At 32.4% G+C, this 72,089-nt stretch overlaps 1 protein-coding gene and 2 long non-coding RNA genes across 6 annotated transcripts; 1 reads left to right on the top strand and 2 right to left on the bottom strand.

The window, feature by feature from the left end:
- Positions 1–29,013: 29,013 nt before the first annotated feature.
- Positions 29,014–36,091, top strand: LOC127722013 (uncharacterized). The gene is made up of 5 exons (XR_007991599.1): positions 29,014–29,223; positions 30,331–30,457; positions 31,349–31,467; positions 34,839–34,998; positions 35,993–36,091. It is a non-coding gene; the product is annotated as an uncharacterized LOC127722013 (long non-coding RNA).
- A 2,471-nt stretch (positions 36,092–38,562) lies between these two features.
- Positions 38,563–54,791, bottom strand: LOC127721989 (uncharacterized). 4 transcript variants are annotated; one of them, XM_052228830.1, is made up of 15 exons: positions 54,697–54,791; positions 53,007–53,021; positions 52,857–52,871; positions 51,136–51,195; positions 49,404–49,484; positions 48,982–49,029; positions 48,042–48,176; positions 46,887–46,920; positions 43,122–44,383; positions 42,255–42,269; positions 41,861–41,908; positions 41,404–41,424; positions 40,427–40,477; positions 39,675–39,941; positions 38,563–38,724 (listed from the first exon to the last, which is right to left on the bottom strand). In XM_052228830.1, exons 1-15 carry the CDS (start codon positions 54,743–54,745, stop codon positions 38,714–38,716), a joined length of 2,112 nt encoding a protein of 703 aa, XP_052084790.1. In that variant the 5' UTR covers positions 54,746–54,791; the 3' UTR covers positions 38,563–38,713. The 4 variants fall into 4 exon arrangements, with proteins under 4 accessions (XP_052084790.1, XP_052084791.1, XP_052084792.1 ...); XM_052228831.1 differs by lacking the exon at positions 52,857–52,871; XM_052228832.1 differs by lacking the exons at positions 51,136–51,195; positions 52,857–52,871.
- A 7,424-nt stretch (positions 54,792–62,215) lies between these two features.
- LOC127722457 (uncharacterized) lies at positions 62,216–69,551 on the bottom strand. Its single transcript, XR_007991739.1, has 3 exons — positions 69,427–69,551; positions 66,744–66,869; positions 62,216–62,627 (listed from the first exon to the last, which is right to left on the bottom strand). It is a non-coding gene; the product is annotated as an uncharacterized LOC127722457 (long non-coding RNA).
- Between the last annotated feature and the right edge of the window lie 2,538 nt (positions 69,552–72,089).

Here is a 72,089-nt window from a genome sequence, read left to right as displayed (position 1 = left end):
GATAAAGATACTTACTAAGAAATATAAAAGAGAAGATGTGATGTGTTGCCAATGAGACAACTCTTCACAAGAGACCAAATGACATAGAAATTACCAACTATAGGTCACCGGACGGCCTCCAACAATGGGCAAAGCCCATAACGCATAGTCAGCTATAAAAGGCAACAAAATGACAAATGTAAAACAATTCAAACGAAAAAACTAACAGCCTAATTTATGTACAAATTAATGAACAAAAAACAAATATGTAATACAGCAACAAACGACAAACACTGAATTACAGGCTCCTGACTTGGAACAGGCGCATACATAATGTGGCGGGGTTAAACATGTTTGCGGGTGCCCAACCCTCCCTAATCTTTGGACAGTGGTTCAACAGAACAATACAAGAGTTGAACAAAACAATAAACAAACAACACATATGATCAACAGCAACAAACAACAATCACTCAATTACAGGCTCCTTACATGGGACTTGCACATACAGAATGTGGTAGGGTTAAACAGGTTAGCGGGTGCCCAAGCTTTTTTTTTGTTCAATAAGAGTGCAATTGTTTCATTCTTTTAATGGAAATCATGAACTGTCGTTAGTTTTAAGAACTTTTTGTACATCAGGATTGGTTGTTTTTCATAAACAAATTTAAATGACTAATATAAGAGATAAGCTAGTAAAAAATTTTTTGATTCGTGCGTAACTGTTGGAGCCTTTTGTAGTCGAAACGAGGCTTACACAATATAAAAATCTATAATGAGTTTATTTCCTGGTAACATTTTGTTTGCATTGTTTAAAAATTTCATTTTTTTTTTTTTTTTCTTTAATCAAAATTAATGAACTATTATTTGCAATCGGTCATTTCAAATGTTCTGGATGATTTTTTTTTTTTTTTTTTTTTTATCAAATGTAATCTAAGGGTAATAATACAAACACTTAGTGTGTGGTAAATAAGAGTGCAACTATTTCTTAGCTTCAATTAAAATCATATACCGTCATTTGTTTTAAGTTTTTTTTTAACAACAGACTGAGTAGTTTTTCATGAGATAAGTTTAATATCAGAGAAAATGTATTTCTTTTTTTTTAATTATACACTGCTTTTCCCAATCGGTCAACTTAACAGTCTCTGGATAAGTTATTATTGATAAAATGTGAATATATAAAAATTGAAATACTTAAACTTGTGTTTGTCTTGATAAAGAGTGCAATTATTTCTGTCTTTTAATGGTAATCATGAAAGGTCATTGTTTTAGGACGCATGGAATTTATAACGTGTTGTTTTAATTTCTTAAGTACATTGTGTTTTTAGAATGGATTTTTTACTTATAAAATATGATTGATGTAAAAGTTAACTTAATATGTTTTTTTTTAAATTCCATATTTCTTTCTTTTGTTTATTTCAAAAACCAATGCACTTTTATTCGCAATCAGTCATTTTAATTTACTGTCCCTGTATATTTCTTAAAGGTCTCTAGCATATAATGTAACGAATTTATCTCTCCGATTATCTAATATGGGGAATTTACGAAGTTGTAAACCTTGATATCACAATTTTAACACAACATTTTACAGAACATTTGATCATTTTCAGTTAGAAAGTCGGCGTGCCTAAGAAATTTTTATTTGTCTAAAAGCATGAACATATTATCATAATGTAGTTTAACAAGTATGTTATTTTGAGAACAATACCGTCCCTTAAAGGAACGTTACTTTAATCTATGATGAGTTTATCTACTACTTACGATGTATTGTTTAAATAAAAGGACATAACACCACTACTAACCGTGTATTAAAAATAACCACGCCCACTGGTCCAATATTAACTATATAAGGTATCTACGTGTTCTCTCTTAACCAATGATATACTTAGAAGTGAAAAGTCGGTAAAATGAATTAAAATATAATATTTTACAAGATTGTGAAACATGAAAACTTAAAACGGTATGTTATAGATATTGTATGAACTACACTTCTCCTCAGTTTTTATGAGGAAAAACTAGTTTGTGGAAAGACAAAAATGTGTCTGTTGTTGAAACAAAAATATTTAACTTGTTAAAAAGAGATTAAAAGTTGCATTTACCTTAGCTTATTCTACAAGCACTGACATTAAAGAAATTTGTGAGCAAAACATTTCGAAAAATTTGCGTATAGGCATTATCATGTAATAATATTCGTGCTGGGTTGAGTATCATTGAATATATTCAAAAGTAAAATAATAAAAATACCGAGTTCCTAGGTAAATTCAAATCGGAAAGTCCCTTTTCAAATTTCAAAATCAAAAGCTCATACACATCAAAAGAATGGAATAAAACTGTCATATTCTTAACTTGATACAGGCATTTCCTTATGTAGAAAATAGTGAATTAAACCTGGTTTCATAGCTAGCCAAACCTCTTACTTGTATGACAGTGGCATAATGTTGACAACAATCTAACAAAAACACAGAGTGGACGTGGCCGGGTACAGATCTGAGAATACTCGCAGTTACTGACAGCTTGTTCAAAACCAATAACAACTAATAAACAAACATATACTAAGACTAAATTATCAATCATTACATCCAATACATAAAATTTAATGATAAGACGTATGTGAAGACATGTTTGAATAAATGGGTTATAATTAAATGTATTATGTAATAGATGCTAATTACAATAATTACCTTCTGTAATTATTTCACAAAGTTTAAAGTAGATATGATTGGCTTTTTCATTGTTATTTCTATTACAAACTGCTGTTAATTATTACTTGTTTTGTGATAAAGTTACCACAAGACATTTAAAACAAAATATATAATAAAATATGTTTAATATCATCGTGTTTGTTTAATCTATAACATGCTGCAGTTATAAACATATTTATTTGACAATTAGCAACTCCTCCCACAGATATTAAACAATTGAAAGAACTTCAGTGAAAATGAATGTTATGTTGGAACCAGTAATCATAAATCCCTACTTTTATATTCTTTAAATGTTATAAAAAGGGGATATTGTGTAGATGTATTATCACTGTAACTATACATAACTTGATCTCAAGCGCTTGGCAATATATTACGATCAGGCTATCATCTTTGTTAGTCACGTTACTCATAGCAAAATATTTTGAATGCCTTTTGAATCGTTCCTAAATGGTATCTTTTGGCGACATTTACTGAAAACTTTCACTATACAAGCAGGCTCAATACTGTGATTATATTTTGTAAGTTTTTGATGCTGTTAGTGATCAAAATATGTAATTAACCATTCTTCAATCAAACGAGATCAAAAGATATTATAGTTTCGCCAACGTTAAACTCCATATAATAATTAGGTAAAAGTTAGTACATTTTACATATGTAATGCGGTTCAAAAGAGACAGGGCTAGCAGAGATTGGAACAAGCACGCTTTTCAAGTCATTAAAATCATACTTTTTATTATAAAAAAAAGTACTCTTACAAAAATACCGAACTTCAAGGAAAATTCAAGACGATAAGTCCCTTATCAAATGGCAAAATCAATAGTTAAAACACTTCAAATGGATGGAAAACAACTGTCATACTCAAGACTTAGTACAGGCATTTCCTTATGAAGAAAATGGCGGGAAAATCTGGTTTAATAGCTAGATAAGCCGCTCATTATTATGACACTCAGTAACTGTGAGTACTCTCAAATCGTACTTTCTTGTTAATTTGATCTGTTGACAAAATTTGTAATGCATTTTTGTTATTCAATGTTTACTCTTTTGGTGTTATATATCGTTTCACTACTTGTAATATGTACCGTATTAAGTATCACGACAAACTTTCTATTCTGTTCTCTTACTATGTACAACAAATTTATTTATTTTTAAAAAAAGTATTTCAGTACTCCATGTACACCTTACAACAAAATTATTATATTTAACTGTCTTTATTGAGGTGCTTCCTCAATCGATATTGCTTTTTTAATTACCAAAGCCATTATTGAGGCAGAGGATAAGAATGAAAGGCTTATTTTAATCACTCTAGATACAGAAAAAGCCTTCGATGTCGTAGTAAAGGGAATTTCTACAGCTAGAGCAACTATGTACTCACTCACGATAGCAGGTATACATTGAATAAACGGAATAAATCAACTGATATCGTACAAACTTATGTCATACCCAGAATGCTGAATGGTATTGAAATTCTTATTTTTACCAATGCGGACCCCTAGAAATCGTTTAGAAAAAGACATTAAAACAATTACTGTCTCTACTGCAACGAACAGCAGATGCTGGAATCTATATCTTGCCTGGGGCAGAATTTGTAGAACAACTTATCCACAAAGCAATGATTTTTCTGTTCATTAGAATTTCAAAAGATACAAATTTAATTGAACACAAAATAGGAATAAGACAATTAGCAACAAAAGAAGACAACTCGAACAGTTGGTATATAAAAGTAGATAATATTCTCAAGTGATATGAATTACCATGTGCAAATGAGATAATCTTAAACCCCCCCAAAAAAGTGGGAAAAAACTGACTCATAATATGATAGATTCAACTTGAAAAAAAAATTGTCTGAGACAGCTGAGACAAAAACATCAATGAATTATATAGAAGTTAGCAATAAGAACTTCTAAAAACCTAATACACGTTGGAGCAGTGTCAGAGACAACAAGAGAGATGTTGCTAAAGGAATAATAAAGTCCAGAATAATGACTGTGACATATAAAACTAAAAAAATTAACAACCGCTTTGAATCAACAAAACCTGCAGAGTGCAAATTGTGTATGGAAGGAACAGAAAATTACAAGCACTTTCTTGTTAACTGCATACGTCTAAAATCAGTGAGAAAAATCCACTACACCAGACTTAAAAAATTGATGGCTGAACTTCAGATCAATTACAAGTGCATCGTTGAATCTGAAGACGATCTGCTTTAATTACTAGTCGACAGTTCCAGCAAACGTCGCATACTTGTGACTCACCTAGTTACTATGGAAAGGATATTCTAAGACTGGGTATATGCATTGCATACAAAGAGAGCAAAATTATTGCAGTAGAATTTATTGAACATTCATTTTTGACTCTTGGAACCCTATGGGATCCTATACAAAGCTGGCTACTATCGGTCATTAGAATGGAAATAATTTAGAGAGAAATAGTTAATGATAGTATCCGAATACTCTATGAGACTCAAGCTTATTGTTGGTTAGCAAATCTATAAACCATATGACCCCTACATTCTATTTTACACATATATAACAACATTCACTAATAGAAACCAATAACTTGGGTCCTTGACAAGATTTTCAAATTTTAACAATATAATAAATGTATGGAACCCCATGTGATGAACTCTTTATCATTACTAGCATAAATAATGTTTATCACATTATTTATTTTTAAACTATTGAACACAGTAGTTAAAGTTTTATCCTTTTTAAAAAAATATAATGTTTTTAGCTTATGTCAGTCTCTTATGTACAGTGTATATACAAGTTTTACCTTATATCTTTTATATCCTTATTATTTTTTTCATTATTTTATTTCATTTTACCCTAACACAGTTAAAATTTCTTAATTTATTAACAATTTTTAATGTTCCGCATTTAAAAAAAAATATAAACTAAAATATTTTAATACGATGACCCTGCAAATAGGGTGGACTTCCAGACGAAGAAGAATAAATAGTAATTATATTTAACGCCATTTTGTCCAAGATTATATAGTTGTCTTTCTGGTATTGTTTTAAATCTTTCCCCCTTTTTTATTAATATTGTATATACATTGTGTCATAGATCAAATTTATTCGTTCAGTATATGTTTACTTGTTTTTGTTAATATGTGTTTTAGATTGAGTTAAGGCAATTGAATTGATATTTTATAGTGTCTTTCTATATTGTAATGTTATACTACTTCAGGTTAGGGTGATGGTTGGCGCCTGTTAAAACGTTTAAACTCGTTGCATTTGTTTGCACGTGTCCTAAGTTAGGAACGTAATGTTCAGTGGCTGTTTATTTGTTGATATGGTTTATAAGTGTTTCTCGTTTTCGTTTTTTATATATATTAGACCGTTGGTTTTCCTGTTTGAATAGATTTACACTAGTCATTTTTGGGGTCCTTTATAGCTTGCTGTTTGGTGTGAGCATCAAGGCTCCGTGTTGAATGCCGTACTTTGACCTATAATGGTTTGCTTTTTACATATTGTGACTTGCATGGGGAGTTGTCTCATTGGAACTCATACCACATCTTCTTATATCTATATGACATTTCATAATATTGACAACAACTTTTGAACAAAACAAACAGACATAGGCCGTTATTTTTCTCGTTTGTGCGGTATGGGCTTTGTTCATTGTTGAAGGCCGTACTGTGACCTATAGTTGTTAATTTCTGTGTCATTTGGTCTCTTGTGGAGAGTTGTCTCATTGGCTATCATACCACATCTTCTTTTTTAAATATAATAGGTAAAAATGTCAAAAAGTTTGGATACAGCGGTCAATATTGTTAAAATCTTAGTCACTATAAAAAACAAAAAACTACTTGAACAAAGAATTCAAAATGGCATATACATAGGGATGTTTAACTACCTAGCCGCGCCAAAAGTATATATACAAAACATGGACTAAACAGTAAAGGTTAAAATATTCAAAGACAAATAGAAAGAACATTATGACTATGATTTAGATGTTAAACAACGTCAGTACCTAGATTCTATACTACAAGACCATCATACAAATGAAAATGGAAATGGGTAGTGTGTCAAAGAGACAACAATCCGACCAAAGAGCAGCCTAACGCCACAAATGGACCTTAAAAAAAGCGAGAAAATCACTTTTTGATTTCGCCCCTAAAAAAATATGTGTACTAGTTCAGCGAAACTGGATGTCACACTTAACTCCGAAACATATAAATAAACCAAAATAAACCAAAATAAAAAACATGCAAAACTAACAAATGCCAGAGGGTTCTGACTTGGGACAATCGCAAATCTGCAGCGGGGAATAATATCTTTGTTATACCTCAACCCTCCCCTATGTTACTAGTCATTGTATATCTACTATTTTTGAAATTGATACGGTACCGGTATATTTGTCAAGGTCTTGGTATCTTCTGATGACTTTTTTTAGAAAGAGGACGGGACGTTTTTTGACATAACTCTGGTTCATCAACTTTCTACTCAGACACAAGTGACGTTTTATAAAGTCTGAGTTACAACTGAAAGCTCTAGAATATCGAATGAGTATGGAAAAAGATATAAGAAGATGTGGTATGAGTGCCAACGAGACAACTCTCCATCTAAGTCACGATTTGTAAATAGTAAGTCATAATAGGTCAAAGTTCGGCCTCCAACACGGAGCCTTGGCTCACAACGAACAGCAAGCTACGTATATTCCATATGCAGGTGAAGCTGGTGTATTGATGCTAAGGTGGGGAAAACTTAAAATTTAGAAAATAAGATAGTCATAGATTCTGGTACTGAGAAAACATCTGATGTCAAATTCGAGGTTATGATTTAAAACATGGGGCGTAGAAAGCCGTTTTCTGTTGTTTCTTTAATTTGTAGTTCTGGTGATATATCAATGATACCCAACCAAACAAGTTTAAATTGTTAATGGAAAGATCATCATCAATACATATTATTATAGAGATTTCCAATAAAAATGACATTATTCGATACAACCAATCTCTCTGAACTTATATTAGCTTATTGCTTTGAAGCATAACGGAGGATAGCAAAAACTGTTTTGCTCGTTGAATTTATAAGACGTTGTTTAAAAAAAAAATGTATTAAAAAAATTGCTCAATCTGCTATTTTGTTATTAAAATCTAGATCTTTTAATTGAAAAAAACCTTTTTCAGGGAAATATCAATTCAGACACCGGTCATCAAATGCACTGATCATAATTGCTCATTTCACCTGATCCTTTATATATAGTTTTAAAGGGTGAATTAACGAAACCACTAAATCACAATAAGTTTCAGAAAATAAAAATAATGAAAATGAATCGAAATATATAGAGAATATCATATGGCTTTTTCAATATCACATCCGTATCAACCCGAGACACCAATATAATCCCAAGAGCTCTGTTCGAGGGATTATATTGGTTGAGGGTTGATACGGAGTGTGATATTGAAAAATCCATAGCATATACATTTTATATACCTCAAGTATATTTTTTTCAGTCAACTGATATAGGGGTAATAAAGCCTTTGAAACCATGACTGATATCGACGACGTGACGTCATACAGATTAAGGGTATGATAAAGCCTTTGTAACTGTGACTGATATCGATATCATCACGGATGGCTGCTACACCAGCATTGCCATTGATCGTATTACACATACAATTTATCTGTATTTACTACTAAATATATAATCAAATGTTTTATGATTTTTGATATATAAGTTATAAGGTTGAAATAGAAATTCAAACAGGCCGAAACTCTGTGGGAATGTTATGGTAATTTATTGTTGTTTACCTTTTCGTCTTTTGTTTAACTTTTTTTTTATTATGGTGTTATCTGTTATCTGTTATATTTAATTTCGGATTATTTTAATCTTCCCTCTATTTTTGATGTAATAGACAAAACTGTAATGAACGGCTATAAACGTTTTTAATATTTTAGAATATAAATTTTATAGTATCCTGGTATTTAAACCAATTGTATTTTTCTGCCAGTGATTTTGTCTTTGTTCTGCTTTTATAAATAATTTGGACAAACTCAAATTGACTTCAAGTTATAATTTTTTATGTTTACATGACTATAGTATGTATCTCCCTAATCTACAAAAGAGAGGCGAAAGATACCAGAGGGACATTCAAACTCATAAATCGAAAATAAATTGACAACGCTATGGCTAAAAAAGAAAAAGACAAACAGATAAACAAAAGTACACAAAACACAACATAGAAAAATAAAGACTACTAAGTTAAATCACAAAAAATACTGAACTCCAAGGAGAATTCAAAACGGAAAATCCCTAATCAAATGGCAAAATCAAAAGCACAAACACATCAAACGAATGGACAACAACTGACTTATTCCTGACTTGGTACAGGCATTTTCTTATATGTAGAAAATGGTGAATTGAACCTGATTCTATAGCGCTAAACCCTCACTTATATGACAGTCGCATCAAATTTCAAGTATAAGCAACACGAACCCCACCAAAAACGGGGGGTGATCTCAGGTGCTCTGGAAGGGTAAGCAGATCCTGACAATGTTAGATAATAGGTCTACTTGTAAAGACACAGGCTTCTGTTTCTTTCCTCAAGTGTGAAATATTGGATGATTGTTGGTTAGGTTAAACATATTTTATTTGCATAAACACAAATTGGATGAGATACCAGTCAAACAGACTTGGTGAGGGTCTTCAGCATTTAACATATTTAACAATATAATATATTTAACATATTTAACAATACAATATATTTTTTAACAATACAATATATAATTTAACGATACAATATATTATTTAACAATACAATATATGAATTTTGATCAGAAAAAAAAACACATGGTAAACTTACCGCTGGACAAATTAAAGGCAAGTTAATGATATGTCACTATAGACAACTAAAATACAGTTTACCCATTGCATAGCTTCAGTCGCATAAAGTACAGACAAGTTCAGGATAAAATCAACAATGGTCAGCAATTTTTGCTTGATACAAACTTTGATACTAATTATAATGATAGTAATATTTCTTTAAAAATGTGAACAGTATAATGATCGGTTGAATTGATAACAAGTTCATGTCTTACTGACATAGACATGATAGAAGAATACACACTTTTATCTTGTTCTATAGGTAAGGTAAAGAATTCAGCATGCTAGGTAAGAAATCAATCCGTTTATTAATATCAGTTTGAAAGCCTAGATTAACAAGTATATGCATTATTGGTATACATAAATTTCTTTAATGTGGATTTAATACCGTTTGTTTATCATGTTTATCCTTTGAATATCTATGTCCAAATCACATTTTTAACTAATATGCATTAACACAGATCAGAATTTGTATAAGTTGTCAATCTTAATAGCATACCCATTCAATATTTGTTATAGATAAGTGACTGGATCTTCATATAATTATTTAGTTGATATATTTTGATGTTAATCATTAAACTAGAAGTGGCTTCGTTTACAAAATAAAATTTCTTATTTCGCGTTAGCGAGATATCTAGTTCGGCCCACGTTTAAAGATAAACTAAATGATTTGAGTTCACGTGAACTTTGCGGTGTAACATTTAATAATGGAATGAAATAAAGCACAATTGCATTACGACGTGATAAGAAAATAATATGAATTTTGGTAATTTTGTAAGACGATTGAATACACTGGCCTTGGTGCATAACAGATAGACCCTTTTTAGAACCTTTTTTAGAAACTTTGAATGTAGTATTAATGATGAATCATTTGAACATATGAAATTCGTGTTACATACCGTAAATTGGGAAATTTTGGTGTCGGGATATTTTGGCGGTTTTCTCTAGAAAGGCATGTGTTTTATTTTGGTGTGTGTAATTTTGGTGCTTTGTCCAATATGTTTAATTTTAAAAAAACAGTAGTGAGCAAGCTCATTCATATTTGCCTTTATTTACTCATTTATTGACAAAATATCATTGAATTTCTCAAACTAGAAACACGACAAAGTGAATTTTAAGGAAGGAATCGGATACGGATGCCATTGCAAATATTCCGAATATCGAGTTTTAAAGCTGAAAGAAAATATGAAATAAAATCTTAAACATTAAAATCACTTTTTAGATAGATTATTTATTTTTTTACAAATACCATATGAAATAAATTTTAATCATCTCTATTGCAGTAAACGTTAATCGATTGCCGATCAAGGATTTAAATTTTAATCCTTATCCCTCTGGAAGTACATGTTAATTAATTGAAGATAAAGGATTACAAGGAGTTTTGATATTCTAATTACCAATAATGGCGTCTAATCATAGCCTGGCATATTTATGACATGTGTGAATGCAAATTCATATTGTGTTTTCTTAACAATTTCAGAAAATTGACAATTAAGTAAAATTTGTATAGTGTTGTTGTCAAAGTGTACCAGGTATTTATTTGCATATTTGGCTATGTATAGAATTGTAGGAAATATACGGAAGATATAATAACATAAAATATTTCCCCCAACAATTAGCATTACACATTGTCGTACCGGTACACGATTTTGACGCTTTAATTTTTAGTGTTTGCTTTATTTTCGTGTGTTTAATTTTGGCACTTTCATTGGAGGCACCAAATAAACCAAAATAAAACTACAACCAAAATAACCCAATTTACGGTTAGCTAACTCTTTCTTAGAAGATACTTACATTTTGATATTTTAAAAACAGTAACAAACACATGGCAAAAGAAAACATTTTTGTAGTCTTTGTTTATGGATATTAGTATCATCACTGTGACAAACGTTTTGGGAAACTGATTAGTTCGCATCATAATGGTGTTAACGTGTTATTAAACCGAAATACATGATTACTGTATGACAATACATGAAAGCAACTGCAATGCTTTAATTTTATAAATCGTTTGTTTTAGTGTTGCTGCAACTAATCGTGTTTTTATCATGTTTACTACCAGCAAACTGTAAGTAATGTTTAAGTTGATCCTAAACTAATATTACTATTAGTAAAAGGAGGTATGTTGTTAACGTCAACGTGACAGATATCAAAAGAGAAGCAAAGAATACCAAAGGGACTTTCAAACTCATTAGTCGAAAATAAACTGACAACGCCATGGCTTAAAAAAGAAAAAAAAAGAGTACACAAAACACAACATAGAAAACCAAAGACTAAGCAACACGAACCCCATCAAAAAAAGAGGGTGATCTCAGGTGCTCCGAAAGGGTAAGCAGATTAAAAGACGAAAACTGTCGTATGAAGGTCATTATAAGGTTTGATCGATACGCCAATGACCAAATAAAATGACAAAGCCCCCAAATGCTTCATTTACGGACGTGAAAATACTAAGCTGAGACATTAAAAACATTGAATAACATTAGAAATTATTTTGTCGTGCATGTTTTATTAAAGCAATCAAATCTGCAACAGGCCTTCATAAATGGGAGTTTACAAACACATGTCACTTAAAAGTTAGGACAGGTCAGAAAAGATAAAACAGCTGAAATCAAAAATCATTTGAGACTGTTTGTGGAGACATCACCTCAACCTACTAAATTATATATCAAAACACAAACCAAAATAAGTTCATCATTTCCAAACAGTTTCGAATAAAAAATTTCCGCTTTAGTTAAGTGCATATTTCATGTATTTATCCATTACTTATTTCAACCAGTCATATCAACTGTTCCTTTTAAAAAGGAAAAAACAAATAAAATTATAACACGTTCAAGACACCGGATTAACTTTGATATCAGGGACCAACATTGAAATCAATAGGACAATACAAAAAACGAATTTACACCAAAGGCAACGAAATAAATAAAGGTGTACGAACCAGTAAAGTCAGATTAAAAAACAAGAGACGCCCATCTCTCCCCCCCCCCCCCCCCCCCCCCTAAAAAATGTAAAATAGAATACAACAATAAATCCTGTATCCAGGTGATATATGTCTGCCTAGGAAGTTGTTTTCACACCACTAAGTATTGTTTGAAATGAATGTTTATATTTTCTTCGACACACAAAATATAAATTTATAATTTATAAGAGTCACGATGAAGCCCAACATAAAAATTATGATATAGTTTTAATTTAAAATGGTTACAGTTCTATCTTTACCCTTAAGTACTGGATTTAAAGTCCGTTTAATCAACTTTTGTCACTAATTGTTAGAACGTATAGGTGTTTACTTAAAAGGTGTTAAAGTATGATAGAAGAGTATAGATTTCGGATCCTCTATAATATAAAATATAAAATATTATATCATCGAGCTTCACTGAAAACACATTATTTGTCGCCATGCGCATCTCGTGCAATGAAATGGTACCGTAAAAGTTTTAATTAGCTTTTTACTATCTATATTTGATATTTGCCAGCTTTGGAATGTTTGCATTGTGAGGATGTAATTCACCCATCTGACTGTTCTACCTCAACAACGTGTGGTCTTGATGATGTAAGATTTGCTTAATAATATAGGATATGAAAAACATGTAAACCCTGAAGGTATATTCTATAACTTTGAGGTTCATATATACTACTTAAACAACGTTTATACTGCAGCTGTCAATTTGCATTGACCGTATATTCATTTGTGAAATACAGTCACTGACTGTATATCGCCTTGTTTATGATGTAAACAATGTGTTTCCGTACAGTTTTATTTATGACGTCAATAAAACATACAGCTTCGCGGAAATTTTACCTCGTCCGCTCCAAATTAAAAAGTAATGGTTGTTATCCTAAATATTTCATTTTGAACAGTTATAGGAGTTGCAGTATATAAATAATAACCATTCATTGTCGCGAAATATCCATTTAATTTGTACTGGGCTCAAACGGAATAGAAATGCTCGGCATAGCCTCGCGTTCTACCTGTTTCTAAGCATTGTACAAATAAAATTTATGTTTCGAGACAATGTATGGTTATTCTATATTTAGTGTTGTTACTCAATAATATAGGTAAGGTATATTCCGTTGTTCCGTTAATTAGTGGCGTTTGATTTTCTCAGCTTTTATGGAATTTTCCTTTTTGAATTTGCCTTTGCGTTCGTTTTTTTTTTTTTTTTGTAATTTGTTTTCTATAACTTTGATGTCCATACATATTATCTCCCAAAACCAATCGCTGATTTTCAGCCTTTTGACTTGAGACATGCACTATGTAACTAGAGTGGTCTATAACAGGCATTTTGCAGATCCTCCTTCATACGATTCTATTAGTTACCCAGTGTGCAATTGTCCTAATACGGGAATTTATCGGGTCAATAAAATTCATATCGAGTGAGGCGAAGCCAAACCCGATATCAATTTTACTGACCCGATAAAATCAGTAACAGGACAATTGCAAACTGTGTAATGAATCTATCCTGATTTTGTCATCACACCACTTATTATATTCAAATTTTATTATTATGACAAAATCAACAATATATTTTAGATATTTAATCTAAAACTGTGACAAATGAAAAATGTTAGGACTATAAAGCAACTCAAATTTGTTTTTTATTAGGTCAATGCTATAAGGGAGATACTTTGAATTGACTTTATAAAAAAATGCACTGAAATTTATCAGGACAATTTCAGCCAATCAAATTGGGAGAAATTACTCTAAATCAGGATAAAATCCTACAACTAACCTAGTTTCTGGACCTATTTTATTGACATTTTTAGTATGTTTTATTTACATTATTTGTCTTTCTTTTCCTTTTGTTTTGTAAGCTTTCATTAATTATTGTAAGGTTATTACATTTTACTTTTTTTATAGAATGTGATGTTAAATATATTTCAAAAGAGATTCAGATCATTCTGTCAATACAAGTAAAATAAAATTAATCAGACAAAACATACACTATTTTTTATAGCCAAATGAATACCTGAATTAACTTTTTTTCTTGCTAGAAGGGAGTTATAATGCAGTACTGTGTTAACATTCAATATCTATTGTAATTAACATTTCGTAACAGCTCGATTCAGATATCACAACCAAAGATGTACATCTGAATCGAGTCTGACCTAATAACATGACATTTTCTAAACATATAACAAGATTTTGAACAAACAAATAAAGAAATAGCAATTTAAAAGAGACGACAAATTTTTAATAAATCCTTAGACACATTCAAAAGGAACATTTGAAATTGAATAAAAACTCATAAAGAACTAAGACTAGAATTAAGTACAGAAGTCGCTCGTTTCAAGTTTATAAAATTCATCACCTAAACATGAAATCAAAAAAGTAAGTAGGCCAAATTAAAAATGAAGTTATAGAGCATCGCAATAAGACATTTTAAAACGTTGTGCCGTGGGAGACAAGGCAATATACACGCTTGGAATAGAAATCATTAGTGTTTATCTTTTTTCTTTTACCTTTTAGGAACACTTAATGTAAAAGATTTCCGCGTCCATTACATGGCATGTCCACACAGTAGTGCTGACTACTGGGCCAATTATACACTGACGGCCAAAATATCAAGCGGCACTGGCAATGACCAAACTTTAAAACTAATCATTTTTACATTAGAACAGACTGCGCGCATTGTAATACACGACTTATCCATGGCATTCGAATAAATCAATGGAAAAGAGATATGATCAACGATGTTAATAATCATAATAAAACAGAACTTTAAATAGATTATGAGAAGACAACACAAGGAAATAAACTTATGAAATAAAAAAAACACAAATCAGAAAGCCACGTTCAGTATAAATGATCATATGAGATGATTATAACAACCTCTTCACAAAGAAGGTAATATGATTTTTTTCAAACAGATGTGTATGACGCAAGAAATGAATTTCGGTGGTGAAAGAAGATTCAGACTCAGCTGTCATTCAAAGAGGGTAAAATTGTAAATTACATGCTTTAAACATTTAAAATATTCATTATCGCTATTTTACGAAATTTTCCTTTGATCTTACTGACTGATAACTTCCTTTCCCAGCACAGTAGAATGATATGAACAATTATTGCTAGAAACTAAGGGCCCACGTGCCGTTGTCAATGTATACATCATAGTCGGCATAGGCAAAATACCGATAAACAGATTATCATTGGTCATCTCAACTCGATTGCTTTTGTCACTTTCGCCGTCCCGGCTCAAGCGAGAAAATCAATCTCGTTGGCATGAGCAACGATAATCTATAAAAATACAAGAAAGAGGTATGATTTAGCTTCTTTTATTTCATATCTAATTTGAAATTGAAAGTATCATTCATTTATTAACAGCTTTTATAAAAAGAATTTCTTTGACATCTTATTACGTAATAAGTAATTTACCTAATAAAGCTATATTAGCTGTCAAACTTATAAGAAAAAATCAAAACTTTTTAAAAGTCCCGTCTTAAATTCTTTATTTTTTTTTGCATCCATATATTTCAAGGGTAAATAAAGACAACAGTAGTATACCGGTGTTCTAAAGTCATAAGTCGATTGAGAGAAAACAAAACGAAATTCACAAAGATATCATGCTTCATCATGATATGTCGAAAGTAATTCATGTTAATTAGATTTATTGTAGAAATAATTAGAAGATGTGGTATAATTGCGAATGAGACAACTCTCCACCAGAGACCAAATGACATGGAAGTTAACAATTATTTATCACCGTACAGCCTTCAACAATGAGCAAAACCAATACTTCTCAAAACAAAAGTCAGCACTAAGAGGCCCCGAAATGTCAAATGTAAAACAATCCCAAAGATTAAACTAACGGCCCGATTTATGTAAAAAAAAATGAATGAAATACAAACATGATATACAGTAACAAACGACAACAAATGTGACTATATATACGGTGTCAGATAGCATAAACAGGGATACAGTATGAATCGCGGGTTTGTTGATAGAAATAAAGCCTTTTTTAAGGCATGTTTTATTCTCTTATATCTGATGTGTTTCCTTCGGTTTTAGTTTGATGTCTGGATTAGTTTTTGCTTTCTCGAATCATGACTACTGAAGAGCGGTATACTACTGTTGCCTTTATTAATCGTAATACGATTAACGGTCGCTTTGGATGAGATGATCAATCCGCACAGAAACTAGTTATTCAGATCAACAGTTTAGGGAGACGAGACGTAGTTGCCAGATAATGCTATGGTGTATCGCTTATCGCTTGCGAAGTTGGTCATTGTTTGAAATACTGATACCATGAGAAATGACAAGACTGAATTTGTGATTTGATGACGATTTTATCCTACATTAAATCTCAAGATTTTGTATTTTATATAAGGAGGGTCTAGCATTAAACCGACGAAATTTGGTTTTTAATATGCCAATAAGTAACTTTAACCCGACAGAATTGTGTTATTAATTTTAGCAATGTAATGCTTTGAGGGGCAGTTCTGGATTAGCCAATACATACTGTATTGAGTGCTGTGAGTTAAATAAATGTAACAGCCAACTATGTTCAATAGGTGAGTCCGATAGCTATGGTAATTATTAAAAAAAGAAGTGGTATGATTGCCAATGAGACAACTGGCCAATAGACACCAAGTGCCATGGAAGTTAACAAGTATAGGTCACCGTAGGGCCTACAAGAATGAGCAAAACCCATACCGCATAGTGAGTTATAAAAGTCTCCGAAATGGGAAATGTAAAACAATTCAAACGAGATAACTCACGCCACAACTCGTGTAGAAAATAATGAACGAAAACAAATATGATATACATCAACAAACAACAAAAACAAAATTACAGGATCCTGACCTAGGACAGGCAGTGTTTATTCACAACATATATTTAGATGAGCATTACAGTGCATATTATTTATTAAGAAAACATTTCAAACACAGCGTTCAGTTTTGAACAGTTGGGTTATGGAATCTAACACTTTTTAAAATCAATAGTCTGAAAGAATATTTGAAAATGCTTTACTCAAACAAAAGCGTCGGTAGTGTATTTCCCAACTAATCATTAATACAAAATTTACTAAATAAAACAAGGCAGTATATCCCGTAACGATCATGATAAGCTTTGGAATCAATAATCATTTAACAAAAAACATTTATTATGTTTGAATTTGTTAATATGTTTAATATCAGGAAACGTTTTGATTCCACTACAGTTACATAACTTTTCAACATCAACACATTACCAGAAAATGAAACTTTAATACATTATGAACAAAATCGAAATTGTGAGTCCTCAAGACTCTTCAACTTTGGAAATTGTAGTTCTCAATGCTCTATCGACTTTGCATTTTATTTGTCCTTTTAAAGTGTTTTTATTTGAGCGTCGCTGATGAGTCCTTTTAAACGAAACGCGCGTCTGGCGTACACAATTGTAATCCTGGCATCTTTCATGAGTTTATTAATACTTTCTTTTGCTTTTGTTTAAAACTGTTTCTATTCGAGCGTTGCTGATGAGTTTTTTTGTAGACGAAACGCATTAGTCCTGGTATCTATGATGTGTTCATTTTAACTTGCTTTTTATGTAGCTCCAACAACCACAATGTTACCAACAACCACCACTGTAAAACCAACACAACGTCCCTATATATCAACGGACCATTCCAATATCACCACAAGATGGGGCTCAAGGTTGAAAATATCCTGTTACGGACATAATGTGGATCAGGTGCATATGCAGATGCAAATTGGGTCTCTACATGTAAGCATTGAAATATAAAACGTTTACAAGAAAATTATTCTAATTATTTTGAAGTAGTTACCTATGAATCTAAGCAGTGGATATTTCCCCTCATGATGTAGTCATTTCAGATTTAGGAATTCATGTCAGATGTTCGGACTCCTACGATACAGGATAATATATTTTGACCCATATCCCCACTTTTATTTTCATAGAAGTCTTCAACAGCTCATAAAAGATTATTATCAAAATTTAAGCAGGTTCCAGATTTCTTTTTTAACGATTTGAGTTCCAAATAATGCCGATGCTAAATATAAGGTACAAGTTTGAGTCAGCCTTTTCATGCCATTTTTTTAAAAATCGAATATCTCGAAAAGGGGTTCATTAGCTTATTTTGTTCATAAACTAATGCTCTTCTGATTTACAGTATCACTTTTGAATTACAGATTTTTCAAATTTCACTTGACTACATCCTTAAGGAAAGCTAAATAAAAATAGAAACATGTACCCCTTTACGTGCATACGACATGTGTTTTAGGAATAACCTTCCTTAGATGCATGATTTTTTTTATTAGTTGTTAGTGGCTTTGAACTAGCTGTCAGTAACTGCGAGTACTCTCAGATTTCTACTTAGTGTTTTTTTGTTGTTAGGATGTACAAGTACCCGGCCACGTCCACTTGTATTTGTAGTATTTGTATTTTTATCCATCTGATGAGTTAAGCCTCTTTCAACTGATTTTTATAGTTCGTACTTATGTTGTACGGTTACACCACTGTCCCAGGTTAGGGGGAGGGTTGGGATCCCGCTAACATGTTTAACCCCGCCACATTCTGTATGTATGTGCCTGTCCCAAGTCAGGAGCCTGTAATTCAGTGGTTGCCGTTTGTTTATGTGTTACATATTTGTTTTTCGTTCATTTTTTGTACATACATTAGGCCGTTAGTTTTCTCGTTTGAATTGTTTTACATTGTTATTTCGGGGCCATTTATAGCTGACTATGCGGTATGGGCTTTGCTCATTGTTGAAGGTCGTACGGTGACCTATAGTTGTTAATTTCTCTGTCATTTGGTCTCTTGTGGAGAGTTGTCTCATTGGCAATCATACCACATCTACTTTTTTATATTCATCGTGTACTCATTTCAGTTCGCAAAAAACAGATTGGAAAACTTTTAAATTAAATTAATTTATTCATTATATTTGTTTTTAAAGAATGTGAAATTTTGAAACATACAATTAATTTTATACTCTGTATTGGAGAGTAGGTGTCCTTTAAAACCTATGTTTCAGGGTCATATCAGTTCAATACCAACAAATAATTCGCCGACGCCACATGCCTATATTACACCACAGAGTGATATGTTCATTATCTGTACTGGATACATACATCATAAAGCCGTTACAACAACACATATAGCAATTACTGTAACGGGAGGTAAATATATATATATATATATGCGAGCATGATGAAAAATTAGCCATTACAGCAACGATGGTAATTTAATTCAGATAGAGAGTATATTTCTCATATACATGATCATGAATTTTTCCTTTCTTTTAATGCACAAATCACATAGTGGCACCCAAACGAAATATCACTACCCAGATACACAAAATCAAATATCGATATCAAACTGAAATATCGATATCAAACTAAAATATCGATATCAAATAAAATATCGGTATCAAAATGAAATATCGATATCACAATGAAAAATCGGTATCAAAATCTAGTACCGATACCATTACCAACAGCTACAATATCTATAAAAAAAGAGGAAAATGCTTCAAAACCACCATTGGCCACTTTGGTACATATGCTTGGGAAAATAGAAAAAAATCTTATTTCTGCAAAGATTGTACAATATATGTCTTATTTGATTTTAATTGTGTTTTGATAGGTTATTATTCAATTGATATAAAATTATTTTATTCTATGAAGAAACGACGCGACTTGTAGAACCTTCAATTGCCTTTGTGTGCATATTGTATTGAAAAATATCAGCTGTTTGAGTCCTTTTTGAACTCGTTCGCTACGCTAACACGGCAAAAAGCATCAATTGTGACTCGCAGCTAATATTTTACAATAGCAATATGTAGACAACCTGATAATCGGTACGTCTCATACTGTGCATGGAAGGTAACTGTCCTTACGAAGCCAAATCACCTAACCAGGAAATCTATTCTTTCCTCTTGTTTAAATTGGTTCAAGCCAAAATAGTCTTAATTTAGAATTTGCTGTTTCCCGTGGGGATCTCCGAATCGACTTGTCCATGGAACAAAACAGCATTTCCTGGTTGGGTGATATGGCTTCGTAAGGACTGTAACTTATACTTAATGAATTAGTACGATACAAATCCCAAAAGAGTTGGTCAGATATTTTTCAAGTGTAATTTGACACTATACGATATTAAAAGTGCAAGTAGTAACAGTTATAAATTCCTTTTTAAGACTAGCCGTCATCATAAAAAATAGCTTCCTCTCATTGTTTATACCTGATCCTTTCTTTCTTATCAACTCGTGACTTTTAGCTTAACCTGACTATGCTGACTTTAGTGTTGTGTCTTTTCTTATTTCTTGCTTTTCAGATAAACCCCATTTTGCTGATACAAGACAGTTGATATCCCTACATGAAGGAGAGAATCACACACTTACATGTTCACCACAAGGATTCCCTACACCTGTAGTCACATGGCATTATGCACGGGTTCTTATCAAATTACACGTAATTGTATAGTGCTCAAATTTTAATGTCTCAACTAATAAAACAAAAGTAAAAACAACAAGAACTCTTAAAACTGTGGTGATATCAAGTATATCAATGAATTTTATTTTTGTGGCATCGGTCGTCATTCTCATAGCAGGTAAAATTCGTGTTCGGTTGACAGGATTATGTTAATGCAAATAGAAAGATATTCGTGGTTATCTGTCAAAGTGGCACTATAGATATTCTGGTACAGTTGACCCAATCATAATGTCATTCGTAAAAATTTTAGTGAGATGACATCAACTCATAATAAGGAACCTTGATCCAGAAGCTTATTTCTAGGCAGCAATAGTCCATCAAAGTAACCATATTATCATAAAATAGGCAAAAATTAATAATTATACGAGATGCAAAAACATGTTTCAAATATAATGTATTTAGTCAAATAAGGACGTTTAACATGTTGATTTTACATGTTTATCCCTTTTGATATTTTGTTCGATAGAAACAAACTAGATATTTTGTTCGATAGAAACAAACCAGATATTTTGTTCGATAGAAACAAACTAGATATTTTGTTCGATAGAAACAAACCAGATATTTTGTTCGATAGAAACAAACTAGACATTTTGTTAGATAGAAACAAACTAGATATTTTGTTAGATAGAAACAAACTAGATATTTTGTTCGATAGAAAAAACTTGATATTTTGTTCGATAGAAACAAATTAGATATTTTGTTAATTAGAAACAAACTAGATATTTTGTTAATTAGAAACAAACTAGATATTTTGTTCGATAGAAACAAACTAGATATTTTGTTCGATAGAAACAAACTAGATATTTTGTTCGATAGAAACAAACCAGATATTTTGTTCGATAGAAACAAACTAGATATTTTGTTCGATAGAAACAAACCAGATATTTTGTTCGATAGAAACAAACTAGATATTTTGTTCGATAGAAACAAACCAGATATTTTGTTCGATAGAAACAAACTAGACATTTTGTTAGATAGAAACAAACTAGATATTTTGTTAGATAGAAACAAACTAGATATTTTGTTCGATAGAAAAAAACTAGATATTTTGTTCGATAGAAACAAATTAGATATTTTGTTAATTAGAAACAAACTAGATATTTTGTTAATTAGAAACAAACTAGATATTTTGTTCGATAGAAACAAACTAGATATTTTGTTCGATAGAAACAAACCAGATATTTTGTTCGATAGAAACAAACTAGATATTTTGTTCGATAGAAACAAACTAGATATTTTGTTCGATAGAAACAAACTAGATATTTTGTTCGATAGAAACAAACTAGATATTTTGTTCGATAGAAACAAACCAGATATTTTGTTAGATAGAAACAAACTAGATATTTTGTTCGATAGAAACAAACTAGATTATTTTGTTCGATAGAAACAAACCAGATATTTTGTTCGATAGAAACAAACTAGATATTTTGTTCGATAGAAACAAACTAGATATTTTGTTCGATAGAAACAAACTAGATATTTTGTTCGATAGAAACAAACCAGATATTTTGTTCGATAGAAACAAACTAGATATTTTGTTCGATAGATACAAACCAGATATTTTGTTCGATAGAAACAAACCAGATATTTTGTTCGATAGAAACAAACTAGATATTTTGTTCGATAGAAACAAAATAGATATTTTGTTAATTAGAAACAAACTAGATATTTTGTTAGATAGAAACAAACTAGATATTTTGTTAGATAGAAACAAACTAGATATTTTGTTCGATAGAAACAAACTAGATATTTTGTTCGATAGAAACAAACTAGATATTTTGTTAGATAGAAACAAACTAGATATTTTGTTCGATAGAAACAAACTAGATATTTTGTTCGATAGAAACAAACTAGATATTTTGTTAGATAGAAACAAGCTATATATTTTGTTAGATAGAAACAAACTAGATATTTTGTTAGATAGAAACAAACTAGATATTTTGTTAGATAGAAACAAACTAGATATTTTGTCAGATAAAAACAAACATTCTTGATTTCGTTACAGCTTGCAGGACATATGCTTATTATCGGAAACAACTTGCATATTTATAAAATGAACCAAGAAATGGCGGGAAAATACACGTGTACGGCTCATAATTACTTTGGGTCGACGTCAACTGAATTTATCATTCAATATATTCCTCCGGGTAAGAATATTTATAATAATGATATGTTAATTTTATGTTAAAACTAATGGAATCATTTTATCATTTTTTTTTTCTTAACATAAATGAGTCGATATTTGACCGTTGAAGATAAGAATATCCAATATTACTTATCATCCGAATATTACAGATATGTTAGTTTAATTTAAAATACTTCATATCATCCAGAAAGAAATTGAAAAAAAATACCACTTTTAGGAACATGACAGCAATTGTAAAAGTTGTAGCAAAAGCTAAAAAAAGATTAGCCAACTCTATGAGAGTATAACGCGTGTCTCAAGAGAATCTCTTCAGCACCATCTTGTTATTGGTAAGATCAATTTGAGCCGTTGCTGTGACTTTTTTTTACGAACCAATCAAACTGAAAATACAACGTATATGATGCAGTCATGAATTCATTCGTTTATGTCTACCCTTCTTTTTCATTTCAATATATATCATTTAAGGAGCCTCGTTATACCATTATATTCTGTTGTTTGGTTCATGTCAAATATGATAAAAAAAAAATATGCAATGATACATACGGCAATTTAACTATACAATATATGACAATGTTGGAAAATATATAATTCTTTCGAACGAGTATTCATTTTGACGTCAAGTACTTGCACTCTATGTTGAAAATATAAACTTTTTTATTTATAAAGCCTAAAACAATATTAATTTTTTAAAAGCGATTACGAATAAGTCATTGAAATTTATGTTAAGAAAGACCGAGTGAAATCTATTTGTGTTGATATGTATTTGGATGTCTTACAATCCAATATTTATACTGTTTATGTACATGGACTCAGAATGAAAGAGAGGCGACAGATACCAGAGGGACATTCATACTCATAGATCGAAAATAAATTGACAACGCCATGGCTAAAAAAGAAAAAGACAAACTGACAAACAATTGTAGACATGACACAACTTAGAAAACTAAAGAATAAGCAACACGAACCCCAACAAAAACTGGGGGTGATCTCAGGTGCTCCGGAAGGGTAAGCAGATCCTGTTACACATGTCTAAACATGCTTATCAAATATCTTAAAAACCTATAGAATACAAAATTTTATTTTAAAACAATACCCATTACCTGAAAAATCTCAATCAAGCTATTGGTTTGGAAGCATTGTAGTTTCAAAGATTTGTTAATGCTTTTGTATCGATCTGATGAGTAAAGCCATTTTCAACTGATTTTTATAGTTAGGTTTTATCTTATAATGTCACTTATACTCCTAAATCGGTTGAATCCGTGGAATTTATTGATGCTATTTTATGTTATGAAAAAACAAATCAAAGACAAAACAAAAAAAATTAAAACAAACAGGTGTAGGACATTTAGTTAAGGTCTTTCTGGCATCTGTTGTACAGTCGTGTTTATCCGTTATGCATTTGTTTTATGTCTGAATTGTCTTTATACTAGTCTATTGTATGTGCCTTTTAAAGCCTTTGATAAAACGTTAGTGTGGATCATCCTAGGTGAAGCCCTTGAAAACTGTCTTTTGATATAACAAAAGGTTGGAATTTCATCGAGGTAAATGCAAAAATATTAGAGCAGACAGCTTGTTTTCACTAATAAAATGTAGGTGTATACATCTCGGTTTTAAGAGTCAAATTATGTAAAGTTGAAAAATCAAGACAGATATGTACTGTGTGTAAATTGGCGCCGAAATATATTCCTAAATTGACCGTTGCAAATGAACTTTTACTATTAACGCGTACAGAACATATATACTAGTAATTTATGTTTTTTCATGAACTGATTTTATCACACTTGCTTCACTATACTATTTTTTATGTAACCGATAGAGCTTGGAGCAAAGGAGTTTTCTAAAGGTGATAGCCGTATGAAGACCTCTTGACCTCTTTCTGCTAGTATTGCTTAATTGTTATCTTATTGATATTTAAGCTATAAAACCATCTCTAATCCACCATTTTTACTTAAGGAAATGCCTTACCAAGTCAGGTATATGACAATCGTTTTCCATTCGATTTGTGTGTTAACTTTCCGTTTTGAGTTTCCTCGGAGTTCCGTATTTTCTGTTATTTTACTTTTAATATACCCCTTTTCTCTTCCGTTTAAGAAATAATTGAATGAGGCTTGAATTTATCGTGATTTTACCACGGGTTAACCCTTTATGCTAAGTATTGTAACAAGAGCGACAGTGAGCGGTTAAATTTCAGCATAAAGAGCCAACCCGTAGTAAAAACAATTAAATATTTCCCGTAAAATCCTTACATTATTACGTCATCGTTCAATGACGTCATTTACACCATCTGACGTGAGGTAAAACATTCATTAAAAAGCATATGACGTGGGAGTAGGATTGGAACAGCTTAAATAAATCATGACGTTGCTTATCATCTAACATATGAATATATTCGAATTATACCAAGGTGTGTACTCAAACCGTTTGAAGAACGTCATATTAGAATCAAAATTTCCAACACATTTACAGTTGCTTGACTACTTATTTTCTTAAATTTCTGACCTCGTACTGTCTCCTCTCCACCCCGACAATCGATATTACAGAAAAGCAAAACAAAATATTCGGTTTATCTGTTTGATGTTTACTGCAATAGCGATTTCTGTTTCACGTGTACAAAATGAAGACGATCAAACTACATAATGCCAAATACAAAAAAAATGTCTTTTCACGCTAATATTTACCTTTTTGACTAACACTTTGCAAGCATCCGTTTCAAAGTTTCAAAGATGATTTTTAAAGGCAGATAGAGGAAGATAAATAGTCTTTTTGCAATGATTCTATCTTATGTATTATTACAGAAACTACAACAGCTTCTAGGACCACTCTTCCAACAACAACAGCCTTAAAGTTTATGATTCCACCCATAATCACCCTCCAACAGAAGTTAATCATACCAGAAGGAAAACCGTCATCAGTTGTAGCGTGTCAAGTACAAGGCTATCCCACACCTAGTGTTACCTGGGAAACGTTCGATGTATGTCTTAGGCCTGTAAAATCAGAAACTTATTATAGCGATTCTTCAACAATGGGCACTTATGCGATATTGATATTTGCAATTCCAGGTTATACTGCATATTGATATTTGCAATTCCAGGTTATACTGCATATTGATATTTGCAATTCCAGGTTATACTGCATATTGATATTTGCAATTCCAGGTTATACTGCATATTGATATTTGCAATTCCAGGTTATACTGCATATTGATATTTGCAATTCCAGGTTATACTGCATATTGATATTTGCAATTCCAGGTTATACTGCATATTGATATTTGCAATTCCAGGTTATACTGCATATTTATATTTGCAATTCCAGGTTATACTGCATATTTATATTTGCTATTCCAGGTTATACTGCATATTGATATTTGCAATTCCAGGTTATACTGCATATTGATATTTGCTATTCCAGGTTATACTGCATATTGATATTTGCAATTCCAGGTTATACTGCATATTGATATTTGCAATTCCAGGTTATACTGCATATTAATACTACTACCATAGTTTTTATCCTTTCGCAATTTGCGTAATGATAAAAAAATAAGAATATGTACCAAAACTAAAAGGTTCACTTACCTTAATCTATATTGTCTTACAATGATAGAAGAACAAAGGATTTGGGGTATCCGACCATGACACAAAATAGGTATATGCACAGCAAAAAAAACAGAAAAATGCTCAATGTATTGGATTTTAATATTCATTTAAGTGTATCTGAGGGTGCTGATTGTTAACGGAATGAGAAATAATGGGTAGAAAATAAAAGAATGCAGAAAACAGGTAAGAAAATTTGTAGAGAATAATGGAGTGGTATGATATAAAAAAAAAACAGAGAAAAATACCTTAATGGTGAAAAATAAAGACAGGAAAATGTGCTTTAAAAATTAAAATGTACATAAATGAAGATCTCCAATACATACACTTATATAAGCGTATGTATATATACAGGTTGTATATCAGAACTGTGATTGTTAATAGATAAGACTATCGGTATGCCATTGGGCATTTTGTTTTTCTCATAGTTCTACTCATTGTAAATATTTCGAAAGGAAACACTTAACAGAGGCCGTTAAAAACCCATTCTAGTCGGCAACCTGTTTTTCATGCATTGTGATCTCGTCTTCATTGTTTTCCTATAATTCTCTCTTCGTCGTTGATTTCCCATTATTCTCTCTTCTTCATTGGTTACTCATTATTCTCTCTTCTTCATTGGTTTCCCATTATTTTATTTTCTTCGTTGATTTCCTATTATTCTCTCTTCTTCATTGGTTACCCATTATTCTCTCTTCTTCGTTGGTTTCCAATTATTTTCTATTCTTCATTGCTTTCCTATTATTCTCTCTTCTTTATTGTGTTCCCATTATTCTCTCTTCTTTATTGGTTACCAATTATTTTCACTTCTTCACTGGTTACCCATTATTCTCTCTTCGGAATTGGTTAACCATTATTCTCTCTTCTTCATTGGTTACCCATCGTTCTCTCTTCTTTACTGTGTTTCCATTATTCTCTTTTCTTTATTGTGTTTCCATTATTCTCTCTTCTTCATTGGTTACCCATTATTCTCTCTTCTTCATTGTTTCCCCATTATTCTGTATTCTTCAAGTCTTCATTGGGGCAACAGGAGGAAAATATTGAAATGCAAGTACTTTCAGAAAATGCGTCTATTTTGAAAGTGCGCGTATGTATGGCCACTGATTTTCTTATTAATTTATACTTTTTACGGATTTATTTCATTTCATTTTGACTTGCATATATATGAACATATACTTGCGTTTCGCTCTAGCACAAGTTTCCATCTAATGTCCAAGTTCATGGTCAGTATCTAATCATTCATAACGCTGGTGTATACGATGGCAACACTTACTTTTGCAAGGCAACGAATCCTGCTGGAACTGATATCAAATTTATCCACGTCATAGTAAACCATACAGGTAAAATCTTTACTTTATCTACACTATACCTAAGTAAAAAGTAAAATAACAAAAATACCGAACTCCGAGGAAAATTCGAAACGGAAAGTCCCTAATGAAATGGCAAAATCAAGAATTCAAACACATCAAACAAATGAATTATTCACATCATCACATTATTTGTCCCCTTTCTTCAGGAATGTGTACGGGGTAAAATTAAATAATGCGTGAAATCACACGCTGCAAGTGTAATCAACTTGAGGTGTATTTGAATGTATATAGCTGGAAAGAACCGGTTTAAATGCATATCGAATAACAGAAAGATGATAATACAATATGTCAAGTTCCAAACTGTCCAATGTATAAAAAGTTTTTAATCTCTAATCCAGGAAGATACATATGGTTTCAGACAAAATTTGAAGGACTAGTTTGAATCGTTACTCTTCCAGTTAATTGATATTTTGCATGCGTCAACTCAAAGATATATCGTCGAAAGAGACTATATATACAAATATTACATAAACTTAGCAACCAGACAGACCTTGACACGGGTTGTGATACCAGTAAAATTAAATTCCTGTCAGGCTTCCATAAGATTAGAAATATTATTACAAAATACAACCACGAATAGCTTTACAAGATGCGATCTACTTTGCTATACCTACTCATACTCACTAAAAGTACATGTATTTGAATTTTATATGATTGTAAATTATTGTAAACTACCACTCAAGAAACATGCTGCCATGACTTTTGTGCGCATACGGACCCCTCCTACATATTTCTAAGTTCAGTTTTGTCATCGAGGCTTTGAAGGCCTTGACTGACGGTACTGATACAACTCCAGGAGGGAGAGTGTTCCAATTTCTGATTGTTTGTGGGAAGAACAAATATTTCCAGTAATCACTTTATGATGCTGGGATTTAGAAGCTTCTGCCTATATTTCCTGACAGTCGTTTTGATGGCATCGGACGACCTTGATTTGTTATTGAAACATTAACCCTTTAAATGTTCAGTTGTTGCAACTTCATCATTAACTCATTAGATTTCTGGTTAAGCATCTCTCATCAACATAGGTGTTACTGATTTGTAGTAAAACCAACTACGTTGCGTCCACATATACCTCCAGTGATAAGTTCAACGGCCATTGTCGAAGTTAGATATGGATCATCCGTAACATTGAACTGCAATGCAACCGGATATCCAGAGCCACAAATTACGTGGCACGCACATCACGTATGTAAAATATATGTTTACATGTATATGTTCTGTTTTCACTTAACTCTCTAAAACAGCGCGAAAAAAAGGAATTATAAAAAGCTGTCTTGAATGAACCCAGTGATTCATTATTGTTCCCAAAAGAAATTATCAGTTTGTTTTAACTAACTATTAAGTGTACTCCCGAAACTTAATTCACTTCTATATTCACACAAAAAATATTCCTTAACAACATATGCAAATGAGCTGAGGATTGAGTATCTGATTTACTTCTGTTTTTATTCTGTCTCCTAAACTTTTGTTGCTATTTACCACACCGCCTCGATGTTCTCTTGGTAGAGTGTTTGCCTCGAGTGCGGGAGGTCGTTGGTTCGCACCACGCGGCTGGGTCAAATCAAAGACTTTAAAATTGGTTTTTGGTACTTCTCCGCTAATTTTGTAATATCACGTGGCATTAAGGAGTAAGAACAAAGGCTGGTCGGCTCGGAGTTAGAACAATGTGTCTGAGTATAGCAACATATCTTCCTGCGGACTGTCGCCTTGTGAGCTAGCACGTTAAAATCCGATTTAGCGGGTCGGATTTGTACAAAGCAGGATAAATATTCATATTACATTTATATATTCTCGTCCTGAATATGCATATCAATTTGCCGCTGGACATAAGGCAGCCATCCATCATCATCATCATCATCCTATTTACCACAAAACAGTTGTGTCATTTAACACTAAGTTTTTTTTTCAAATTATTAACTTTAATTTTCTTATCTTATGTTTTTATTCTGCTTTGCTTTTCAAAACAAACAAATATACAATGCAGTAGTAGAACAAGAATGCAGAATATAGGTAAAAACATGTAAATGCATATGTTATACGACTTAAGAAATAAACATAACAGGCCATCCATGAATTGTTTTACATTTGTCATTTCGGGGTCTCTTGTAGCTGAATATTCGGTATGAGTTTTACTTATTGTTGAACATGTTGAAGGCCGTACGGTGACCTATACTTGTTAACTTCTATGTAATTTGGTTACTGGCCATTAGCAATTATACCACATCTTCTTATTTTTACACAACAGTTTCTTTAATATTTAAGGCTAATGTTTGTTTTATAACAAATTTCCAGAAAACAATTCATCACAAAACTCTTGCGATTTCCAAAGCCACTTTAGATGATAATGGATTGTATTTGTGTATTGCCATTAATGATGCTGGGCAAACCCAAGCAAACACAGTGGTATCTGTAACAGGAGGTGAGAGTTCATAACAGTTTATGAGGGTCTGAATGGGGTTTACAGTTTAGAAAATAAATAAAATAGGAAGAATAAAGGGCAACAATAAAATAGGAAGAATAAAGGGCAACAATAAAATAAAGATGATAGAAAAATAGGCAAAAAAAATAAAGATATGCTGAAATATAACGAATAGAGGATTTGAACCACAAATATAAAGGACAGAAAGAAATGGTCTAAAATATTAAAGGATTAAATAAATGAAGGACCCCTCATCCTGAACCTTTTTTAAACTGCAAATATGTTAAATTTTATTAAAATAAAGTAAGCTTGTTATGCGGTATGGGCCTTTCCCATTGTTGAAGGACGTACGGTGATCTATAGTTGTTTATTCCTGTGTCATTTGGTCTTTTTGGGAGAAGTGTCTCATTGGCAATCATGCCACATCTGCTTTTTATAATTATACAAGAAAAACAGTTTGGGATCAGGAAAACAAACTGAAGGATTGTTTAATTTTGATTAATGATATCAAGAGGTATTCTCTAACTAAGACTGTTTATTAATTTTAATGCATTAGGCAGTACTAGTTTAATCCTAAATCATACATATCAGTCAGGAACCTGATGTTCAGTGGTTGTCGTTTGTTGATGTGGTTCATCAGTGTTTCTCGTTTCTCATTTTTTATATAGATTATATCGTTGGTTTTCCTGTTTGAATGGTTTTACACTAGTCATTTTTAGGGCCCTTTAAAGCTTGCCAAGGCTCCGTGTTGAAGGCCGTACTTTGACCTATAATGGTTTACTTTTTACAAATTGTGACTTGGATGAAGAGTTGTCTCAGACGCACTCATACCACTTCTTTATATCTATGTATATAGATATGTAATATATGTATCTTGTTTCTACCTTTTAGATGCGCCACATATTACTGTTCCACCTTCATCTGCAGTTAAAAATTCAGGAGAAATACAAAGCTTCCTGTGTGCAGCTACTGGAAATCCTAAACCAAATATTACCTGGTCTTACACGTCAGTAAGTACAAAGCTTTATATTTACCGCTTCTAGAAATTACCTGGTCTTACACATCAGTAAGCGAAAAGCTATGTATGTACGGAAGGCTACTAGTAATCCTCAACCAAATATTACCTGGTCTTACACGTCAGTAAGTGCAAGGCTTTATATGACGGCTACTTGAAAACCTCAACTAAATATTACCTTGTCTTATACATCAGTAAGTGAAAAGATTTATATGAACTGCTACTTAAAGTCCTCACTCAACCAAATATTACCTGGTCTTACACGTCAGTAAGTAAAACGTTTTATATGAACGGCTACTGGAAATCCACAGTCAACCAAATATTACCTGGTCTTACACGTCAGTTAGTAAAAAGCTATGTATGTTCTGCTACTAGAAATCTTCAATCAAATATTACATGGTCTTACACGTCAGTAAGTGAAAAGCTTTTTATGAACGGCTACTGGAAATCCTCAACCAATTATTACCTGGTCTTAAACATCAGTAAGTGAAAAGCTTTATACGAACGGCTACTGGAAATCCTCAAATGAATATAACATTGTCTTACACGTCAATAGGTAAAAAGCTATGTTTGTACGGACGGCTACCATACATTCTCAACAAATAATAACCTGGTCTTACACGTCAGTAAGTAAAAAGCTTTATATGAACGTCTACTGGAAATCCTCAACCAATAATTACCTGGTCTTACACATCAGTAAGTTAAAACTTTATACGAACGGCTACTGGAAATCCTCAAATGAATATAACATTGTCTTACACGTAAATAGGTAAAAAGCTATGTTTGTACGGACGGCTACTATAAATTCTCAACAAATAATAACCTGGTCTTACACGTCAGTAAGTAAAAAGCTGTATATGAACGGCTACTGGAGATCCTCAACCAATTACTACCTAGTCTTACACATCAATAAGTGAAAAGCTTTGTACGAACGGCTACTGGAATTCCTCAAAAAAATATTACATTGTCTTACACGTCAATAAGTAAAAAATGCTATGTATGTACGGACGGCTACTAGAAATTCTCAACAAATTATAGCCTGGTCTTACACGTCAGTAAGTAAAAAAAACTTTACTAGTATCTGACGGTTACTTAAAATCCTCAACCAATTATTACCTGGTCTTGCACATCAGTAAGTGAAAAGCTTTATACGAACGGCTACTGTAAATTCTCAACCTATTATTACCTGGTGATACACATCAGTGATTTAAAAGCTTTAAATAAACGGCTACTGGAAATCCTCAACCAAATATTACCTGGTCGTACACACCAGTAAGTTAAAAGCTCTGTATGCAAGGACGACTACTAGAAATCCTAAACAAAATATTACCTGGTGATACACGTCAGGTAGTAAAGAGTTTCATATGAACGGCTACTGGAAATGCTCACTCAACCAAATATTACCTGATCTTACACGGCAGTAAGTTAAACGTTTTATATGAACGGCTACTGGAAATCCTCACTCAACCAAATATTACCTGGTCTTACACGTCAGTTAGTTAAACGTTTTATATGAACGGCTACTGGAAATCCTCACTCAACCAAATATTACCTGATCTTACACGGCAGTAAGTTAAACGTTTTATATGAACGGCTACTGGAAATCCTCACTCAATCAAATATTACCTGGTCTTACACGTGCACGTCAGGTGGTAAAAAGATTTATATGAACGGCTACTAATATCCTCACTTAACCAAATATTACCTGGTCTTACACGTCAGGAAATAAAAAGTTTTATATGAACGGCTACTTGAAATCCTCACTCAACCAAATATTACCCGGTCTTACACGTCAGGAAGTTAAATGTTTTATATGAACGGCTACTGGAAATTTTCAAACAAATATTACGTGGTGAAACAAGCCAGTAAGTAAACATGTTTTATGTGAACGGCTACTGGAAATCCTCAACCAAATGTTACCTGGTGAAACACACCAGTAAGTTAAAAACTTTATATAAACGGCAAACGGAATTCCTCATCCAAATATTACCTGGTCTTACACATCAGTAAGTAAAAAGCTTTATATAAACGGCTACTGGAAATCCTCAACCAAGGATTACCCGGACATACACATCAGTAAGTAACAAGCTTTACACAAACGGCTACTGGAAATCCTCCACCAAATATAACCTTGTCTTACCCGTCAGTTAGTAAAAGGTTCATAAGAACGGCTACTAGAATTTCTCATCCAAATATTAGTACTTGGTCTTTACATGTCACATTTCATAAAGCTTTTTATGTACTGTTACTGGATTTCCAAATATCATCTTTTCTTACACCTCAGCCAGTACAACCCTTTGGTTGAACGGCTACTAGAATTCCGCCACCAAATATAACCAGGTTTTACACATCCGTGAGTACATATCATTGTATATACGGCTACAGGAAATCCTAACGAAATATAACTTAGTCTTACACACAAGTAGAATAAAATAAGTATACATAGATATAAGAAGATGTGGTATGAGTGCCAATGAAACAACTCTCCATCCAAGTCAAATTTTATAAAAGTAAACCATTATAGGTCACAGTACGGTCTTCAACACGGAGCCTTGGCTCACACCGAACAGTAAGCTATAAAGGGCCCCAAAAATTACTAGTGTAAAACCATTCAAACAGGAAAAACCAACGGTCTAATCTATATAAAAAACGAGAAACGAGAAACACTTATGAACCACATCAACAAACGACAACTACTGAACATCAGATTCCTGACTTAGGACAGGTGCAAACAAATGCAGCGGGTTTAAACACATATTTGTATGTTCATCTACTTTAAGTATCCATCCTATCATTACCTAGTCTTATACATCAAGTGCAAAGATTTTTATGTGACACTACTTTAATTCTTCAACAAAATATTACATGGTCTTGGCTGGGTACTTATACATCCCGTCCTTGTGTTATTGTACTGTGGTCAATTTTGGAATTCGTGTCTTTCATTTTTGCTTATGTGCTTTGTTTTTTTTTTTTTTTTTCTTTGTTGACATATTTGTTTGTTTTATAGTGATTAAGATTATAACACAATGTTGACTGTTGTACCCCTATTTTTTTCATTTTTACCTATTATGTTTGTTTGTTTTGTTCACACATTGTTGTCAAATATAATCCACCATTTTCTACATATGGAAATGCATGTTCCAAGTCAGGAATGTGACAGTCGTTTTCGATTCGTTTGATGTGTTTCGGCTTTTGAAAATGACATTTGATGAGATTTTCCGTTTTGAATTTTTCTTGGAGCTCGATATTTTTGTTAATTTATTTTTCTGCACATCAGTAAATACTAAGCTTTGTATGTGATTCTCCTCTAACCAAATAATTTTTGTCATGTATTTTCCGTCACAAACAAAAACTTTCTTTTTCAAGTATCTGCATACTGGTAGTCATACCATGCCGTCTCACGTGACCAGTTCAGACGGCGGTAGAATCCAGCTAACAGACATAAAGGATTCTGGTATACTCAAATGTACAGCTACAAATCCTTATGGAACAGTATTAGCACATGCAAATATATTAATGTCTAATAGTAAGTGGATAACTTAATTATGTTAAGAAATTATGTTGAAACTAAGGTTCCAACTCCCGCAAGCAAAGTTGAAAAGAAATCAATTTGGCTCTTTTTACGCCACTTTTGGTCACTTAGCTCACCGTTTTGGGGTCCTATACATCATTGGCTCTCACAATTTATTGTATGAGCGTTCCTGATAAATACATGTTTAACCTTAAAAATGAAAGGTACGGAGTGCTTCGCAAAATCATAAATGTTCATCTCCTGTTAAGAAGTTTGCAAATCTGTGTTATGATCTTTTTATATAATAAAATTAATGATCCCATGTGGTTAACGTCTAAATAAGATGTCATGATAGCTAGGACATATATGAATAGGAGGTGTTTTTTTTAAACCCCAGCCGCACTCCTTTTCCCAAATTTGTGTTGAGACACACACACAGCCATATAAGTACATGTATAAACAAGAGCTTTACCCAAAGATTCATTCACACAGATTTTAAAATTACTTTCTAAAGAACATACTTTTGGTTAAAACACATAGTTTAACTAAATTTTACACACACGATCTCACAATTGGGTTCCCTGGACAGTTTTATGGCTTTGCAAAATTCAAAAAATATAACTACTGATACCAGACAAACATGTCTTGTGAATACCTAAAGGATGGTATTTGGTAGATGAAGAATACTTTTTGATTTTCAAATTCGAGGAGCTAACAAGTGTTTTAATTTTACTTTCTCTTTTAAAATGAATAAAAGTTCCAAATAGACAAGCAACAACAAACAGTTCATATAATGACCAGGTGTCTGAATAACCATGCTCCGGGCTTATGTATACCATCCTCCTTTATTTCAGTTAAATCAACGGACGAAAAGTTGTTAAATCATAGAATTTTGCTCTTCCTGAATCTTTTGATTATTGAAATTGTATTCCAATATAACTGCAAATATTAAACATTGGGTACACCTTGATGTACCTCACTAATGAATTTTATTCTCGTCTTTTTACAGGCAACAATCTGTTCGTTGGGCGATGAGATTGACTGGCGATATCGAACATGAAAGACATTCATGAAATGAAAATGATGTTAAAAACATGATTTAGTGAATACATTATATAGATGACATTTTATATCTTAAATGAAATTGGAGAAATCAAAATCAGACATCCCAAACTTTCCCGATTGGTGGGGTGGGGGTCTTCTCCAATAGAACGTGTAGTCCTGACTTTTGAAATTGTTTATCTTTACAGGTAGATTGGATGATAATAATTGGTAGCTTTTAAAAATTCGAAAAACAAATACAAATACTAGTAGTTAGAAAATGATTCAGCAAAACATTTAAAGTCACGTCACGTTTCATCTTAAATCTGTTTGGCCATTTGGTCATTACGTGTTCGTTATGTTTACACAGTTTTGGCTTCTTGATCTCAATTATTTTCACGTTAACAAATTATGTATGTTTGGGTTACTCACCCAATTTTGTCTATATCACGGAACTATCAACAATTGTCACACTATTGTTAAGCTAGGCAGGGGTAGATCCAGGATTTTAGGTTTGGAGGGAGAAAACTTCAATTTTGAGGTAAAATCATCGAAGTATACTTTATTAAGCTGAGGACAACCCATGCTTTGCAAATTTTAGGGGGGCGCACATCCGCTACGCCCCCGTCCCTGCAAGTAGGTATATAACTAGGTTTTACCCCATATTTTCTCCGGAAAATGCCTGTACCAAATCAGGAATATGACGGTTGTTTTCCATTCGTTCAGGATGGTTGATATGGTCGACCGTTTGATTTTGTAGGATTTAATGGACTTTCCCTTTTGTGTGCTGTTCGGTGTGAGCCAAGGCTCCGTGTTGAAGGCCGTTCTTTGACCTATAATGGTTTACTTTTACAAATTGTGACTTGGATAGAAAGTTACACTCATACCACAATTTCTTATATCTATTCACCTTTTTGTGAATTTGCATTGGTGTGCGGTATATTTGTTTATAATATTCACTTATTATAAACCTTATTTATAAAAAGGCACAGGAACAGCGCTAAAATCTTAAAGAAAACTTGTTAATTTTATTTCAGATCATTATTTAGTTCTATGTTCCTTCTTCGGGTCATATACATCTTAAGCAATGGTATCAACTACTATACTAACCATTATAGACCATTTAATAATCTACATGTATATACATAGTATGTTCTGTTCATATATGTGTGTCATAATATAGAACAGTGCATGACTTGAAATTAAGGACATGGGCTTGAGAAAAAATGGACATAGATTAGTGACGCCTACGGCGATGATGGGTAGGATAAAAGGACACAGATTCAACTCTGACATATATATGCCTGAAAAGAAAATGATATGACAGACATCAAAATACCCAATTTGCTCAAGATTAGAAACAGGAGAATTGGGGATAGCTAGCTATAGTCTATAATAAATCGTCGTAATGAATGGTTGATGTATCAGTATTGAATTTATTCTATGTCCCAAGTTAGGGGGACGGTTTGGCAACATCTAACTAGCTTAACTTCGCCACATTCAGAATGTGTCTGTCAAGGTTTAGAGCTTGTGATTCGGTGGTTGTCGTTTGTTACTGTGTAACACATTTTGTCTTTTATTATACATAAACTAGGCAGTTAGTTTTCACGTTTGAATATTTTTACATTTGTCATTTTGGCCTTCTTTAGCTGACCAAGCGGTATGGGCTTTGCACATTGTTGAAGGCTACGGTGACCTATAGTTGTGAATTTCTGTGTCATTTTGTCTTTTGTGGAGAGTTGCCTCATAGGCAACCGTACCACATCTTCTTATTTTGATATTTGATGGAAGCTTGACAATCATTACAGTAATAGTTTGGAAGTTGTCAATGTTAAAAATTATAATTTTGTTTTTCTGCATGTATACTGTAAATTATTATTGCGAGGTTTTTATTAATGCGAATAATGCGATTGTGTGAGTATCGCAATAATAAGAACTCGCATTCTGATAACTGAAACATGGACCTGTATGCATATTTTTTCAAAATCGCTATAATTAAACTCGCATTTTTGTCCATTCTTTCAAAATCGCAATAATAAATGCACGCAATAATTTCTGAATTTACAGTAGCCGGTGATCCACAGTCATGATTGGGTGTTCATTTTGTTCTTTTAGGATGATTCAGCTAATTGAAACTTTTATCAAGATACAGATTTATTTACACACTAGCTTAGAGCATCACTTTGGGTCATGCGTAGTTGTTGCTTTAAGATGTATGACAACAACCCATCAACGCAAATAACCTAAAGACATTTAGTGGGAAATATACAGACTTCAATAATTGACATGTGTCGTAACAGTGTGTCCAAATCTTAAGCGTCTTAAATCAAGAATGAAAAAAACACTATTACAAGATCAAAGTTGATCTGTCAGCAAGACATATTCTCTAAATAAAAAACGGTAAAATTTGACATTGATACGTCAACAAAAAGGACCATACAATTAGAACTAGTACAGGAAAATAAACTCAGAATTAACCGTGTAATAAAAACATACCAACAGTTGTAACTCAATAGAGGTTGATTAGGATAAAAAACATTATTATTTATAAAAATAACTTTTTATTAAAACACCATTTATTGTACAAATGAATGAATTTTACATAAGTTAGGGTGATGATGAATGAAATGGCTGTCCTCGGGTGATGCGCATGCTTCTCAGGCGATATGAATGGATTCGTTGATGATTCTTAATGAAGAACTGTAAGAAAAAGAATAAACATTATTAATTGAGTTTTACAAATATAATTATTATATATGAAATATACGAGTGAGTTGCAGTTATAACAAATTATAATTGGTACCGTTTTACAGGCACTCAGTATATTGAGTATTGATATACTCATCATTATTCTATTGATGCAAGTTTGTTTAGAAGCTTAATCAAAGACAGTTTACTTGTCAAGATGTCCAAAAATGTACAATTCTAACTTATACGCAACTAATATATATTATAGTGGTTAAGTGCATTTAGTTATAATATAAATTAACAATATTTAAAGACATTTACACATCGTTGGTCTTTAACGGGTCGTGATGCAATGATCTTAAAACCATAACATATCAACTGGACGTTAAGTCACTAACAAGCAATTGATCATATATACCATAACATAAAATAACTTTTAACTCGCCGGGCTTGAAATTAGTTTTTATTTTACTTTTTTTCATCAATAAAAAATATCCAACAAATTGTACCTGTATGCTCATATCAAACCGACATAAACAAATTAAATACTTGTTCCACCTAAATGCATGGATTATAACTTGTTTTGCATTTATTATCATAATTCTGATAAAAAAAACCCAGAAATCATTCGGTCAACATAAACATCGAATAAACATTCTTATTTATTGTTGTAACCATTTAGGAAATTGCTCAATAAACTGCGTTAAACATCTAGAACACGCGTCATGTTTCATTTCTGCTGGAGGGAACAATAACTTTGACATTTATAGCCGTCGTATACCACTGTGTTAGTACTTATCTCTCAAGTCCAGATATAAAACATTACCAAATGGACACGCATGAAATCCGAACTGAATGAGACCAAGTGCGGTGAAAGGGTAAGACGGTTGTAAAGGCTTTAAATAGTATGGGTAATAAAGGTGTCGTATAAGGAATCTAATAAGAAAAAACAATATACTGACCTTTGCCGCCAGATTTTCCATGGCCGGAACCATGTCCAGATCCCTGTCCCATTCCTAGGTCAACGACACCATGACCAGCATCGATATGTCCATTAAGTCCTTGGTCCCAGGCTCCATTATGTCCCTGATCGAAATGTCCGAATCCTTGGTCCCACTGAGCTCCGTTATCAATGACGACTCCTTGACCACCATGTCCACCTTGACCTCCGTGTTTGTCGATTCCAATGATTGCTACTGGGTGTTGTGAACCGTGATGTCCAGCATCAACTATAAATTGTTAATAATAAACTTATCATACATACCGGGATTAAAATTTTGTACGCCTGACGCGCGATTCGTCTACAGGACTCATCCGTGACGCTCGTATGAAAAAAGTTTAAAACCCCCACAGAAAAAGTATGAAGTTTAAGAGCCTTCAGGACCTAAAATTCGAAAAGATTTTGCCAATTACAGCGAAGATAATTGTAAACAACCCTTAAATACGATTTCTACATGTTAAACTAAATTAACACATGTTATCTTTACTACATCAGAGCAGTAAATGTTAAATGAATGTAATGTGTTTGATATCTTAATATCAAAATAAAGCTAATATTGGAAACACTCTGTTTTATAAAGGATAATTATAGTAGGTATCAATAAGTTTAAAGATAAAAGTGCTTTTTTTATTCTCTTAAAAAAAATCTTTTTATTTCAAATATTTTATATTTTTCTCAATCATTTACAAATAAGAAACTTTAATAAATTCCTACCTCCATTTCCACCGAAGTGACCTCCATTTCCTCCGAAGTGACCTCCATCCACTGAAAAAAACCAAGACGAATACATTAACTAAATGAAAAATCTAAAACTCACGCTTAAAACGCTACATTTGATCTTTTTCATTCTTTTCAGAATTTGGTTAATCCTTCATTGAGTGGATATTTGTTACACATTTAAACTATAACCAACGTAAACAAGTTTTACAGGTGTTGTTCCAGATTCAACATTCTCAATTTCATTAGTACATGCCTGGTCATATTTAACGTTCAAAGTCTTAAGATAAAACACTTTCAACAACTTATGCTTAAGAAATGTGATATTCTTTTCTTGTAAACAGTTCTGTTTTGTTTAAGTTTATTAAATGAGATTTCCACTTTGGTAAGGGACATATATAAATCACGGGTGCGTTTGTTTCAACCATTTTTCAGATTTTTTTTGAATTCTGTCTCACACGGATGCTTATAAAGCGTTGAAAAAACTGTCTATTACAAACCCACTGCAGATTTAAGGAGTTATTGATCTTAACCCAGATCCACTTTATTAAGTTTCTTTTTTGTGGTCACACTGTTAATATTTACCAGAGGTTTAAAACACAAACAAATACGTATATAAAAAGAGCAGCAAAATGAGAAGAAAAATGCCAGCACCATTATGAATAAGAAATCAGTGAAGAAAGAGAAAAGGGATTTAGTAAGTTACAGTCATATGAATTCTGAATATGTTAGTTAGAAGATGATCAAAAACTGTTTAAATATTCGATTGAATGGCATGATGTAACAGTCATGGCATTCATGAATATAGCATTGGGGTGTGTCAACTAAGAGCATTATGTGACAGATATATCAGCTCTCATTAAATCAAAAAATCATTTATGCAAAGAAAACAGTATTTAATCATCTTTTTTTAAAGTTAAAATAGAGAGCATTCAATGTTTGCAAACGCGCTGTTTTGTTGTCCTTTACATTACCATTGATATTGTCGGCGCCGTCTGAAAGCAGAGAATATAAGCATGGTTACAACGTGCAGAAAAAAAATAAAAAAAAAAAGAATCATGACTAAAATGGATATAAGCAGTATAAAACAAACCAAATCACAGTAAACAGAAACTCATTAGTTCCTCTTTGATTTCTTTGACTTTTGGTTAAAAGATTTATTTTTCGATGCTTTATTTATACGGCTTGTTATAGAAAAAAAATAAGAACAATTTGCATAAAAAATAAATACTACGTTACTATATTGCTGACAGAAATGATTACCGCTGTACTAAACGAAAGTATCAGCTATACTATTTATAAATAAATAAATTAATAGATAAACAATGTTGTGAATAAATAACGGTAAATGTACCAAAATAAGCAAAAGCAATGCTAATGTATTTATACATTAATAGCGAACTATGCGATGATGTAAAAATATAGACTTACTTATTACAAGATCAGTTGGTGCACCTCCGCCAGCAGCGTTCACTTGAACTACAAGTAGTTATATAGATGTTAGTAAAATTGGAAATGCTAGCGACCAATTGAAATCGTTCCTCTTATGACATTTTGTCAGAGCTTTATTCTTTAATTATTTACCAAAAAAGTAAGGAGTGCCAAAATGAAACATGAGGTTTTGTTTGTCTTTTAAATTATAAAAATGAAAAAAACGTTTGAAATGAATGAACGTTGTTGAAAATGGCGATGTTACTTTCTTTATTATTTCCTTCAATTATTGAATTAATTTAATTTTTCGACATCTCATCAATTTCTAATTAAAAGAATTGTATTTTTAAATCAAATTCAAAAATAAAGAAAAAAAAGTGCGAGGAAGACTTACCATTGTCAGCATCAGCTGATCACGTGAAGAAAAAAGACAAAAACAGATAAATTAATATACGACATATAAACACGTGTTAATATTTTACGAGAACAAAACATAACACATTCACACACATACATATATTTTGACATTAACTATATGATGTTATAAAAGCAAAGAATTTTTCAATATTATTTTTGAATAACTCATCGTTTACCTAGTGTTGTAGGAAAGTTATACTGGTGATGCTATATATATTAATATTCGTTTTCAATAGGCTTTAAAATGACCTTTACGACAAAAGTGCTTAGAAATTTGCAATTCAACAATCACCAATACCATCAATTCGCCACCACATCCAAGAAACCGAATTTGATAAAATTAAATACAATGAAACTATTGAAATACAAAACAAACAAATAGAAATGAATAAATACAACGAGGCAAACCAATATTTTTGTCTTTAAAAGAACATATTATTTGCATGTTCAAGTACTTGAAATATGTTGTGTATTCCTATCGTTCAATAACTGTAGTTTCTACTCGATTTCTTTCAGATTATACAAAAATATCAATTTATTATTATTTTTTTTTTTTTCAATTTTCATTTTTCATTAATGGGCATGTGCAAACTGATTGTCTGATAGGAAAAAAATCAACATCATCACCAAAGATAAACCCGTATCCAAATCGTTCCTTTGATACTTACAAATAACAATTGCTCGAGGGGCGTGTGGTTGTGCTGTAAAAAGTAACGATGGCAAGGTTAATAAATGAATACATACGTATAGAGTAGGAAGACAGAAGAGGAGTACGAAAGGTCAGGAGTTAGTACGTTTTCGTTACGTCACATGCTACACAGAACACATTTAACATTTCTGTTACCTCCTCCTTTACTCATACCAAGACCCAAACCATCACCAGCCGAAAATCCTAGGCCAACTTGGGCATCTGCAGCTCCCATTGCTGCTCCGCCACCACCATGAGTTCCTCCACCAATGCCGACGGAATCATGGGTCATTCCCATCCCAGCTCCACCTTGATCTGCTGAGATACCTGCTCCAATACTTCCAGGGCCTACTCCTACACCGAGTGCGAGATCTTTAGTTCCGAAACCCATTCCTAAATCTTGAGGCAAAAAACCGAAATCGGCTCCTAAACCATGTCCACCACCGCCTCCATGACCACCACCGCCATGTCCACTGCCACCTTGACCACCGCCTCCATGTCCACCACCACCGTGACCACCGCCGCCATGTCCACCACCGCCGCCATGGTGTCCACCACCGTGTCCCCCTCCTCCCATACCTATTCCAACAGCTTTTCCTCCACCAGCAATGCCTTGACCCATGCCGCCTCCAGAGCCTAATCCAATTCCAATATTTATATCTCCTTTTCCACTGCCTTGTCCACCATTTCCTCCACCACCGTGGCCACCGCCTCCTACGTGTCCAAAATCTACATGTCCCCCATGGCCTCCTCCTCCATGACCAACATCTACGAGTCCACCGTGTCCTCCGCCATGGCCTCCGCCACCTCCGTGTCCAATATCTACAAATCCACCGTGTCCAATTTGGCCTCCACCTCCTCCGTGTCCAACATCTACAATAGCACCAGGGCCTCCGCCCCCGGCTTTTCCACCATGACCCCCAATACCAAAGTCAACAAATTGACCTGCGTTTAAGTCAACTGCACCGCCAATTGGAGCTCCTTGATCGAAAACAAGTTGTTGTCCCCCACCTAGAAAATCAACTCCAGCCCCACCTGCATGTACTGCTTGGTCAATGAAAATGTCTCTTGGTCCTCCATGACCACCATTACCCCCACCATGACCTCCGTTAGCACCACCGTGGCCGCCGCCACCACCATGGATCCTGCCACCACCATGACCTCCACCGCCACCATGGCCCCCACCATGGCCGCCTCCGCCGCCATGGCCACTACCAGTACCAGTTGCATCATTTAATATAGCCTGAACAGCTTGCGTTTGAAGAATCTTTTCTAGGTTTTCAGGCCCGAAACCAAGGTCAAATATTTTAGCTGCACCGGTATCGATAACTTCTATCCCATTGCCTAGTTTCATTATATTGGCTGCTCCAGCAGCTTGGGCGGCTAAAGATAATGGTCCACCTCCGCCTCCGCCACCAGAAGAAAAAAATAGGACGAAATAACTGATTGTCACGTTTTTTAAATCATAATTACAGTTTCTTTAAATAAGTATCCTTGTTAAGTATGCGGTTATTTTGTTTTTCAAAGTATATATTTCTTGAATGTTACATATGTTGTTTTAAATCATATAACGCATACTTATAAGGATGTTTATCTAGAAACCTAAAAAAGCAAACAATATCATCCTTTTGTATTTGATTCTTTTTGCAAGTCGCATATTTCTGTTTGCTGAGTGGGAGCTGTAAATAAAATCGCTGCGTACGCAGAGCAGATTATAAACGCATGCGCATGCAGGTTGTTAATGGAAAAGAAGAACTGTACATGTTTCAAATAAGAAAGTTACAACGTAAAGTAAGCAAAAAAAAATCTACGAATGTAACAAATCGAAATGAACTTAATGAAATGTAAATGTCACTTTATGTCTTTCTAGGTAAACAAAGTGTCAAGCGATTTAAACAGACAAGTCGGCTATCAGGTCAAATACAAAGATGAACATAATCATTAATAACAAATAGTGTGGCATTTTGATATTTCAACGTCTTTACAAAAAGAGACTGTAAAGATTTGGTAAAAGAACAAAGTATTTATCTTATCAATAACAATAAACTTCTGGCCGATGTTAATAATGCTAATGCGAGGTGCGTCTGCGCGCAACAATATCTTACCGACTCCACCGCCAAACTGGAAATCGCCTGCTCCCCATGCGTCAAAGCCAAAATCTAAAATATTTTTAAATGTATTTTAGTATTGTTGTTTTACTTAATATCCAAATTGTACGAATGAGAAAATTTAAAAAAAAAAATTAATAATGATTTTATTCCAAAGTTTATAGAAATCGAATAAAAAACATTTTCAATGAATCATTTATTTAAACATGTGTATAATGCCTTATTTGAAAAGTACAAGGGAAATGGGGTTTTTTTCTTGCATAAGGTCAAAGTTACGTATGTCTTTGTTGTGTGTCTTCATAGGTTGTAGGTTTTTGATAATCTGAAGTGAAAACAAAACCAGAACACACTTTTTTTTGTTATTGTAAGAAGAAAAAAATAGGATTTCTAAAAGCGCATTTGAAATTTAAACATTTTATATGTCTTAATATTTATTTGGTTAAAAATAAAAAATAATTCAAAACAGACGTGTAGTACTGTTTGATAGATAGCAGTATTGAACAAGAATTTAAAATAGCGCCACACTGTCTGGCATGTTGATTTTTAGTTTATTTTATTGCGATCTGCTAGTAGACTTAGGGGGTTCGGATTGTCGCAAAACACGTGAAAACAAACAAATTTGGTCCAAGACAAGTGAAAAATTTTCAGCGATGCGAAGCAAGTCTTACCATTAGAGCCGCCGCCAATCTGTATGTTGTCTACAAGCAAGATATCACATGTTAGTATAGCTATAGATATGTATTTGTTAGCATATATACTTGGAGTCACACTTTTCAAAAAGCGGGGTTAAAGGTCACACTAAAATGACTAACATTGAAGAAAAAAATATGATTGAAACCTGTCATTCTATATATCGGCCGGTATAGCAAAAGCTCATGATAAATAGTAATGCTTATCATAAGCCTTTAATATTTACAGAGGAATCTATTGTCTAGTGTTTTGGATTGGTCAAAATATGACAAATGACATGTTTTCCTCATGGAGAAACTTTTTTTTAATCAACCAGTTAAAATGCAAAAGATACGGACACAAGAGCAGTCCAACGTCCTGTTTAGATAAGTTAAATGATATTTTGCATTGGCCGTGAAAAGAAGAAAATGATAAAAATAAACAAATTAAAAAAAAAACGTAAATAAATACAGAAAATCTACTTTCATGCATGAGTGAGCTATTTTACACATTCTGATGGAAGGACGCCCTACATTCTAGCGTGAATGTTATTTGCACGAATGACACTATTTACACATCCTTATGGAAAGACAGTCAGTAGCCTTACAGTCTATCATGAATGCCATTTACTGCAGCGATTCAGCAAGCAGCGCTTGGCGCAAACAGAAATAAATGATATCATTGCGAATAGAATATATTAAGTATCAAGCAATTGTTTCGTATATTGTATACACATTTGACTATTCTTGAAGACTTTATTTGTTCTTAGTGTTGTTTTGTTCCTGTCTTATTGACGTATAGCCCAAATCTTCTTGCATACATATTTATATAAAAATGTGAAATTATCTTTGAAATAGTATAGACTTTATCATGAAAAACAACGCTGGTAACTTAATCACTACGACCATATACGTATTCCTCTATGTGTAAGAGTTTTCATTGGTTTCGTTATGTCATATTTTCATTTTTTTATGTTGTTTTAATGAGAATCCATGATTTGAATATAATAATGCAAGATTTCAATTCTTCTATTTTTTTGTACGAGAATAAGAATAATGTATTATATTAGATTATGTACTTAACTAATATCCCTTATTTTGAAAAAAATCATGAGTACATAACATATCTAATTAGGTACTTACCACCGCCGGCAACAATAACATCTGGCTTGGAGTGAACTAGAAATAATAATAATAATAATAATAATAATAATAATAATAATAATAATAATAATAATAAAAATGAAAATAAAAATAAAAAATAAAAAAAATAATAATAATAATAATACATTCACTGTGCTGCCATTCCAAAAATAGAAAAAAAAATAGAAAAAAAATAGAAATTTGCAAACGGGAATGTTATTATCTGAACCTATCTATTTAATATTCTGAAACTTTTATATCTGGTTCTATCAATGATAGAATTTTGGAAAACGTCAGGGAGAAAATATTTGTTAATTCATTAACGGAATATAAGATAATCATTTGTCTAAAATAAGAAACATTTGCAGGCGTGGAAGATGAAATTTAAAATTCACAATACAGACGTCTTTTTGATATTTTAGTCGTTGTGTTACTGTCCAAATGACCTGTACCCCACACCCTCTTTTACCATGAATATTTAAATTAATATTATTCATAACAGATATTATTATACTTTATGCAAATTTCTTATATTATCCATTCATTTCATTGGTCACGTAACCCGAACAATTCAGTCGTTATATTCCACTGCTCTACGATGGCTACATAAACCTCGCGAGTGGGAGAGTCGATCACGGGGAGGGACTGAATTATTCGGGTTATTGGTCACGCGGCATTTGTTAATTTTCACTAACCTGTCATAAGCCCCGCCCACCCATAGCAACATGTGATAATATTAGCAACGGGTGCTAATGCCTAAAATTAACACCCGCTGACCCCGAAGTTTGCCGATCGGGAACAATTAAAACCCGCTCCAGTCGAGGTTTACCGATTCTTATTTCTACATCATTTCCGTCGTTTTGTTATTCTATCTTAATTCATGACTTTATCTTTTTGCAATTGTCCTTATAACATAGTGCAAACTTGAATCATTAGGCATTCAGTATAATAAAAAAAACATACTGCCCTTGGATGAAGGTGTTAGGGCGACTTCCGTTTTGGGTGATAATTTTTTCCCTCGTGTGTTAATCTACCCTAACACCTTCATCCAAGGGCGGTATGTTTATAATAACACATGTGTTTTACGTAATTTCGAAGGATTGTGCATAAATTTGCCACCAGGAAGTGAAGGAACGAGGTTGTTTGATTGGACTTACTTGCTGGTCCTGGAACTGGTACTTCAATTACTTTTTCTGTATGGTGATGTACTGGTACCTCTACGATTTTTTCCTTTGGCACATAAACCTTAACTGGTTTAGGCACGTATTTCACAATAGTATTGTAAACGGGTACTGGAAAATAAAAACAACGGTATTAATTTTTAAAGAAGAAGAAAAAAAAACAAATTGACCAATGAATATTTTGAAAACAATGAATAAATAGACTAAGAAAGTGACCTGTTGTGAAGGTATATGTATAAAAAGAAAAGCTATTCCTAGATCCTATAGTGTGTCTGAATAAAGGAATGATCTTCCTATGTCATTTTTACTGTAAGTGTTATTCTTACTACATGTATATTTCGTCTACTGAAAAATTTACTTGTGTAAATATTCTATTTCTTGATTGAAAATCTACTTATATTATCTTTTGCTGAAGACTGCTTAGTATATCCGAAGCATTCGTTGTGTCGTCTTCGACAAAAATAATCTATTATGCGTAAGATGTATCTTAATTATATCAGTTTTGCTCTTCAAAAAATTGTGCGATGTGTATAAACACATTTTCTATTAGCTACAGCTGGGAACAGTATATCTATAAATATGTTACTGGCTACATAGATATAAGAAGATGTGGTATGAGTGCCAATGAGACAACTCTCCATCCAAGTCAAAATTTATAAAAGTAAACCATTATAGGTCAAAGTACGGTCTTCAACACGGAGCCTTAGCTCACACCGAGCAGAAAGCTATAAAGGGCCCCAAAAATTACTAGTGTAAAACCATTCAAACGGGAAAACCAACGGTCTAATCTATATAAAAAACGAGAAACGAGAAACACTTATGAACCACATCAACAAACGACAACTACTGAACATCAGATTCCATGTATGGAAGACTGAATTCAAGATAAATGTATATATGATATATGAATAATTACCTTTTTTAATGATTGTGTGAGGTACCTTCACTTTTTTTATAACAGGAACTGAAAGATAAGAATCAAACATTTTTTAATTGCGACGGAAAACAGCATGTATATTGTCTTAGAAATGTTAAATCTAAGTTTCATTTTGAACAACCCGAGTCAGCAAAAAGGATAAATAAAAAATAAAAAATGCAAAATTATTATAAGTCATTTTTATTAAAGGTGTATTGGAACACATGTTCACAATTTAAATTATGTATCAATCAATGTAAATATAAAAAATAGTAATCAACCCTTTGACGAATTAGCTATTTAAAAAAAACATCTTTACAGTGTGACAAAAATAAATAAATTATTAATTGTCTCCCCTTGGTAATGTCGTTAGGGAGAATAAACATATTTGTATTTCTTATTGTCCCGATAAATGAACTTACTTCGAATATATCTAGGAATATATTTTGGAACCCTCTTTATGTATGGGACATGCTTTACAATTGGCACATACTTTACTGGCACTGTAAAAAAATATATATATAAGTTAATTCTTTTAACGTTAATGACAATACTAGCTTGAAAAGAATTAGTGAAGATTTGTAGAACAAAAAACAAAACAGACAGCGAGACATTCGTGGATAGTGAATGCACCTCGTTAAACAACCCCTTAATAGTAGAAAAACGATAACAAAAATATAAACATTTGGTGATTTTAATCAGACTTTAAAGCAATAACGCGTGTACAAATAATGTTGAAAATTCAAATTACCGTTTTATGAAGAAAAATATCCATAATTTTATGTCATATTTATTAAAAGAACACCACAGATATTTAAAACAAAAACCCATAACTATTAATAAAGTATATTGTTTCACTATTGTTAATTGAAGATATTCATACAAGTTAACTATCCAAAATTACATAAAAAGTACTCTACAAAAATACTATTACAATGAGAAGCATATAACGGTGTATATGTATTAGTATATTAACTAACACAGTGTTAGTTTTACAAATTAGCAACTGCGCTCAAGTTAAAACATATGAGAAAATAAGTGGGGTTGAAAATAATATGAATTTTATTTTGAACGTCGCTTTCTGTCCGCTGATTCTTTCAAATCACAAGTGCGTGCGGAAAATATCATATGCTATGCTTCGCATAAGTAAAGGGGGGGGGGGGAGAAAAGTTATAATTTAACATGAAAATATACAGTAAGCAGGTTTATTGTTGGTCAAAATCCACATCTTCGAATATATGAGGGGTCATTCATTTCTTTATTCTTTATTTTTAAAGCAATTGTTCTCTTTTCTTTATACTTTTTGCCCATTATTCTATATATTTATACATTTTAGCACCCAACTATTCTCCTTTTTTTTTTTAAATATTTTAGCCTATTTTTCTCTATTCTTTGGTTTTTTTTTTTAGCTATGTATTCCGCACTTTTTGTCCACTATTCTATATTCTGTAAACCCATCTAGAGCCTCCTATATTATGAAGCTTATCACATCAGTAGAAGGTAGAAATCCTGATATCAGGTGCGTACCCAGCACTGTCCCCGCCTGAATCTGCCCCTAAATATTCAATGCAATATACTTATTTTATTGGTATATTATACATGAAAGAAAACTGTATAGGTTGGGAATAAATTTTGTCTCTATCAGACGTTAAAACACTAATATGAAAAGTAGAATGTCGATGCTTTTCATTAAAATATCTACATGTACTATACCAAAGAAGAAAGAGAATGATAAACAAAACTTAGGGGAATCGCATTAATCCCGAACGGAGCGAGACCGAAAGCATGCATAGAGCAAGCACAGTCTTAACTGGCAATAAATATTATATATGCTACAAATTGCTTCCACCAATTCACATATATTTGAAAAATAGATTATATATAAACAAATATTCTGACGACCCATGTTATTATATTATGCAATTTTGCATATAATTTACAAAAAATTATATACAAATCAGTTGATTAGCTATATACTGTATGTAGCGTATAAATGATTTGGTTATTGATATGCGCACGTAAAATATTGCATTTTGGACAAAAACAGGTTTACATCGACGTGTTATTGACATACATTGATGCGCTGTCGTACATTGACAATACAGGTCCGTTACCTCATATATATATATTATACATGTCCGTTCCCGTACTTACCATTTTTCGAATATCTTAAACCAAGTTTTGATCTAGGCAAGTATCGCCGTCTATAAGGATCTAAATGGATTTAAACTTTGTTATAAGTGATCATTGGTTGATTGCAATTTGCTTAACGTCCAGTGGCAAATATGTCATGTATATTTAGGACGATTTAATTGGTGTGATGCATATACTTTATATTTAATTCAAAGACAAAAAAGTAAAATCTTAGAGGTATATATGGGTCAGCGATATCTAGGACAAATTATCAATAACGATATGGTCAGGGTGGGGTTATGTCTGGGGTGCATTTTTGTCATACAAGGTAATATATATATATGTAAACACAATCCGTATCGAATTAATCACTTATTTTCCAAATATGAAACCAAAAATTATCCTTTATGTATAACAAATAGGACAAGAAAATATATTTCTAAATCTTAAAAAGGACAAGCTTCAAATCAAATATTTACAGCTGTCTGTATCAGATTGTATAAAAGGGTGACTCAAAAATCTGTCTCAAACTTTTAATTAGTAATTAGAAATCACCCTAAGACTTCTTTCCTCACATTATACTGAGCTACATCCAGCGGCTGAAATGGGAGGTTTGCCAGAGAGTCTTGACTTAAAATTGAAAAAGAGGAAATGTGGAATATACCGGAACTGAAAATTTATTACAACAAACAAGTTGTCCATTTCCCGCGAATTTCTTATAGGACTATTATCTAGTAATTATTAAAACGTCTTCGTATAATTTAATAAATAATTAGACAAGAAAACGTACAATTATCCCTACATTTAGTGCATCATAATAAAGCTATTGAACGTTAAAAAAATCCTCTAGTAGAATGTAAAGCCGGAGGGTCTGCGAGGACATATTGTGTATATAACTAAACAAAGGTCCAACAGAGACAAGTGTTGACAGATGATTGACAGGAAAGTTACTGAATGTGTGAAAATATCGGAACGTTATGGTTCGCGACTTTAATACCTTTTATGGTCTTCATACATACCTATTAGAATCGCCATTAATGAATATAATTCACATTATACCATGAGAAAGTATTTTACATCTATCAAAGTTTTCCTTTTTTACATACAACTTGTCGTTTTTGGAAGATTTTTTTTTATGTTGACAAGGTGATGGATGGGAACGGAAGATCTATTCAATTACTCTCTTTAGATAATAGATATCTGTTCTTCATATTTTAGACCACAAAAAAGACTTTCACATATAAATATTTTACCTTAACTTCTTTCCCGCAAAAGTACTTGAAAACCTTTAATTGGTTTAAACAAAACAAACAACATATACATACTGCCGACAGTCCAGACAGCTTACATGCTAAGACACTTACAATGTAGGTAACGCCTTAAGTATAAATGAAGGTCTTAGACTATTTTTCTTTATTATTTAATTTTTTGCCCATTATTCTCTATTCTTTACATTTTAGCACCCCATAATTCTCTATTCTTTTTATTTTCCCCCCAATTTAAAAAAAAAATGTTTGTCCCTTTATTGTCTTTTTTACGTATTCTCTATTTTGTAGATAGTTAAACTTAAGTTTTTAAAATGATAAGAATTCATGAAATGTAAACTGTTTTTCGTGATCTTTGTAGGTTGGATATTTACTGAAATGCCGTGGCTATATTAGATTTTTCGGTAAGTTGTATTTAAAAAAAAGGAAAGAAAAACATGCAACAGACAGATGGACAGACAGACATTTAATACTTACATTTGTGACTCGAAACTGAAAGAAGAAAGTCAAGAAAAGGATAATTCATGCTGTAGAGGAAATGAGCATTTTAAGAATGAAGATAGAGATAAAAGTAAGAAGATATAGATTAAAATATGAAGATAAAGTTTAAACAAAATCTTTACTCACTCTTATAGGATGAAGCTGAAATATAACAATAATTTGAATAACCTTGTACCTCACAAAATTTACATATCTACATATATTTTCAATTCAATTATTTAAGGTATTCATCCTATAAAAAAGAAGAAATTGTAAAACCTAGTTGGTGGAATGATCTAAGGGACTGAACACAGTGCAGGCAGGGCTGCAGCTAATGTCATGGCATAATGAATTAGAATCACTCTTAGGGTACAATATGAATCTGCAAAATTTCTTTTCTGACATTAATATTGTTAGGCTTTATTAAGTTTCATACAATAAATAACTTATGCTTTAATTGAGAAACACCATTACGATACAAAAAATACCACACACGATCCTTTTTGTTTATAAAAAATACAACCATAATAGTAAAGTATTCGGTTTTACAAAAAATATACATCTACAGTTAAATTTCGTGTAGTACATAACACTTTACTTTTAAATATAACGCAAATTATTTAAACGTTCCATGCGATCAAATTTGCCTATTTGAATTATGGAAAAACTCAGTCTTATAAAGCAAACTTTAACCAATGTATAAATGGTTCGTACTAGCTTTTTCTTCAATTTTAGTAGGAGGGAGAGAACAGAAGTGACTATTTTTGTTTTACCTTATTTTCCAAAAACTAATAAATCTATTAGTTAATAGTTATTGATGCTAAAATCAAAACAACAACAATGACGCTCTTTGATAGTTTGTGTACAACACATCAAACGTTGTGGTCGACCTTTTTTGCTTTAAACTATGTTTATTTCTGAAGTACAAGCGGTTGAAAAATTTTAATTTTTGGCGGGAAAAGATTATCTAACTTGTTATGCTTAATTGTTCCTTGCTTAGCATTGTTTAATGCTAATTTTTATATCAAATCTTAGAAAATGTTATTAAATTGTATGATAAATATATAAGAAATTACAATTATTTAAGTTCAACTCAAATACAATCCTAAACGAACATATAATTGTTGGTTGTATTATACTGATTTCACTTGTACTCGGTACTAAACATGATTGAAAATCTCAGTCACCATCTCATTTGTCTCACAAATATATTATATTTATATACCACATTATGTGGTTAATCCATATTCATAAAAAAAAATTGAAATACAAAATAAAACGTCAGTAACATAGAGAATTCATTTTCATATACAAATTTAAAAAAAAAGAAATACAAAATAAAACCTGAGTACCGTAGTAGATGGTTGATCCATATTCATTTAACTTTATTTTTTTCTAAAACGAAATAATACTTGAGTACCATACTAAATGGTTAATTCGTATTCATATATGTAAAAAAAGACATTTTAATTTAATATTGAGTGAAATAGTAAATACTTTATGTATATTCATATACATTTTTTAAATAAATAAAATGCGAAATAATACTGGAGTACCATAGTAAAACGGTAAATATGGCGTACAAAATTATAAGCCTGGTTATCTGATGAGTTTTTTGTATCCATATTCATAGAAATAAAAAAAAAAGAGTATTAAATGGTTAATCCATATTCATAATCAAATAATATGAGAAAAAATTAAATGGAGTACCACAGTGTTAATCTATTTTTACATTAAAAAAAAAAAAAAAAAAAATAAATAAATAAATAGAATTGAGTAGACTAGTAAATGGTTAATTCATATTCATATAGAATGCATGTAAAAAATAAAGTCTTACCACATTCCAGTGCTACGATGACAAGCGCTAACAATATAAGTTTGTTCATTTTGGCACGTCGACTGAATCACTGGTGGATCTTTCCTGGTACTGAGCGAATCATCATAAACTGAAAACATATATTTATACATATTTACTATAAAATAATGATTTATTACTATATACTGTCAGCTCTAAAGATCAGAGGCCATCTCTGGGAACAACTTGGACAATTAACGTCAAAGCTATTATAAAAGATATGTTTCTTTTTCTCAAAATTTATACTAATTTACGAATATCAAAATGTATATAGTTCAAATTAGTCTACATAGTTTTAATTGTTTTTATTTTATGTTGCCACCGTTCCCTTTATTCATACGAGGCCCCTATTTAGGATGGGTACTGTGCATGGTCATTTTCACAATTTATCACCATAAAGCATGTAATTGACCAGTTGCATGCATGTACAACATGTAAATCAGCTGTCAAAAGTACAATTGAAAGACCGTTTGTATGTAGTTATGTATTGTTTAAATTTGATATGTTTACATAACGTACAGACAATTGTAGTCTGCTACACATTTTATTATAACCCTTCAGACAAATAAGGTAAAATATTTATTAAACTTGATAACATCAATTTCAAACAAAGACTACAAGAGTTTCACCAAAATATAATAATTGCTATATTTTATTGCGAAATAAAATAAAACTTAAGTTCATATTCTAAATAAGTAGTTCTTACAACATGTAATTAAAAAAGAACGATAACAAATAATAAATTAACACACAATGAAATTTTATTATATAAAACAACTTTTACAAACAACTGTCACTGAAAATTTTCCATATTCAATTACTTAGAAATGAAGTCCCCCCCCCCCCCCCATGCAATTTAATATTATAAAACTGACAAAAAAAATCCTACTGCAAAAGGAATAATAAAGAGCCTATATTATAAAATCTAAAATATTTTTCAAAAGTTTCACGTGTTTCCATAAAATAAAACTTTGCATGGAAGGAAATCAACAGCAAAACTGAAATAATGAATCTGACAAGCAAGAAATATAGATACATTTCCAACTCAATATTGTTAACCAATGCCTAAGTTTGTTTATTCGTTTGTTTGATAAATACTCAAAATTTTGCAAAAATATGTAAAATGCGGGTTAAAGCTAACTTCGTACTTTATTTAGTCTTTTTAACTTTTTGATTCGAGCGTATCTGATGATTGGGTCTTTTGTAGACGAAACTAACGTCTAGCGTACACAATTTTAATCCTGGTATCTCTGATAAGTTTATTTTCAAGCATTATAATTTGGTCATATAAAATTGAGAATGGAAACGGGGAATGTGTCAAAGAGACAACAACCCGATTAAAGAGCAGAAAACAGCCCATATGTTTGGAAATAAGCCATCATAATAGTATTAAAACCTTAAAGAATAAGCATCAAGCTTTGATATTGTAAATTTAAATAAAGAATAAAAGTCTTTTTGAAAATGGCCCTCGAGTAAAATAAATTTAGGGGATATTTGCCCTTTACATGTATTTATCTATTTCTTTTTTTTTACTAACCATAAACTAAAAAAATAACTAAAATGTAATCATAGAAAGCCATAAAAACGCCAATATTTAAGCAAGAGCTAAATGTACTTTGTTTAACTGAATCGGAGAGACATCATACACAAGTTTGAAACTGAAACATGTTGCCAAGATTAGGTCCAATTGGACCAGTGCTTTCGAAGAGATTGATTGATTGATTAATTGATTGATTGGTGTATAACGCCACTTTCAGCGCTATTGTGCTATTTTGTGGCGATCAATAAAGATTGGAATCGAGCGCACCTACCACTTGTGGGATTCGAACTCACAACCTCTGTGTTGACAGGCTAGTGATACAGTAGTTCGACTACTTAGGCCAACTCGGCCACCGAAGCCCCTTGTTTTCAAAGATGAATTAGAACACGTTAAATAAGTTTACCGACTGATTGATGGTTTGTTGATGTGTAACGCTTATTTCAGTACACTTGGCTATACTATGGCTGCCAGTTTTTATTGGTGGAGGAACCCAGAGTACCCGCAGAAGAACAATTATTGCTACGAGTGGGGTTCGAAGTTCACAGACGAAAGACAATGACTAGGACAAAGCATGAACAGGGGAAAAAACTTCTATAAGTTGGTACCCTTACAAAAACTGGTGCAAATTATCATGATTTTGATATAAGTCGCATTTAGAGTGAAATTAGAAAATAAGTATAAAGGCTAGAGGCGAACCTGTCGTGAAGTGATAAAACTTTCTTATGAGTACAGCTGACTTCAGTAAAATGATGATACTTCTATATTATATACATTGATTGTTATTTGCTAAACGTCCAGTGGCAATTATTTCATGTATATTGAGAACGTTAACACATATTTAATAATACAATAGGTAGGTTCTGCAAGTGACCGACCTGGTATGAAGGGCGGAAACAATGGATTGCCACTCGAAATGAGAATATGTTAGAAAGGGGCAGACATTTTCCCATGCAACATGTAATCTTCAAGCCTCTTAGATAGATGTTGCAAAGGTTCTTGAACGTGTGAAGAGCTTGGCTTTCTTCCTGCACGAGACATCATATTTAACTGTTCCATTTCCGACCGAAAGTGGCTGCGTATTTATACATCCCAGACAGCCACACAAACGCCCCACTTTAACAACGTTTTAACTGCTGGAACTTTAGACGCCCAGGGATAACCATACGTCTTCTATGGTTCTCCTGTATTAGTCTCTCTCTCATAGTAATGCACAGTTTAATAGTATGCAAATATTATGGTTTGTTCATGATATTCTCATATTGAATTTATTACCATATATAATAGTTATATATTTACAATCTGCTTCGTCAAGGTCTGACAAGCGTGTATTGGCGGCAGTAGGTCAAACGAATGATTAACTCGGGAGAAAAAGCAATATTGTTTTTTTATGATGGTTTTATGTTTATTTCCAAGTCTTGCAAGATATATTTTTTTCTTTTATATTTTATTGTTATATAAATTTTAAAAATAAATCATATTTCAATGGAAAAAATTTGAAAATACGTCATGGAACTATATCTTTTTTTCGAGTTCTGACTTCATTTTGATGCAACTTCTTTGACAATATCATTTGTTGCATGACGTTAGAGAAATAAAAATAGGATATATATTCCATGAAAAAAGAGTTTTTCTTTGACCTTGAAACCATCTTGAAGTCCTGGTAAGAGTTTTAATTTGACCTTGAAATCATCTTGTAATCATGGTATTTCACTGCAAACGACGAAGTTTATTTCCTTAATCCCCCCCCCCCCCCAAAAAAAAAAAAAATTTTTTTTTTAGGTGAGTCGGGTATTCAAAACAAAACTGCCCGTGTCCTGATTAATCCAGCACTGTTTAACTGTTACGCAAATGCACAATATAAATTGTCTAATTACATTGTAGTTTGACAGATATAGGGTATGTTATTTGACTTTTGACGTTAAGTACAAATACATACACAAAAGCAATATTTAATGCTAAGGGCAGTTAGCACAATGTCATGTAAGGTTAACCTCGGGTCATTTACTTACCTCTATGTTCATATCGAACTTCAGAAAAAGTAATATCATACCATGACACAGATGACAATAAATTTGTGTTTTCATTTAGTGACGAAAATGTTTACTTTTACACTGCCAAGATCTGCTGTGATATTTTATTGAAAAGAAAATGTTTATTAAATTCGTAAAATGTGTATTTTTATTATGTTTTATATTTTATGAGTATATATATATTTATATATATATATGTATACAAGTCTAAATTGAAAACAACGTTCAAACCTATGATTGCGTTGGATAAAAACCGCAATTTTTATACGTGTGCATGCAAAAAAAATTTCTTGGTAGAGGGGTCTAAATACAGCACAAACAACATTTTCCAAAACACCAAAAAGTGGAAACGTATGTTTTAACAAAACGCAATTGACTGGCAGGTCGAACAACGGGTGTTCTGAAACCCTGCTGACTGCCATTGGCGATTGCCAAATAAACGGATCACCAGATGTAACAAAATGGATCCTAACTGTTAAATAAATTTAATACCAAACAGAAAACAATAAACTTGCGGAAAAGATGGTATACCGCATATATATATAAATAAGTCTAAATTGAAAAGAACGTTCAAACCTATGATTGCGTTGGATAAAAACCGCATTTTTTATACGTGTGCATGCAAAACAAATTTCTTAGTAGAGGGGTCTAAATACAGCACAAACAACATTTTCCCAAAAGACCAAAAAAAGTGAAAAAGTATATTTAAACAAAACGCATTGGACTAACAGGTCGAACAACGGATGTTTTTAAACCCTGCTGACTGCCATTGGCGATTGCCAAATAAACGGATCACAAGATGTAACAAAATGGATCTTTATTATTATTTTAATACCAAACAGAAAACATTAAAATTGCGGAAAAGATGGTATATCGCAAACATGAGGTGCAAACATTTGTACACCATATCCGGATTTCGACAATTAATGTCTCTTCAGTGATGTTAGGAATCGAAACGGTATTTGGAAGGCCATATAATGTACCTCAATTTAGGATAGACTCTTGAATTTTGAAGAGTAGAAATAGGATGAACGAATAATATAAACCCGAAGGCAAATATAATACAAGCCCAAACGAAAAAATATAAATAAGTCTAAATTGAAAACAACGTTCAAACCTATTATTGCGTTGGATAAAAACCGCAATCTTTATACGTGTGCATGCAAAACAAATTTCTTGGTAGAGGGGTCTAAATACAGCACAAACAACATTTTCCAAAAGACCAAAACAGTGAAAAAGCATATTTAAACAAAACGCATTTGACTAACAGGTCGTATATATATATATGTATATAAATTATATAGTCTCTCATAATTCTTTTTAGAGTTTCTCTTGTTTTATATTTGAAGTTATAATAATGTGTAAATGTTTTGTAAGAGGTGAGACTTAAATAAAATATTGTCTTGTCGATCTTGCCTTGTCAATAATGATTGAGAAACACATCTTAAATGAATTTTCTGTATTTCGTACTGTATGTTTAGAAATGTCTAAATTTCAAGAATTATTTCGGAATAATTGGTCTGAATAATTTTGTCCTACGGTCACTTGTTTTTCCGGTATTGTGAGGCGTACAGATGTATTTATCTTTCAATCCGCCAACCATTGTAAAAATAACAGATACACACATATATGTTTCTTCTATTTGTACAGTATACGAATAAAGTACCCGGGTATCTTTTTTGTATGTTGAGCAAGGTTAACACTAATGTTTGAATTACTATTTATACGTAACAGTTCATTTTCGTGTACCCTACGCGGTTTGCGCTTTAACCAAAGCATCACCTTAAATTGCAGGATACAAAACAATATACGTACACTGTCGGAAATGTAATAAAGCCTCGCTTTTCATCCTGCAAACGAATTGCATATTTTCCTATACAATGTTATAAAAATAGAGAGATGTGGTAAAATTGCGAATGAGACAACTATCCAAGTTCAAATGAAGTGGATATAAGCATTTACAGTCAAACCTGGCCTTCAACAATGAGAAAAAACTCATACCGTATAGTCTACTATAAAAGGCCCCGACATGGAAAACTATGAAACAGTTGAGTTGAGAAAACTAACGGTCTAATTTACAACAAAATAATTTTCGAAAAACAAGCATGACAGACATGAACCAACGACAACTACTGAGCTACAGGCTCCTGACTTGTGATAGGCACAATTGGGGCGGGGTTAAACATGTTAGTAAGCGCCAAACCCTCAACAAAACCTGGGACAGTTGTGTAGCATTAGAACACAAGAACACACTATAAACATCTCTAAAAAATGGCTGAACCTACACAGAACGATACACAGCAAAAAAAACAACTTACAAAAACACAGACCTGACGAGACATGGAATTTATGCATCCCCCACAACAAAAAACAAGAAGTACGGATCTGATAGTACTCACAGTTACTGACAGCAAGAATAAAGCTGATAACAACTAATAACAAAAAGCATGCATCTAAGACTAAAATACCAATCGGTACACATCCAACATCAAATGGATTTAGTGGAAATATGTCATTAAGGGAGCTACCATTTGATTTTTATGGGTATTTGCAAAAAAAGGCAGGATGACAATTTATGTTAAAAAAAAAGTCAGGATAAACTAAAAAAAAAAGGCAGGACCAAATAGAGTGAAAAATAAAAAGGCAGGACCGAATAGAGGGAAAAATAAAAAGGCAGGACAACATTTTTCATCCTAGCCCCCCCATAAAAATCAAATGGTGGCTTCCTAACAGTCAGAGAAAAAGATGACTTAGTGCAATGCCAAGATAAAGGTATCGACAGGTTGTAGAGCCATGAATGTGCATATGAAAATAAAAATAATATTTATAGTCTAATTTTAATTTACTGATAACAAAATCAATATTTATACCAATAAAACAATATTCAAAGATCTAATTACAGGGTTGAATTGGTAACTTTTAACAATAAGTTTATTTAGAAGATTACTACGTTTACCCGGATCGTATCTTAATTACCGGGCAGGGTAAACAACATCTCCGTTAAAATTAGTATGTGCTATCCCGTTTGAAATAAGTTTTCTACAGGTACAACCAAACTTCCAAATCAAATTTATGTATATGTCTTTTTTCTTTTTTTTAGTTGTTCTTTGTGCATTGTGCCAATCTGATGAGTAAACCCCTTTCCAATTGCTTTTACAGTATTGTCTTATATTGTACTATTTAAATACTGTAAGTAAGGGGAAGGTGAAGCGCTCACACACGTTTTAATCCCCTCATATGCTGTATGTTTTGTCGTAAGTCAGGAACGTGTGATTCACTGGTTGTTGTTGGTTGTTGTCTGTCGTATTTGTTTTTTTAATTGTTTGTTATTAGCATCAATTAGGCCGATCTCTTTTGAGTTGTCTCAAATTCTGTAATACCAGGGTCTTTTATCTGATTATATGGTAAGGGGGTTTCTCATTGTTGAAGGCCGTAAGATGAAATATTAATAGTCTTAACATCCTCGTTCTTTGGTCTCTATTTGATAGTAGTTTCATTTGCAATCAGAATACCACATCTCCTTTTTTATATTATGATAGATATTGGAAATAAAAGTTAAAGATTTAAAATGTATTTCGACAGCACAAAAAGATAGCATATAAATGGACACAAACATGAAAGTCATTTTCTTCGTTCCATTATCAGTAGTCCAACAAACAGGCTGATAACTAATTACTGTTGCATGTTTGTAACTATCTAAAGTTGGTAATGATATGAGGGTGGGGATGGGGGTTTACAGAACAGAGAAAAATGGACTAGAAAAAAAAGAATAGAGAATAATGAGGTGCTAAAATATGAAAAATAGAGAATAATGGGCAAAAAGTATAAATAATAGAGAAAAATGGCCTAAAAATTAAAGAACACAGAAATGAAGGACCCCTTCCCCCTCTCCCTCCCCCAATCCAGAACCTCATATATGAGCAGTACATGTATTTTGTTCATTTTTATTTCGAGTTAGGATAGTTATATTACATGCTTAGTCATCTAGCCTATTCAGAAGCTGACTGTGTGTACATTGTAAATGTATAACTCTATAACTATAATAATGTGCATTCCATTTGTTTTCAAAAAACTAAAACTATCACTTTTTTTTAAATGCAGATGACTATTAAAAATTTACTCAGTTTAATAAACATATGTTAATACAATGTACAGTAAGATATTTGAATAAGATATCAGAATAAGATTTCAGTTTTTATGTTTTATTCCTTGACAATGTTTTTCATCAGAACGGTCGTTGTAAAGACATTCTGGTACCCCATTACACTTCCACGTTTTTGGTATACATCGATGGGTAATCTCGCATCGGAAGTAGAACCATGCATACAGGTCACAATTATCTTCTGCAAAAAAAAACCAACAACCAGCATAATGCCATTCGATTATAATTTACACATTCCAAAACAAGTTCGGAGAAGGTAATTGTTGAGTACACGTCGATAAAAATGCCAAACGGAAACCGATTTGTTATTCATTTTTCAGTTAGACGGATAGACAGTAAAATTTGTAGACGGCCGTATGGTGACATATACATGTAGTTGCGCTTCTACGTCATTTGGTCTCTGGTGGATAGTTATCTTAACGGCAATCAAACCGCATTTTCTTATTTGTATATCAGTACCATACATGTTTATGTATTTTTAAAGATTCGTATTCAATTATAAGGTATAAGTCCCCATAATTGTTGAAACATATTTGAGACTCTTACAACAATATTATCGTATACAATTTTTTATAAAGTGGAATATTTTCTATGACCATTTTGTCAGGATAAGATAAAATGTACTATTTGTGTATAGTCGTGCACCACTACACCTTTTGAACATAAATAACTGTAAACTTGAGAGGGTTTTTGTTTGTCATGTTTTCACCACTGCTTCATTCTTAGGCAGATTGGAATTTCAGTAGTCAATTAAATGTGTTGAATTTGTATTTTTTTTTAATATAAATTTAAAACAGCGTTTAACCTAACTTGACCTTTGTGCACCCCAACTCAGTTAATTATTTCTTTACCCAATGTAAATAAAGTTCATTGGTCAAATTAAAGGCTATGAATTATGAAGAAAATACAAATAAATAACCATATTTGTCTTAGTGTTAGGGGACGACCATTTGATATTCTAGAGGTGGATTTTGAAAATAAATAACTCAGCATTGATAATAACAACTAGAGGCTCTAAAGAGCCTGTGTCGCTCACCTTGGTCTATGTGCATATTAAACAAAGGACACAGATGGATTCATGACAAAATTGTGTTTTGGTGATGGTGATGTGTTTGTAGATCTTACTTTACTGAACATTCTTGCTGCTTACAATTATCTCTATCTATAATGAACTTGGCCCAGTAGTTACAGTGGAAAATATTTTGTAAAAATTTACAAAAATTTACAAAATTTATGAAAATTGTAAAAAATTGACTATAAAGGGCAATAACTCCTTAAGGGGTCAATTGACAATTTTGGTCATGTTGACTTATTTGTAGAAATTACTTTGCTGTACATTATTGCTGTTTACAGTTTATCTCTATCTATAATAATATTCAAGATAATAACCAAAAGCTGCAAAATTTTCTTAAAATTACCAATTTAGGGGCAGCAACCCAACAACGTGTTGCCTGATTGGTCTGAAAATTTCAGCGCAGATAGATCTTGACCTAATGAACAATTTTATCCTCGTCAGATTTGCTCTAAATGCTTTGGTTTCAGAGATATGAGCCAAAAACTGCATTTTATCCTATGTACTATTTTTTAGCCATGTCGGCCATCTTGGTTCGCGGGCGGGGTCATCGGACACATTTTTTTAAACTAGATACCCTAATGATGATTGTGGATAAGTTTGGTTAAATTTGTCTTAGTAGTTTCAGAGGAGAAGATTTTTGTAAAAGATTACAAAAATTTACGAAAAATGGTTAAAAATTGACTATAAAGGGCAATAACTCCTTAAGGGGTCAACTGACTATTTTGGTTAAGTTGACTTATTTGTAAATCTTACTTTGCTGAACATTATTGCTGTTTACAGTTTATCTCTATCTATAATAATATTCAAGATAATAACCAAAAACGGCAAAATTTCCTAAAAATTACCAATTCAGGGGCAGCAACCCAACAACGGGTTGTCCGATTCATCCGAAAATTTCAGGGCAGATAGATCTTGACCTGATAAACAATTTTACCGCGTGTCAGATTTGCTCTAAATGCTTTGGTTTCAGAGATATAAGCCAAAAATCTACATTTTACCCCTATGTTCTATTTTTAGCCATGGCGGCCATCTTGGTTGGTTGGCCGGGTCACCGGACACATTTTTAAACTAGATACCCCAATGATGATTGTGGCCAAGTTTGGTTTTATTTGGCCAAGTAGTTTCAGAGGAGAAGATTTTTGTAAAAGTTAACGACGACGGACGACGACGACGACGACGACGGACGACGGACGCCAAGTGATGAGAAAAGCTCACTTGGCCCTTTGGGCCAGGTGAGCTAAAAATGAATGGTTTGTTTTGTGGTAGTTTGAAAATAAATAACCTGAATTACAATTTATTGAAAATAACTTGGCAGGTCTTTGAAGCCATTTTATAAATGCTATTCTGAAGTATGAAATGGCACCAGATTCTTCCAAAATTCGTCTTTTTTCATATTTTTTTCGGGGAAAACTTCCCAAATCTTTTAATAATATAAATATTAATGTGTTTGAAATGTTTGAAAATGGGTTTCATTTCACTTGAGGTATATTGTCTCGTGAACATTTACCTCACTTTTATTACAGGGCCGTAACTACATTGAGGCAAATGCCTCATGTTGGAAATTTCAAAACAAAAGTTTGTCTTCATATCAAATTGTTTTCACGGCAAGTGTCTTGCAAGAAGCAAGTTCTGTTCACCCTCTGACGTAGCCCCTGTTTTTTGAGATCCATGTTTCTCATTTATATTTATTTTTCAGTGTTGATTGTCTATAATGTTTGTCGTTTTGTGTTTTATCTGTTCCCGGGTTTGTCTTTTGTTCATTGATTGCCGTTCTTTATGACTATTCTCTTAGTGTTGCATTCTATTTGTAATTTAGTAATTATGTTTTAAACTTAAGTTTTATTATATTTAAGGACCTTTTGTCTATTACAAACTACTTTAAATTTTTCCCAGTTAGGAACTACATCAAGTTGTAATTGAAATGTGTTATAAAAACTGACTTGACATAGTTATATCAATGATAATCAGCCCCCCCCCCTTAACTTAATTTGAAAAAAAAACATAATTGACAGGCATAAAAGGTTTTTCTGCAAACTAAAACATTTTTTGCTTTGTCCTACTGTACATATTGGTCTTTTGATCCCTAAAAACTAAAAGCTTGCGTTTCAGTTTAAGAAAGGGTCTGGGAAACGCGAATAATGCATGATTTTGCGCAATTTTTTCTATAGCTTCTTGGGGCCCTCAGCGAACCACAGATTCTTCGCTGATTTTTTTTTCACCTCGCTCCGCTCGGCAAAAATGTTTGACAACTTTTAAAAGAGTCTAGTTACAGCCCAGCTTTAATACCTTGTACGTATGCAATATATGCAGTTTGCAATTCAGAAGATTAACTTCCAGAGGATGATGATTAATTCTGATTGACTTAATTGACTATGTTATTTATTTAAGAATTTAAAAATTGTTTGTTTTCAAATATTATAAATATAATTGTGAAAATAGATAATCAGTCCCTTGTTTTAATGAAAATGAAAAATCATGCTTCAACAGTGCAGAAAATAAATAATCTGTCCTTTTGGTCTACAAAAATAAATACCCCATCCAAAACAAATCCTCCTGCCCCCCCCCCCCCCCCCAGAATATCAAATGGTCGCCCCCTTATGTGAATTGAAGAAAAATAAACTGAGAAGATGTGAAAGATACCAAAGGGTTAATTAAACTCACTAGTCGAAAACAAAATGACAATGCCATGGCAAAAAAAAAAAAAAAAAGGAAGACAAACAGTACACAAAACAAAACAAAGAAAACTAAAGACTGAGCAACACGAGCCCCACCGAAAACCGGGGGTGATCTCAGGTGCTCCAAAAGGGTAAGTAGATCCTGATCCACATACGGCACCCGTCGTGTAATACGTTCAAGATGGAAGCCTCATAAATACTGTAAGTATTGCAGGAGAAATAATCCATTGTTGATGATGATTATAATTATCCCTGTCGACTCGCTTAGTCTCGCAACTTTTGGAATTCATGCGATTACCTCAGTTTCCCTTTGATTTATAATTTCTCAACGAATTTGCATACTTGAGACTTGGACATCGATAAGCTACTTTTGTCTCTAAATTATAGTAGGCGTTTAAACGAGATATGAGTACATGTGTGTACTAGACCTATATATTAAAAATCCTTAAGTTTCATTAACTTTCAGATGTTTGCCCTACGAATAAAGCAAGTTACATTGAGTTAGGCAATACTATTTTGAATAGTTTAAATGTATGTCATAGTATACCTCGTTTACAGTTTTTTTCGTCTGATTCGTCATATCCGCCACAATCTACCATGCCGTCACACTTCCAGTCAAGTGCTATGCATTTACCATTCTTACAACGGAATTCATCAGATCCACATGAAACGCCTTATAAAAAAAAAAACAGACGAAAAACGAAATTAGAACTTTATCATAATAACATTAAATAATGCACGTATGTATTTTATTGAAATTAGCATCATTAAAAAAATATGGAGACAACTATCCACAAGAGTTCAAATGAGGATTATATATAAGGTTTATTTTATATTATAGGTCACCGTACGGCCGTTAAGAATGAGAAGAACCCATACCGTATAATCAGCTATACATAAAAGGTCCCGACACGACAAATGTGAAACAATTCAAACGAAAAAACTTACGAACTAATGTATAACTAATATAATTAACGAAAAAAGATATAACATACATGAACCAACGACAATTCTAGAAAAAATTACAGAAAATCTCCAATTTCTTGGTTTTCAACTGCAACTTTACTTACAAAATGTAACTGTTTTGTTTCTGTTTGGGCTGGTATTCTTCGTCTTTACATGTAATGATACATTGTATGTTTGAAACAGATTATCCAAAATGTTTCAACATAAAATGTTATAACGGAATGATGACATTGTGCAGAACTTATTGTGATGGATCTAAATCAGCTGTTATTGGGTAGTTTTACATTTTTTTTTTATTTCACTAACTCAAACGTCAAACATGTAATATAAATAAAACTTGGACCAATTAAAACATCCGTATAAAATATCAGATTAAAGGGATATGTGGGTTATAAGTCAACAGAAAATCTTCAACAAAAGAAGTATGTCTTGTGCAATAGATCAAGCTCAATATATTGATAGTCTTAATAAGCATGTTATTTATTTAGTACAGAGGGGGCCTCGGTGGCCAAGTGGTCTAGTAGTTCAACTACCATATCACTAGCCTATCAACACTGAGGTTGTGAGTTCGTGGCAGGTGCGTTCGACTCCAATCCTAATTGACTTGGATTGTATGTTTTTTTGCCGAAGCTTTGTGGTTCTAGTCGATACGAAATAGCCAATAGTGTAGAAAGTGTCATTAAACACCAAAGATCAATCAATCAATCGGTCATTTAAAAGCAGAGACTACCAATGACCTGCTTTCAAGAACAAATTATGAAAGGACAAAAGTATTAACTTTTTAAGATAAATCATTTCTGTAGAATATCATATAGTTTTAAATTAAATGCTACTATGAAGATATCTTTACTTATTTTTTAGTTATTAAAATGTATTTTGATAGGATCATCGGGAATAAACGTTACAAAAAGCATAAAACTTCGATTTATTTTTTCCACTTTGAAATTCGGACACACCGATTCTACAGATCCGAACACAAAACAATTAAAAACCTCTTACACAAAGATGAATTTGCCATATTTTAAATTTTCTTCTCACGTGATCATCTATGATCGTTTTAGACGATTGATTTTTGTCACGTGACTTCAGAAATGTAGATGCTTTTATTTATAGTCAGCATTGGAACCTGATATCATTGGAGAGTTTACTTTTCAAACTCAAACAACACTTTTGAAGTAATGTCTTGTTAATATTACCCTATAACTAGTGTGAAGCTAGTAATAATACTAGATAATAATACAGTGTTCGTCTTTAAATTAGACATGCAAATATAGCAAATTGTTGGGCTTAATTTTTTACATCGGTAACACAATGACTGCGCATGATTCACCAAAACACATTCACATTTTGTCTGATTGAGAGGCTAAAACTAAACCAGAGGTTGACAGAAAGATACACAGAATATCGCAAAGGAACCCTTAATGCATGTCTACGAATCCTAAGGCTGGTTATCTCCCTTGCAACATACGGGTATCTGAGTCACTCTATTAGCCAAACAGATAAAGGACGAATCCTGTTTTACTCAATTTAGACTGCATTCGATTACAGTTATTTGTAATCTCGTGTTAAACACGGCTTTAATTTTCAGCATCATCATAAGTTATTAACTTACCTCTTTTCTTTGTGGCCATTAGTTTTTTTCTGGGGTATTTTTTTTTGTGTCTTATTGTATGATTGCTCCTTTGTTACTTTTTCATCTTAAGACCGCTGCATCAACTTCCAAAGTAAATTTGTTAATATTTCGTCAAAGGATAAAAGGAATTACTAAAAACAATGGGTAGCAAAACAGACAAAATCAACCACCACCACCCGACTCTTCCGAAAAAAAAACCAGCCGTACAATCAAAGATTGATTGATTGATTGTTGGTGTTTAATGCCACTTCCATCACTATTGGCTATACATTATAGCGGTTAGTTTTTATTGGTGGATGAAACCGAAATGTACGGGAAGAACACAGGACTACGGCAAGAAAACTGACAATTTTAGTCAAATAAGATCAGAGTCGCACGCACCTGCCACGTACAGGGTTCGAACTCCCAATGTGATGACTGACAGGCTAGTGATACAGTAGATGAAATACTCAGACCCTTTGGTCACCAATGTCCCCTACTAGCAAAGGCAAACAATAATAATTAAGATAGCCTTTAAACCAGATTTACATTCTTACAATGTACAAACATAATTATATATTCTATATTCAAACAGTTTTGTTTTTGCTGCGAGAATAATAAAAAAGTAAAAGAGTTACACAAAAAGTCTTACCATTGATTGATTTTCCTGCAATAAGTCCACTTATTGTCAAAATAGTGACCGAAAGAAGGCATTTATCTACAAATACTCGCGACATGATTGTCAATGTATCTTTTGTGGTTTTTTTCAACAATGAATATTTCACATCCTGTATAGTAATTCAGTATTTGTAATTTTATCACTTTGACTTTTTCCCTTTAATAAACTAAAAATGTCACCAGCATCATTTTATATTAAAATGTGTATATATAATTAATGTCACACATGAAAACAACGAATTACTCCATTTATCATCATATTCTATGTAAACTTATTACGATTTGCAATGCAGATTTGTCAAGGATACATACCATCCAAGGGAGGCAAAAACATATTAATGGACAATTCATTATCAAAATCAAATTAGATTCTGAAATTACACTATTATATGTTATTAAGTTCACTAACCGTGACTGATCGATGTACGAATTATGGAAAATAATGAATCGTTATTTGTACTTCCGCAATAATCGTTTAACTTAAGCGTACATATTATTTTATTTAATAAAAAAAAATCATATTTTACTTCTCTGTACTCTTTATTTTGATTGTAAGATTTAACGCGAAATGTGAGTTAACGGAACGTTTTCATACGGATAAAGTTATTACCATAGTAACAAAACCAATACCTCGTCTAGACCTGACGACGGCAACAGAAACTGTTGTTGATGGAAAACCTTCAATACCATAGAGATTGAACAATACTCAAATATAAAAATGTAATTATCCTAAATTAATGGTCCCTTATCAAAATGCATGAATATGACAGTTTTCCTGGTAATTTAAAGCAATGGCATTCTCAGACTAAGAATTATACTTTTAACAACTCGCGATAATTCAATATCGCTTGATATCTACCCATTTAATATCGCTTGATATCTACCCAGAGTTATTTGATTTCAATGAAATAATAAACGAACCATATGCTATGTTTACTTACCTCCCTTTCCCAAATAAGGCCGACAACAACATCACCGAGAAAAAAAGAACAAACAGACCAATAACATTCTTTTTATTTCATGCAGTGGAATAAGTAACGTGATATTAAGGTGGTACCAAACACCTTGACTAAAATTAATTTGGCTCGTTTAATTTTCATAAAATTTTTACAAAATATTAACTTTGACCCTTTGACAAAAATATAAAAAATTCAAAAAACTTGAACCACACACTTTATCGGAAAATTTTATTGGATATATAGCAGTTTGACACTAATTTTGATCTTTGAGAAGCTTAATATTTCCTTACAATAGAACGTGATTAAAACTTTCAGTTGATTTTTACAGAGTTATCTCCCTGTAGTTATGTACCATCTTAAAGGGAGATTGGCTGTAATTTTTAAATTCCGAAAAAATAATTGCGTATAGATCATCACAGATTGCCAATAAGGCGTTATATTAAAATAATCCGAGCAGTATCACGTGTTTTGAATGTCCCCATTTTATCGCATATGACTGCATATTCATTTATACTTCTTTGTAAAACAGACGCCTCATCTATTCTGAACAAGCCACTTGCTGTTCAAGGAAAACTCCCATATTGGTTTGGGTTTTACTCATTGTTGAAGACCTATAGTCGTTAATTTCTGTGTCATTTGGTCTCTTGTGGAGAGTTGTTTCATTAGCAATCATACCACATCTTCTTATTTTTATACTAACCCAACATTTTAGACTGTTTTTTTAATTCCTGTATCTATTAATGTCTAAACCGGATATACAAAAACAAATGTAAAAAAATAACAACTTGTTAGATTTTAATGCAGACTTTTTCATCAATTTCTTCATTTGTTGTCCACAACGCCGTATTGTTTTTAATAAAAAAAAAAATAAAAAAAAAAACCAAATAAAAAAAAAAAAAAATAAAAAAAAAAAAAATAAAAAAAAAAAAAAACCGTGGTAACTCCACTACTAACCGTATACTATTTAAATAAAACACGCCCAATATAAAATATAAAGGGTCTCCATGTGTTTGCTTTTAACCGATGATATTCCTAGAAATATATAGGAGGGAAGACAATAGCATTTTTACGGGAACAATTTATGGATTGTGGTTTCATTGATTATATCATACCACATTTTTTCATTTGTGTATAAGAAATTGCACGTGTAATTTTGTTTATTATTTGGAATAAAATAGCAGTTTTAGGATAATTGTCATATTTGTAGATAACACTGACTTTTCGTATTAAAAACCTAACAATTAGGAGTACTCTCAGATCTGTACTTAGTGTCTTTTCGTTTCAGGGGGCGTATAAGTACCCTGCCACGTCCACTATGTGTTTTTGTTAGATGTATTTCTATTTGTATCCATCTGATGAGTTAAGCCTTTTTCAACTGATTTGTATAGTTTGTTCTTATGTTGTACTGTTACACCACTGTCCAAGTTTATGGGAGGGTTTGGCGCCCGCTAACATTCTGTATGTGCCTGTCCCAAGTCGAGGAGCCTGTATTTCAGTGGTTGTCGTTTGTTGCTGTATATCTTATTTGTTTTTCTTTCATTATTTTGTACATAAATCAGGCCGTTTGTTTTCTCGTTTGAATTGTTTCACATTTGTCATTTCGGGGCCTTTTATAGCTGACTATGCGGTATGGGTTTTACTCATTATTGAAGGCCGTATAGTGACCAATAGTTGTTAA

The sequence above is a fragment of the Mytilus californianus genome, unplaced genomic scaffold (genome assembly GCF_021869535.1).
Source record: "Mytilus californianus isolate M0D057914Y unplaced genomic scaffold, xbMytCali1.0.p SCAF_12, whole genome shotgun sequence".
Taxonomy (NCBI): domain Eukaryota; kingdom Metazoa; phylum Mollusca; class Bivalvia; order Mytilida; family Mytilidae; genus Mytilus; species Mytilus californianus.
Note: the sequence above shows the minus strand (reverse complement) of the source record. Positions and strands in the feature narration are given on the sequence as shown.

Excerpts from the sequence above, each read along its gene's own strand:
- LOC127721989 (XM_052228830.1), bottom strand. The coding sequence starts at position 54,745 with ATGAACAAACTTATATTGTTAGCGCTTGTCATCGTAGCACTGGAATGT. Across the intron at positions 48,177-48,981 it reads TCACACAATCATTAAAAAAG|TACCCGTTTACAATACTATT; the intron begins GTAATTATTCAT and ends TTTATTTTCCAG. Across the intron at positions 39,942-40,426 it reads TCACTTCGGTGGAAATGGAG|TTGATGCTGGACATCACGGT; the intron begins GTAGGAATTTAT and ends AACAATTTATAG.